General features: G+C 42.5%; 4 protein-coding genes and 2 long non-coding RNA genes across 6 annotated transcripts; 2 read left to right on the top strand and 4 right to left on the bottom strand.

The window, feature by feature from the left end:
- The first annotated feature begins 14,657 nt into the window (after positions 1 to 14,657).
- On the top strand, positions 14,658 to 16,417 carry LOC141777742 (tripartite motif-containing protein 16-like). The gene has a single exon (XM_074652268.1). It carries the CDS (start codon positions 14,682 to 14,684, stop codon positions 16,350 to 16,352), a length of 1,671 nt encoding a protein of 556 aa, XP_074508369.1. The 5' UTR covers positions 14,658 to 14,681; the 3' UTR covers positions 16,353 to 16,417.
- A 12,562-nt stretch (positions 16,418 to 28,979) lies between these two features.
- Positions 28,980 to 38,795, bottom strand: LOC141776565 (ral GTPase-activating protein subunit beta-like). Its single transcript, XM_074650261.1, has 16 exons — positions 38,780 to 38,795; positions 37,830 to 37,963; positions 37,555 to 37,737; positions 36,774 to 36,922; positions 35,971 to 36,137; positions 35,537 to 35,649; positions 35,284 to 35,439; positions 34,954 to 35,139; positions 34,694 to 34,852; positions 32,745 to 32,868; positions 32,516 to 32,632; positions 31,441 to 31,544; positions 31,249 to 31,351; positions 30,975 to 31,029; positions 30,762 to 30,901; positions 28,980 to 29,167 (listed from the first exon to the last, which is right to left on the bottom strand). Exons 1-16 carry the CDS (start codon positions 38,793 to 38,795, stop codon positions 28,995 to 28,997), a joined length of 2,079 nt encoding a protein of 692 aa, XP_074506362.1. The 3' UTR covers positions 28,980 to 28,994.
- A 639-nt stretch (positions 38,796 to 39,434) lies between these two features.
- Positions 39,435 to 42,572, bottom strand: LOC141774489 (uncharacterized). The gene is made up of 3 exons (XR_012595358.1): positions 42,411 to 42,572; positions 40,814 to 41,229; positions 39,435 to 39,497 (listed from the first exon to the last, which is right to left on the bottom strand). It is a non-coding gene; the product is annotated as an uncharacterized LOC141774489 (long non-coding RNA).
- Positions 42,573 to 45,161: 2,589 nt separating this feature from the next.
- On the bottom strand, positions 45,162 to 47,289 carry LOC141776560 (uncharacterized). Its single transcript, XM_074650247.1, has one exon. The coding sequence runs from the start codon at positions 47,287 to 47,289 to the stop codon at positions 45,880 to 45,882; it is 1,410 nt and encodes a 469-aa protein (XP_074506348.1). The 3' UTR covers positions 45,162 to 45,879.
- A 6,535-nt stretch (positions 47,290 to 53,824) lies between these two features.
- Positions 53,825 to 55,500, top strand: LOC141777737 (tripartite motif-containing protein 16-like). The gene has a single exon (XM_074652254.1). It carries the CDS (start codon positions 53,825 to 53,827, stop codon positions 55,490 to 55,492), a length of 1,668 nt encoding a protein of 555 aa, XP_074508355.1. The 3' UTR covers positions 55,493 to 55,500.
- Positions 55,501 to 59,323: 3,823 nt separating this feature from the next.
- LOC141774478 (uncharacterized) lies at positions 59,324 to 61,704 on the bottom strand. Its single transcript, XR_012595357.1, has 2 exons — positions 60,662 to 61,704; positions 59,324 to 60,539 (listed from the first exon to the last, which is right to left on the bottom strand). It is a non-coding gene; the product is annotated as an uncharacterized LOC141774478 (long non-coding RNA).
- Between the last annotated feature and the right edge of the window lie 10,385 nt (positions 61,705 to 72,089).

Raw genomic sequence — 72,089 nt, 5'->3', positions numbered from 1 at the left:
ACGTGTCATCAGCTACACTGCGCATGTGTTATACCCTGTGGTCTTAATGCTCAGGCTGATTGGAATTCTTAAAAGAAAATCCTGAATCTGGATCATGATCCGGATCGCCACCAAAATCTAATGAATTGTTCATTGTGCTACACTCCACCCCTCCAAAACAATTCATTCAAATCCATCACGAACTTTTGGAGTAATCCTGATAACAGACAAACCAACGCTGATGAAAACATAACCTCGGGCCTTGAAGGAGGTAATAATGTGCACATAACAGCAGTAAAGGAGTTGCAGCTCAACAGAAAATTAACTTAATGAAACGCCAGCAAAAAGAGATTCAGCAGCGACTTCAACTATTCTGTTTGTCTGAGCTGTTGATATGAAAAGGTAAGCTGTTCCAGAGGTTAGCGGCGGAGGACTAAATTTAGATATGATTTTACTTGCATCTTGCACATGAGAATCTGATTCTACCTAGCTCTAATGCTCATGCAGCTTTATATGAAGAGCGTAGGATACGGTGTGTGTGCGTTGGCGTGCTGGAGGATCACACGTGGGCCAATTGTTTGGTCACCGTAACTTGCGGCTCGAGGAACGAGGAAACTGGTGCTTCCTGTGTGACGTAGTTGGCTGTACGTGGCGGAGGAGGAGCTCTGTTGCCACTGCTGTTTTTGTCCCTTAGTTAGTTATTTCATTTATCCTATTTCTGGTTATTAAGTTATTTTTGGTTGTATTGGACTTTTGTATGTTGATTTATTTTTAATAATCTGTTTACCCGTTTACCTCTATCTTCTGCATTTGTGGTTAGTGTGTTTTGCTTTTGTTAATTTGTTTCTTTCTTTTTGTTTAAAGTGGTGGCCCAACACCAACATAGGTTTCTTGCTGTAATAGGGGAGGGGGCATTTATTTAGTTTATCTGTGAACCAGCTGTTGTGGAGGTAATCGGGAAGTGAACATTCCTAGCTCTCTGCCAGTTAACAGGACGGTTGGGTTGCTATATCCTTGCAGGTGGTTGGTCAGTGGGTGGAGGGATTCTTCTTGTGTTGGGGTTCTTATTGCATGAGGCTTGCTGTGTCCTCCTAACCCCTGTGTGCTCTTTACCTTGCAGTGTGAGTGGAAGTAACTGTGTGTTTTTCCAACTACTGGTGGTGGTGAACTGTTCTGCATTTCCTCTCCCCTCACTCCATTCCTCCTGTGGGTTTCCCTGGCACCCTTCCTCCTGTACTGGTAAGGTTAGTGGTGTAGTGACATTTTTAAAAACACTTTAACTCTATTTTTGTAATAAAGGACATTATTTTTCTAGCCTGGCCTCTCTTGCAGCTTTTATCATTGCAGCAACTAATCACCATCTTTTAATTTAAATAAAAGTTATTTGATTTTGAAACTTGAAACTCACGTCTCTGCCCCGTCTCTTTATCAAGGAACTTGTGTAACTTGGTTGGGTTATGCTCTGGGTGAAATTCCCAGAGTGGCGTTGTCGGGTTGTAATAGCCTGGGTTTCTGCTAAGTGCCCGGGTTACATAATAATTATGAATTTTGTAGTGGAGTTATTAAAACAGATTGCTCCGTCCTGGCCGAACAGTCACCGTCGGTGCAGAGAAGGCGTCATGGTCTCAGTGGTCACGCAGTGCAGCAGCTGAGTAGAGCCTCACTTCTGGATATTTTGCGCATGCTTACTTTGAGGAATTGATGTAAGCACAAATTCTCAATTCATATTTGAGTTGTGACATACATCTTTCAAAATGATTTCCTTAAATTTGAATAACATAGTTTAAGATAAAATGTGCATGTTAGAGCCATTTGTTCAGTAGAAATATCTGTGGTTAATTTACATTTTGTTTTATTTGCTTGAGATAAATAACTCTGTAGTTTCACTGCAGTGTGCTCAATAAGGACCAATTGTGACTGCAGCCAGTCCTGTATTCTGATTGGGCGAAAGCTAAATTGTGCTGCATGTGCTCGTTAAACGATTCAGTTGAAGCCATGGAGCCTGGAGAGCACACTAGTCTTTGACCGTGCTTAATATACCGTGCTTAATATTACCGTTCTTGCTTTTTTACTGCTTATGTTTTTGATATTTTGTTACCATTTTTGTATTTGAAGACTAAAGAAAGATTTTCAGTAAACGGTTGAAATGAAGAACATGGACTACGGAGCTTTATTGAAACACGCGTCAACTACATGCTTGGACTCTATAGTTTAAGTGGGCATCTAAAGAAATAGACGGAGCCACACTTACATTAGTCAAAGACTAAGCTCGTTAAGGAAACGAAGCATATGGATGGACCCTTTGTAAAGAGACGTGGATTATGGACATAATTCTTCACGTAACAAGGATATAAGAGCCACGTTGATTTTCATCGCTGTGCACTAAAGGAAAGTGAGTACATGAAGATCTCAGTCTACAATGTCCTTACATTCTGGAGCCATGTTCAATTAAGCCTCAAGTCGTTTTGCAACTAAGCTGCAGTGGTCATTCTTTGAAGTGCACATGTTAAAACTCTTGAAAACGTCTGTGGACATATTGTGGAAGAGTGAGAAGCTGTCGTTTTGAAGAAAACAAGACAGTTTGTGTGCATTAAACCTTGGCAAGAGTGACGCCGTAGATAATGGAAGTTGCAGGAAACGGCCAGAAGAGGGAGCCAAAGCCCACGGCAAAGGCTGTGGAAGAAAAAGTGAACAGGCTTAAGAATGAAAGAAAAGGCAAGCTGGCTCATCTCACTCGTAAAAGAAGGGAGACTGAAAATCTCAAGAAAGATAAAGTTAATAATGAAATAATTAAAGATGAAGCATTATTTATCTTTTGGAAGTTCTTTAGAGAATTTAAAGAGCTTAATGCAGAAATATGAACTCTTCTAGAAGACGAAGATAAAGAAGAGGAGCAGTGTAACTGGTACATGCCCAAATGTGTGGACTTTGAGAACTTTGTTCAGGAAACAGAGGACTGGATTGAAAAGATTAAGAGACATCCTGAAGAAGAGAATGATGATGGCAATAAATATGAGGATGATGATGACATAAAGCCAAGTGATAGCATCTCAGAGGTCATCAGTCGCACATCCAAGAGAAGCTCTGTGCTTAGCCATGCATCACAAGCATCCAGTGCAAGTTCTGCTCGTTTGAAGCTGCAGGCAGAGCGGAAAGAGCTGTTAGCACGTGCTGCCTTTCTAAAGAAACGTCAAGACATTGAGATGGAAGAAACACGCTTAAAGGCGCGCAAAGAGCAAGTGGAGCTAGATGCCAAGATTGCTGCATCAGACGCCAAGATAAAGGTGTATGCAGATTATGAAGATGGTCAAGATGGCATGAATGAATATTACGAGTCAAAAAGCAAGTACAAAGTGGGTTTAAAGGACATGTATGTTAAAGATGAAGATGGTGAGACACAAGTGAGTTTCCCAGCACCTGTAGGCCCAAAGCACCCAGCTCAGACTGCTAATGATCATCACAGAGCTTCGCCTCTTAAAGCAGCCAGGTCAGCAGTACCTCCCCCTCAGAGAGCAGCTAGTTCAACAGTACCTCCAGACCCTTCATAGCAAGCAGGTTCCTCTGATGGCATCTCCAAAATAATGCAGTGCCAGAATGAGATAACAGAAATGCTAGTCAAGCAGCAAAACATGTCACAACTCCCACAGAGAGATGTTCCAACTTTCTCAGGAGATCCACTCAGCTACCGTTCGTTTATAAGGGCATTCGAACAGACTATTGAGAACAAGACTGCTAGTGCACAAGATAGGTTGTTCTACCTGCAGCAGTTCACAAGTGGAGAACCTCTTAACCTTGTTCGTAGTTGTGAACACATGTGGCCAGATGAAGGTTACAGAGAAGCTAGGAGGCTCCTTCAACAACAGTATGGAGATGAACTGCGAATAACCACAGCCTTGATGAATAAAGCTCTTGAATGGCCTCAGATAAAATCAGAAGACAGGAAAGCATTAAATGCATATGCTTTGTTCCTGATAGGATGTCGAAACACTATGAGTGATGTGGATTACATGGATGAGATGGACAACCCTAGCAATATGAAGACTGTCATCTCAAAACTCCCCTTCAAACTAAAAGAACGGTGGAGAAATCGAGCATATGAAATCCAAACAAAAACAGGAAGAAGAGCCAGGTTTTCCGACCTGGTGGATTTCATCAACTGGCAAGCAAAGGTCAGCAACGACCCACTTTTGGGAGATATTTTGGATGTCAGCGTAGAAGGAAAGGGGAAGCCTAAGATAAACATTAAGACAAGTAACCCCAAGAGCATCAGTTTTGCTACAAGTGTCTCTCTGGCTGGAAGACACAGTGGTGCTCAACAACCACAAGAGAAGAAGTATGGTTCAGCCAAACTATCTGATGTTTTCCAAAAACCCTGCATGTACTGTCATAAAAGCCACACCTTGGAGTTTTGTGAGAAGATAAAAGAACAGACTCCCAAAGACAGAATCAAATTCTTAACATCACAAGGACTCTGTTTTGGATGCCTCACACCAGGTCACATGAGTAAATATTGTCGTAAGAGAATGCAATGCCAGGAGTGTTCAGGAAAACACCCAAGCATTTTGCATGTTGTGAAGGAATTCCCAGTTCTGTCCGAAAAGGATGAAAATAGGAATACAGAAACTACTAACGCGGTCACAAGCGCCTTCGTAGGAACAGAACATGAAAGCAGCAGAGACACTGGGGCAGGTAATGGAGAAAATATCCTTTCCATAGTACCAGTGAAAATAAAGTCCAAAAGAAGTGACAAGGTGATCCAGGTCTATGCGTTTTTAGACCAAGAAAGCACAGCAACCTTCTGTACCGATGAGGTCAGGCAGCAGCTTAACCTCCGAGGAAGGAAAGCGGAACTCTTACTCACTACTATGGCATCAGAAAAGAAGGTGAGCACTCACGTTCTGTCAGATCTGGAAGTATGCAGCCTGGAAGGGAAGAATTACATAGACCTTCCGCAGGCGTTCACTCAACCAAGTATACCAGTGAAAAAAGACAACGTTCCTCTTCAGAAAGATGTGGATCGATGGCCTTATCTGCATGAAGTTCGCATCTCGCATATCGAAGCAGAAGTCGCCTTGCTTATTGGTACTGATGCCTTTAAAGCCATGGAGCCCCAGCAGATAATAAACAGCAGATGTGATGGGCCGTATGCAGTGAAGACTCCTCTTGGATGGGTCATCAACGGTCACTCAGAGGCACCACTACAGCCAACCTAGAAATGGTGAGTCACTCAGTCAATCGCATTTCAGTATCCAAAGTGGAAAACCTGTTGACTCAGCTGTACAATGCAGACTTCCCAGAGAGAGGATACGATGATAAGACTGAGATGTCACAGGAGGACCGTCAGTTCCTTGACTCAGTGAAAGGATCAACACAGCTAGTTGATGGTCACTACTGCATCGGACTACCACTGAAAGACAAAGACTTAAAAATGCCTGATAACAGATCTTTAGCCGAGCAGCGCCTTACAAGCCTCATAATGGGAAAAATCGTCAAGATAATGCCAGACTCGAAAGGAACCGTCCGCAGTGTCTGTGTTCAGACGAAGACAAGCACATTGGAGAGACCCATAACTAAGATATGCCTCTTGGAGGAGTCATTTTGAAGATCAAAAGAGACTGAATAAGTTAAAGACATTTATCTGTTTAGGTTAAAGCAAATATGTATCTTTAAAACCTGAAAAAAGGATTTATAGTTTGTTGTATAAGTATTAGTATTAGTATTGTATAAGTGGACAATGTCTCGAAGCATTTATGTTTGATAATTGATATGCTAACAGCCTAGTCAATTAGGGGCAGGTTATGTTAGAGCCATTTGTTCAGTAGAAATATCTGTGGTTAATTTACATTTTGTTTTATTTGCTTGAGATAAATAACTCTGTAGTTTCACTGCAGTGTGCTCAATAAGGACCAATTGTGACTGCAGCCAGTCCTGTATTCTGATTGGGCGAAAGCTAAATTGTGCTGCATGTGCTCTTTAAACGATTCAGTTGAAGCCATGGAGCCTGGAGAGCACACTAGTCTTTGACCGTGCTTAATATACCGTGCTTAATATACCGTGCTTAATATACCGTGCTTAATATTACTGTTCTTGCTTTTTTACTGCTTATGTTTTTGATATTTTGTTGCCATTTTTGTATTTGAAGACTAAAGAAAGATTTTCAGTAAACGGTTGAAATGAAGAACATGGACTACGGAGCTTTATTGAAACGCGTCAACTACATGCTTGGACTCTGTAGCTTAAGTGGGCATCTTTAAGAAATAGACGGAGCCACACTTACAACGTGGCTGATTTGCAGTCTAATAATACTAACTAGAAAATGCATTTCCTGCTGAAAATGCGTGGGAATGCTGACAGCTGAAAGGACCTGCAGGATCTCTGTTCTAGTCAGCTGCTCGATAGCGGTGTTTTAGTTTTAGTCTTTTCAAGTTATATTGAGTGTAGGGAGCCTTCCTTTAGGCCTGTTTTCATTTAGTGTTCCCCTCTCCCTTTGAATCGCTTGCGATTTTTGTGGTTATCCTTCAGGAGTAACTTTAAGATTCCCCTGGGGCCTCATGTATAAACGGTGCGCACGTACTAAAATGTTGCGTACGCTGTGTTTCACGCTCACGCCGGGATGTATAAAAGTCAACGTGACGTGAGAATGTGCGAACCGTGCCGTAAATTCTAGACCAGTCGTGAAAATGTGCGGGCCGTCCTCCAAACTCTGTCATCTGGCAGTGTCAAACTACAAAGTACTGAAACTCGCTAAATGCGTAAAAATATTTTTTCCACTCAACTTACTGAGCTTTATTTATGATGTGGGATCCAAAAAAAACACATATTTCTTAACTAGTTTGCGCATAATATTTAACATCAGAAGGCACAACAAAAACACATTTAAACTAATTTCCCAGAGATGACATGCCTTAACCACCGTGTCAAAACCAAAATCGCGTCTGCACAATGTGGCAAACCACCGTGGTGAGCCTGTGTCCCCTGGAGCTACAGATGGATGAACCGGACCCTGGCACACCTAACAATGAGCCAAAAGCAGCAGCTTTACAGCGCCGTTTAGATGCAACACACAGAATGTAAAGCAACGAGGTGAGTTGAGACAAACATTTATTTTTCAACAAGGTCTTTTAATATATAACTTATCCCACCAAGAACCTCATTCATTCTTTTTAATTCGTTGCATATATATTCTTCATTGTATTGACAATCTCTCTCTGTGACTCACAGCACAGCGTTAGTGAGGACACGGCCAGACCGCCGCCCCTCAGCAGTCGAGGCTCGGGCCCAGCTGACCGTTCTTCTTTTTGTTCCTTTTCCAGCGTGATTTGCCGTCGTTATTTGGACAATAGGTGACAGCATGGAGCGTGTTTATAGTCATTTGCATAGTTATTAATGGGAGGAGACAAGGCGGACCAAGTGGCACGTGCAGCTGCGCTCAATTTCACGTTCATTGAGATGTATAAAGGAAAGGTACTCAGGAACAGGCGTACGCACAGTTTTATACATGTGGAAATTTCTGTGCTTACGTACTTTTCCAATTTTGTTAGTACGCCATCTTCCAGTGTGAAAGCTGCGCAGTCTTTTATACATGAGGCCCCTGGTCCGCAATTGCGTCCCTCCCCCTGATGGTTAACTTAACGGAAAATGTCCTGGGGTCTCATTTATAACCGTTGCGTACGCACAAAACGGGGCCTGAAATGTGCGTACGCCACTTCCCACGCAACAGTTGTGATCTATAAAAACAAACTTGACGGGAGAATGTGCGCACCGGTACGGAAACTTTGACCCGTGCGTACGCATATTATGGAGGCACCGAGGCAGGGGAAACTGGAGACGCAGATGAATTGAAGCCAGAATGTAGACATTAAATGTCATTATACGTATAATGATGCCTCTCACACATTTAACTTCACTTCATACTTATATCCACTTTATCATAAACATTTAAAACAGCAGTGTTCTTTGTGCTAGTGAGCCATAACTATTACATAAGCACCTTACAAATGTAAAAGATCAACTCAAATCTCAAAGCAAATTCCACTCAATATCTCATCAGCGCTGTCTCACCATCATGTCCCCCCCTCCACCACCGGAGCTCAGAGGAGATCTGAGAGGAGAGGACCGGACTACCGACAGTCGCAGTCAGCTGTGGAGCAGCTGATGAAATCATCATCGGTTGTAGAAATCCAAGATTATATCAAATAGCATTAAAGAATGGCAGAACAGAGCGCCAATAGTTTTAATAATATCTTCTAATAGTGTGCAGATATCACCAAGTACCATATTAGTTTTCATAAAGTTGTTGTGTAAAATCGCTGCAGTAAACATGATGTAACCCTCTGGGAAAACCAGTTGTTTCTAAAACATTTAGAGATATTTCCCTCACTGAAAATTCCTTTTATTTAATAAATAACCACATTCTATATTTTATTCTGAAATTAATTTATCATTGTTTATTTTATTTCCGTTTTTGCTCAGAGTTCTAACTTTAACAAACTTTAACAAATAAGCTCATTGGTTCAAAGTGAAATAACTGTTGCTATTGGTGTCAAACATTCCAAGTGGGAGTGCAATCAGCCCGGTGTTGTTTAACATAATGATAAATGATATATTTGAAAATTTAGATGGATGCATCAAATCAGCGATATATGCAGATGATGGGGCAATATGGATGAGGGGAAGAAATGTGCCATATGTGATGGAAAATATAAGGAAAGCAATAGGGAAAGTGGAGAAATGGTCATATGAGTGGGGATTCAAAATGTCAACAAATAAAACATGTTATATGATATTTACAAAAAAGAGAAACATTAATACTGAGAATTTAACATTATATGGTCAGTTGATGGAGAGGGTGAATGAATACAAATATCTGGGTCTATGGTTAGACAGTAAATATACATGGCATGTTCATATAAAACATCTGGAAACAAAATGCAAAAAAGTAATAAATTGACTACGAGCTGTGGCTGGATGTAACTGGGGGGCAGATAAACAGTCATTGATTGACATATATAGGGCGAACATGAGATCAACAATGGATTATGGTTGTATAGTTTATGAAGCAGCAGCAAAGACATCATTACAAAAAGTGGATAGAGTACAGTGTAGAGCATTACGGTTATGTATCGGAGCTATCAAGTCAACACCCATTAATGCAGTATTAATTGAAGCAGGAGAGACCACTGGAATTAAGAAGAGAGAAATTAGCTCTAGCATACTGGGTCAGGTTAAAAGGAAGTGGAGAAGAAAATCCTACAAAGGTAACAATTCAAAACTGCTGGGAATACTCTAAGTTTCAAGGGTATGGATTTGGATGGACAATGGAAGAAAAAGTGCGGACATATGGATTGGAGGCCTTAGAGTTCACCAGGTCGACACCAGTAAGCAGCGTACCCCCCTGGCTGCTCCCAGAAGTTAAAATAGACATGAGTATCATTGAAAAGAAAAGGGAATGGCAAGTAAATGAAGTGGGAGTTAAAACAAGTGTGTACCTAAGGAACAGCTATAATAATTATCTCAAAATATATACAGATGGATCCAAAAATAAACAGGAGTGTGTGGGAGTCGGTATATATATTCCAGAATTTAAAATATCTATTTCCAAAAGACTTTCAGACCAGGTATCAGTGTACACAGCAGAAATAGTGGCAATCATCATTGCAATGCAGTGGGTTGAGGAGGTCAGACCTGACCGAGTGGTGATATGCACGGATTCAAAAGCTGTTTTGGAAAGTATACATTCAACAAAAGCTGTAAGGCAAGATCTAATCATTGAACTGTACTATAGCTTGCTAAGACTACACAGAGGGGGTATAGATGTATTATTCTGTTGGGTTCCAGCACACGAGAGGGTGAAAGGAAATGAGTTTGCAGATAAACTAGCAAAAAGTTCACTGCAAAAAGACATTACAGTAAAAGTTTTACTTGGGAAAGGAGAAGGAAAAGCTGTGATTAAAAGGAAAGGAGTTGAGATATGGCAGAAAAGATGGGAGGAGGACCAGAAAGGAAGGAGATATTTCAAAATACAAAAGTCGATCATAACAAAGACGTATAAAGAAAGGAACAGAAGGGAAGAAATCATCATAACAAGACTCTTAATGGCACGTTGGCTTTAATGGGGAAAAGGAACAGTGACAAGTGTGGGGATTGTGGTGATAAAGAAAATGTGGAGCATATCCTAATTCAATGTAAAAAGTATGAGGCTGAAAGAAAAAGACTACAGGACCAAGTCAGAGAGGAGGGACGGGACTGGGATCTGATGGGGATACTGGGAACAGAGGGTGAGGGGGTTGAAGGCACCAGGAAGGCATTATTAATGTTCTTAAGAGACACAGGATTGGTGGGTAGAATTTAAGAGTAGGAGTAAAGTGCAAATGACATGATGTTACACACTCTTGTACAGTAGGTGGCGGTATGCACCTTAAAGTTGGTTGCGATCCGCCAGAAACCGAGAGAAGAGAAGAAGAAGAAACATCCCAAGTCCCGCCTCCTCACTCAGGTTAGAGACGCAGTGTGGAAAACACGGAGATTGATGAGAGAGCAGCGGAGAAGCTGGATTTACAGAGTGATATTATTACTACTTATACTTGATATACTACTGAACAGAGAGAAGTAAAACTATATATGAGCCAGTAAGAGCTCCGTCACCTATTGAAGCGACCTGAGAACATCTGAGAGCATCGTTTGATTCTTTTCTTTTCTCGGTGCGTTCCAAACATTAAAGCAGCCGCCGCACATGGCAACACGAGTCAAATGCTCTGAGAGCTGGCATAGCGAAATGTTTTGCCACTGAGCTGTATTCTAAAATGATATTTTGTATTTCTTTGGTGATAGAGGCAGAAAGAAATATGTGTGTGTAATATGTGTGTGTTATTTACATTGTGTGGACAGAGAGGGATTCTTTAGCTGAAGTTCATGGGTTATGAGATTAGCTTGATTCTGTTCATCCCTGTGCTGCTTGTGTGCATCAACGCAAGGTGTCAGTGTTGTGACAGGGAAAGTATTCACATTGCCTTACTCACAATATTCACATATAGTGAGTATTTAATGTTTAAACTGTAGGTTGTTTGCATAATAATCTACAACTCAAATGGGTTCACAATTATGAAATAGTCATTTAATAGTGTTGTTTACACTTTACTATTGAGTGGTTTATAATAATAGTGAGGTTGACATATTTCATATGTTAATATTACGATGCAAGTTAATATTGTGATGCAACAGTTCTCCTACATTCATGGGTTAAGCATTGAAAAGTTGTATTATATGTTGATATTGATCAAATTAAACTGTACAGTTAAGAGCTTGGCTAGATTTGCATATATTGCTATATAAGCCGTGTTATTTTACACAGGCTAGGTTTTCTGGATACCCTTGAACTCCGGATTTGGATTGGAATCTCTCCCTGACGAGGGGGATGGCGAGCTACCCGTGCTGAGCACCTGGATTGAGGAGCGCTTTCAACTTTCATCTGCGTTGCTGTCAGTGTGGTAGGACTGTGGGGAAGGACCTCAAAAGACAATTGGATCTGAACATTTTATTTTGGGGATTACTTTTATTTTTTAGGGTGCACCCAGTTCAATATACATTTCAAACTGAACAAAACTGAATGTCGGCAGTAATTGTGAATTTATTCTGTGTCAATACAATCATTTTCCTTTAAACTTAATTCTGTGTTCTGCTTACTCATTGTGGTATCCGATTCCTGTTCATTATTCCTCTCTACGAATCTAGGTTATACTAGTCCAGTGTATACTTATTCATCAGGTGGGTTACAATGACATGACTTATTAATTTATTTATGGTTTATTAGATAGGGACAGATACAGTATACATATAGACAAAATGAAAATGGCTATCCGATGCAACTATCAGACTGTCTCCAGTGCGCCACCGCGCTGCGCCACACACTCTGCCTCCTCCAGTCATCTCCAAACAGCACATCTTCACCAGTATGGATTGTGTAAATTAACAAAGTGTGTAAATGAAGCCAGTGACAGCTCTCACACAATCGTTACACTCCATATCATCATTATCATTATCAGTCCTAATCATAATGCAGGACAAGTTCACTATAAAAACTTAAATAATAAATAATAAATAGTGTACACCTGTCAAACTTCCTTTTTTCTAATGATATCCAGGTGGGGGATATTACTGATTGTCTTGATCATTTTAAGTGAATGGATCAGTGTGATTGCTGTAAAGATATAAACACAGCGGTGAGACTCGGAACATGCTGCATGGTGCTGGTGGATATACCGTCACTGTGAGGACTACGTGACGTGAATGAGAGAATCAGGGGGGAACGAGTGTTCAGAGACCTCCTCACCTACAAACACCTCCATCTCTGTGTCAGAAAAACTCCTTTTCTTGGTCTTCCTCTCGGGAGTTGCCGTGATTCACCATAAAGAACCACTGATCAACAGGCTCATTCACATGCAGAAACATTCATGAGGTGCTTTGCATCGACCATTTATGGTTGAATGTGGGCGTGTAGAGGGCGGAATATGAGGCGGATCCACGTGCGCACATTTCCAGGTGGACTGTGATTTATAAAGGGAATGAGAGAATCATGTTTTTTCTTAGAGTGTGGTGGCTGATCAGCACAAGACCTACGAAAAATATGAAAATGTTCTAAAATGTCCCGTGGTACCAGTCCATCTATCCTCTCATTCACAAACGTTCAGGGGAACCACCCTATGTTTTCCCTGACAATGCGGCATTATTTTTCATACTGCCTGCCTGAATATACCTGTATTCTCCCTCCGTCTGAAACGCTGAAACCAAGCAAACCAAGTGCGCACTTTAATCACGTCCAAAACATTCAAATTTGTGGATCCCAAAGTGTAAACAATGTGCTGGAGTATGGCAATGGAATATTTAATTGGATTTCTTTTGGTCAAACTTTGCCTCCAGCAACCCGCTTCCTCAGTTCTTGTATCATGCCGCAACCCGGCCAGCGTTTGCTGTTATACAATAGTATATACATGTTTTTAAAGTGCTATTGCATATCAAAAAAATAAAACTAAATAATGAATCCTACTGGAGTTGGCACCTTGCCGTGGTGGATAAGCTTGTGTGTCTCTTTAACCCTGTATTTCAACAGGAGACTGATCTAAGTTTCCTTATAAGTTCAACCAAGTCAGCTTGGTCACAGGTTAGAGACCGGACAAATATCAGCTCCTTTGCTCAGATTAGAAGGCCATTGCAAAAATAAAACATTGTCATATGAACCTGAAGTGCTTACTCCAACTAAAAAGTTCTCATGTCATCTCTGTCAGTTTTACTGCTAGCAATACAACCCAAAGTTCTACCAAAGTTCAGCATCACTTTAACTGTGATTAGAGGTTACTGGTAACCAAGAAAAGTATCCAGCGTTATCTCTGTCAGTTTTACTGCTTTATTGGTCGTCATTCTACCATGAAGGCATGGGGGTGAAGTTTGACCCTGAAGTGACCATGCTCCTTTTATTTGGTTTTGAGGAGGTAAAAAAATAATTTCTGTGATCTTCTGACATCTGATCTCATCAGCTTGAACGCACCTTGGAAATCATCAAGAGTCGTAAAATCAGTTTTCTGCAACGTTTTGGAAAACCTATTTTGCGGCCACTTTGGAAAATGGCTGCCGCGTCCGTCAGGGGCCGAATTGGCAGCGCCCCGATATCTATATCTTTTCGTGACATATAACCCTACATCTGTGCCTAATTTGTTGCTTTTATCGCAAAATGCACAATTGTTATGAATATTTCAGCTTAGCTGCCCCGCTGTTACATGAGATTTAGATTTACTTTTCATTTCTTTTCTTTTCTGTAAATCTTTTAATCTGGAAAGAACTTTGTACTTAAGTTTGACAAGTGTTATATAAATTATTATTATTATTACTAAACTAGTTGCTTAGGTTACTTATCTCTACTTTCTTATGTAAAACGAAAAATGAAGCAGTAAAACAATGGCTTATGAGATTTCTTAAAAACAATCACTGCAGCCTCAGGAGTGTGTGTAATGTGTCACTAGCCTGTCTGTAAACGGCTGCCCGTACAGCGGTCCGTTGCCCACACCGGGTTCCTGTCCCGGGTGAGGAAGAGTTTATGAGAAATGTGGAGCCATCACCAAAGCCTGAGGAGCCAAGAAATATTTTACAGCTGAAAACTGAAATGTTTTCAAATGTGGAGCAGGTTTGAACCGAGGCTCCGTTTGTAAATGACGAAACATACTGTGCGTTCCAAAACCCATTCTACCATACTACTTAGTATGACAGAAAAAAAGATTTCTTATGTCCCAATACATAGTATGTCAAATGCAGTGTGCCAAAAATACCAGGATGTCCTACTACATCTGGTCACATTTTACAGTATGAAAGCCAGCATGCTTTTCTGGCTGTTCTGACCCACAATCCTCTGCACAGCAGATATATTGTATTCATACTGCATGCAACAGTACGTACTTTGTAAGGGCAGCTGCAGTGTACTAGAAGTAAAAAGGAAAAGTATGTGATTTGGGACGTATTCAGTCGTGCTGCTCCTCGTCCTGGAATGATTCACAGCTTGATAACCCGGCCCTCTTATTTCCTTGTTCCCTCCCCTTCAGATCGACAGTTTGAAGGTGGGTGTAACCAACATAACACATGATGATTACATCACAGCTCAAACTAGTGTCGGTTCTCAGGAAGTGAAACTCAGACAGTCGTTGCTACTGAGAGGTGAAATGGCGCAGAAAGGAGTTCAGCTGGAGAGAGAGTCATTCTCTTGTTCGATCTGTCTGGATCTACTGAAGGATCCGGTGGCTACTTCCTGTGGACACAGCTACTGCATGAACTGTATTAAAAGCTTCTGGGATGGAGAGGATGAGAAGAAGATCTACAGCTGCCCTCAGTGTAGGCAGACCTTCACACCGAGGCCTGTCCTGCTGAAAAACACCATGTTAGCAGATTTAGTGGAGGAACTGAAGAAGACTGGACTCCAAGCTGCTCCTGCTGATCACTGCTATGCTGGACCTGAAGATGTGGCCTGTGATGTCTGCACTGGGAGGAAACTGAAAGCCTTCAAGTCCTGTCTGGTGTGTCTGGTCTCTTACTGTGAGAAACACCTCCAGCCTCATTACGATGTAGCTCAGTTAAAGAAACACAAGCTTGTGGAGCCCTCCAAGAAGCTCCAGGAGAACATCTGCTCTCGTCACGACGAGGTGATGAAGATGTTCTGTCGTACTGATCAGCAGTGTATCTGTTATCTCTGCTCTGTGGATGAACATAAAGGCCACGACACCGTCTCAGCTGCAGCAGAAAGGACCGAGAGGCAGAGAGAGCTGGAGGTGAGTCGACTCAACATCCAGCAGAGGATCCAGGACAGAGAGAAAGATGTGAAGCTGCTCCAACAGGAGGTGGAGGCTGTCAATCGCTCTGCTGATAAAGCAGTGGAGGACAGTGAGAAGATCTTCACCGAGCTGATCCGTCTCATGGAGAAAAGAAGCTGTGATGTGAAGCAGCAGGTCAGATCCCAGCAGAAAAGTGAAGTGAGTCGAGTCAAAGAGCTTCAGGAGAAGCTGGAGCAGGAGATCACTGAGCTGAAGAGGAGAGACGCTGAGATGAAGCTGCTGTCACACACAGAGGATCACAACCAGTTTCTTCTTAACTACCCCTCACTGTCACCACTCACTGAATCTACATCCAGCATCAATATCCGTCCTCTGAGCTACTTTGAGGACGTGACGGCGGCTGTGTCAGAAGTCAGAGATAAACTACAAGACGTTCTGAGAGAGAAATGGACAAACGTCTCACAGACAGTGACTGAAGTGGATGTTTTACTGTCACAACCAGAGCCCAAGACCAGAGCTGGATTCTTACAATATTCACGAGAAATCACACTGGATCCAAACACAGCACAAACACAGCTGTTATTATCTGAGGGGAACAGAAAAGCAACATTAATGAGACAAGAACAGTCTTATTCTAGTCACCCAGACAGATTCACTGACTATTGTGGTCAGGTCCTGAGTAGAGAGAGTCTGACTGGACGTTGTTACTGGGAGGTGGAGAGGAGAGGGACAGGAGTTCATGTAGCAGTCACATACAAGAGTATCAGGAGAGCAGGGGGGGGGATTGAATGTGTGTTTGGACACAATGATAAATCTTGGGCGTTAGATTGTAAACAAAACAGTTATATATTTTGGTACAACAAAGTCAAAACCCCCGTCTCAGGTCCTCAGTCCTCCAGAGTAGGAGTGTACCTGGATCACAGTGCAGGTATTCTGTCCTTCTACAGCGTCTCTGAAACCATGACTCTCCTCCACAGAGTCCAGACCACATTCACTGAGCCTCTCTATGCTGGACTTAGGCTTTATTATTATGATGTCACTGCTGAGTTGTGTAAACTGAAATAGACAGAAGTCATTTAAGGGTTAAATTCAGTGTTTTAACTCTTAAACTTCTCTGGTGTCCATCATTGTTGCTGCAGAGCTGATTTGTGTCTGGACCGCAGAGGACCAGCCCTACAAACACTAAAGTGTGTCACTGACTGACTGACTGAGTGATGAAGTTACAGGATTCATCAGCGACTGTTGCAGGTTCCTCATTGGTTGTTGCTCTTTCTAAATGAAAAGCTGGAGAACAGTTCAGTGTTTATGTTTTCTGGGGATTGTGTCAGCGGTTCATTGAATCATTACATCGTGCTGTTGTTGTGCATGTGCTATTGTTTATAGTAGTTTAAGTTACGTTACGTTGTGCTTCGTATTGTGTTACCACCGTGCATTCACACCAAGCAGGAAGCACATTAGCAAGCCACACGTCGCTACTGCGGTATGAACCCAAAATAAACACACTGTGCTGTGATTTAATATCAATAAACGGATCAAAATGATGCCGAAATAACGACATTATGATGTTGATTTGTAAAAAGAGTGAATTCATGCTTTGTCAGGTCTGTCCGCAACACAGCAAGCAAACAACTTTTAAAATGCTTGTTTTCTGAACGGAGTCCGGATCGATCAGTGCCAGGCTATGCTAACATTGTAGCTGCTCCATCAACACTCCATCTAGGAATAAACACGGCAGCAACAACATCAGTGATGACGTCAACTTTGTAAGTATGTATATATTGTTACACACCACTTATATGATGAATGCTTTTGATACACATGCTTTAATAAAAACCTGAAATACTTTTAACCTGCAGACTGTATGTCATGATGATACATTTACACCTTGTATAAAATGTATAATATACTGACTAGTAAATGTCACCATTTACTATTACTGAATGCAATTTGATCATTATAAGTTGTCTTTCAATCAAACATTAAGATATAAGTGAAAAAAAACCTGTTCATAAAACATGATAGACATGACCACTGATTATTTGTGTAACAATTTAGCCACAAATTCACATCCTGACCAGATACGGTCCAGACAGATACTCGCTTTAGACTGAGTCTTGTTCTTTTCATGTCTTCACTGCACAGAGATCAGCTGTCAATCAAACATTATGTGCTCTACTTTGTAAACTTCTCTGTGCTCTAAATGTCTGATGAATATTTGTATATAGATATATATATATATATGTGTGTGTGTGTGTGTGTGTGTGTGTGTGTGTGTGTGTGTCTCTCTGTGTGTGTGTGTGTGTGTGTGTGTGTGTGTGTGTGTGTGTGTGTTGTTGTTTCTCTTCCACTGCACGGGTCTTAAAGGAAGGTCTACTGATTTATTTCTTATCATAGATATTCTGTTCTCACCACTTTTTGTAAAGATATCTAGAATCACATTTATTTGTTGGGCAGACTAAATGTTGTCGTCCAGATCGACGTACAAACGAGATCCTAAGATGTTTAATGAAACTGTAATTATCATGATCATAATCAATAAGGAAATCATTATTCTCTGTTACATCGCTGAGATTCTGCTCAAACAAACTGATTGTGTGGATGAAAATGAATCTGTACGTGAAATCATTGAACAAGAGTCATTTAGCAGACTTTACTGATGGGATGTGTGAACAAACTGAAGGTTTCTATAATCAATAAACAAGAATGAACTAAGTCTTTGCTCGTCTTTTTTCCAGGGTATCATACAAAGCTGAAGGAGTAAATGTGACTAGGAGAGAATAACTGAGGCAGTTTTCCTCCTGAAACACCACAAAGTCCAGTGTTCATGTTTAGAGTCAGTCAGTCTCTGTTTAAAAACAATCTAAAAAAAGATTAAAACTAAAAGGTAACATAACTTATTAGTTGTGACATGAGGATTTTGTTATCATAGTTATTGAACACAATCACAAGTTCATATATTGAATACAAATTCCAACTTCTTTCCCCACATACTGATAGAAGAACGCTCTTTTTCTCCACTTCAGCTCGTATTATTCCTCTGACGATACGCTCAACACTTGTTTCTAGACCGTGTTCAGAACGTTTTATTTTCACTGGGCTTGTTGTCTCCTCTGTATAACCACAGCTGTGGTGCTTTGGTGATTCTCTGAGCAACCTGGAGAGCACACAAACGGGACTATTGTTTGTTCTTCATTCAAACCGTATCATGCAGCTTTAAACACAACAACTGTTGTGGATTTATGGCTTTTTAAACTGTTTTGGATACATGAATGAAACCGTCTTGCCACATGGACTCTACATCTCTTTCTTTACATATTTACATCTCTTTCTTTATGTGCTTTTATTTTGTTCGTTGCAATACATGAGATTGATTTAAAGTGTGTATTGATCAAATCTCTTGGATTTTTGTGTAAGATGCATTACAAGAGCCACAATGAGTGCACCTCCAGTCACCAATCTGTCAGGCTCCTTGATGAGGGCCTGATTACTGAAGGATGCAATCGTCCAATAGGATGCTTTGTGTGTGTGTGTGTGTGTGTGTGTGTGTGTGTGTGTGTGTGTGTGTGTGTGTGTGTGTGTGTGTGTGTGTGTGTGTGTGTGTGTGTGTGTGTGTGTGTGTGTGTGTGTGTGTCTGGCAAAGCTGTATATAAAGTTGTTTCTGACACTCGCGTCTGTTTGACGTTGGTGTCGGCAGAGATGTTGGTTTTTGATTCAGTTTAACACTCTTTGACTAAAGACAACAATATAGAAAGAGTCAAGTCTATGTAGTGTTCTCCTTTTCCAGTTTGTTCAGAGCTCCATCATATTTTTTCTCTCTCTCTCTCTCTCTCTCTCTCTCTCTCTCTCTCTCTCTCTCTCTCTCTCTCTACGTTTTAAAAACAACCGCAGTGCCAATCCATCACGCTGATGAAAACATAACCTCGGGTCTTGAAGGAGGTAATAATGTGCACATAATAGCGGTAAAGGAGTTGCAGCACAACAGAAAATGAACTTCATGAAACGCCAGCAGAAAGAGGTTCAGCAGCGACTTCAACTATTCTGTTTGTCTGAGCTGTTGATATGAAAAGGTAAGCTGTTCCAGAGGTTAGTGGCGGAGGACTAAATTTCGGTTTTACTTCCATCTTGCACATCAGAATCTGATTATATCTTTATATTAAGTTAACAGAAACACAACACAGGAGGGCTGTGACATCACAAGGAGGAGCATCTGTGATTGGCTCATTCATATTTATGAAAGATAAATGTTCAACATTGTTAACATGTGATTTGGACAGATTGTTGTTTTGATGCTTTGGCAACGTTGTTCTTGAAGCTTTCATGCCAATAAAGCCCCATTGAAATGAATTGATGACATCACACTAAAGGACCAATCAGAATGTGAGGTTTTCACACACACTGTTTATTAAACCTGCAGGTGACATCATGACTCAAGTGACATCATCACTCCATAACACCAGAGGCCTGTACTACGAAGCGAGTTCAACATACCCGGGGTATGTTCTCGTTATCTGGCTTCACTTAACCTAGCAAACAAGATCTCGCTAAACTGTACTACGAAGCTGGTTATCAACTCGGTAAGTCAACCCGGGGTTTTCCAATCTCGTTATGAGCGCGTTCACATGAACGAGGAGGTGTTTGCAGCTTCTGACCAATCACAGACATGAACAAGTCTACTGACGGACAGACAGGCAGAGCGGCACATTTAACAAAGAGTAAACTATATTAGACAAATACGAAGAAGTTAAACACATAATCCAGGCTAAAAGTAACACAGTTGAAGCTGCCAAATGAAGGAAGAACAGCTGGTAAAAGAAAAAACTCCCGATGTGTGAATGCGTAAATTAACAGATTTATTAATTTAACGGAATACTCAAAAGTAAAGTATACTTGTCTAAATATAAATAGCGTTTAAGAGATTAGTAGATGAATAAATTACACTTATTTTTACCCTATGAGTATCACATGGCGTCTATGAGTAATTAAACATCCTTTCACCTGCTTCCCCCTCTCTGACGGTGTGAAACGGACTCAAGAGCAAGTAAAACAAAATAAATATAAAAATATAATTCAAAGCGGTATAACCCCCAGCATAAAGTCAGCTGTCCTTCCTGTATTTGTCAGTTTAAACTGTGTTGTTTTTAGTCTGGATTATGACTTAAACTTCTTCACATGTGTGTGATATTATCCTAGGATCACCGCACTGAGCTCTGATTGGTCAGTAGGAGGTGTTTTCGCAGGCTGCATCCCAAAGCTCTTAATTGCATCCCTGTTTCCCTCACTTGCGTCTCATCCTTGCGTCTTAGTCCCTCCCACCAGGGAAGCATGGAGAGACGCAAGGAAACCATGCGAGGAGAGAGGAAACGAGGAAATGACTTTTTATTAGTCTCCATTACTGAAAACATCTCACGATGAGCGGAAGAGGCAAAACCGGCGTTTGAGATTCTTAATATATATTAATATTGGTTTTTATACAATATTGATATATATTGAGGTATCGGAAAAGGAGAACAGCATCGCTGTGCTCTCCTCAGCGCCCGGCTGGGCAGCTGGCCACCATGCCCCCCGTCGCCAGTCGTCCTTTACAATATGTGACAAAGTTCGGTCAATTTTGGGTTCGGCTGAGATTCACCGGAGACGGTGATCCTCCGAGCCGTGACTATGTTGGTGAAACACTTCTTTTCGATTCCTGCTGGATTAACACCTCAGACGTGTACTCATTCATCGCTCTGCCAAACAAAAGAGATTTTGAACTATGTTTCCTCCAGGAAGCCCCCCTCAGACGGTTCCTGGATATACAAACCTCCAAAAAAACGGACCCCAAATGGAAAGACTGGTCTCTTGAATCGTCCATTCAAATGGACTCTACAACATTAGTCGTTAAATTCTGGACCGGTAGGGTGCCAGATCATGACATTGAGTTGTACCTGCGCAGATACTGCGATATCTTGCACACCAACAAACCGGTGGACAGATTCGTTATCTGGTACGGGGTCCGCAGGTACAAAGTTAAAATAAAAAAAGACGCTAAAGGAGAGTTTATCTCCATCCCAAACTCCATCTCCCTGGGTCCGTACAACGGTCGCATCATATACCCTGGACAGACAATCAGCTGCTTCATCTGCCACTCTGCAGACCACCAGGTGAAGCAGTGTCCTTCGGTGAAGTGTTGGAGATGTGGTGGTCTGGGACACAAGGCCAGGGACTGCACCGAGGAGAGTCAGTGCAGCCTGTGTGGAAAAAAAGGCCACACTTTCTTCAGCTGCCCAGCCTCATACTCAAACAAGGCGAGATTACAACAGGCTCCCGGTCCCCCCTCAGCCTCGCAGACTCACGACCCTCCGCCACCCCTCCAGAAGCAGCCTGGCCCTCCGCCAGCCCTCCAGAAGCAGCCTGGCCCTCCGCCAGCCCTCCAGAAGCAGCCTGGCCCTCCGCCAGCCCTCCAGCAGCAGCAGAAGCAGCCTGGCCCTCCGCCAGCCATCCAGCAGCACCCGGGCCCTCCGGCCCCCGGCTCCCGGGGACAGCCTGGCCCTCCACCAGATGTTGGACGGCGGTCTGCCCATCATCCTCCCACTCTACAACAGGCTTACAACCAGCCGGCCCTCAGAGACCGTCAGCCCTCTGCCTCTCAGCCGGGAGAAGCTCCTCTCCCCCTACAGCAGCTCGGTGCTGAGCCTCCTGCTCCCCAGCGAGGTCCGCGGATACGCGACCCTCCACCTACAGCCGAGCACCCCCCCTTAGCTCTTTCGGAAGATCTCTCTTCCCTGTCAGGGGAGGAGAGATTGCTGATCGAGAGCGATGTCGAAAGTAGCGACGATCGAGAGTACGAGAGTGCGAGCGAGAGCCCGAGCTCTGATTCTAGCTCACCGGGTCCAACGGCTGGCCAGCGAACCAGCAGCACCCCCCTCCAGTCCCCCTCTAACCCAGACACCTCCGACTCCTTTCCCCCCACACCCGAGTTCCCTGCACCCAAGCCACAGCACGAAGCACCATTCCAATTAACAAAAAAAAGACCATCTAATTTCACAAACCAAAATAAAGAAAAACGGCTAGACGATAAGCCCACACCCTAGCTCCCCACCACTCCACCATGTGCTTTCTTAAAATCGCTACCTGGAATGCTCGTGGGGTGCAGTCCCAAGCTTTTAGAGAAAAAAAAATTATTAATTTCTTATTGACAACTGATTTCGACATTTTGTGCACACAAGAGCTCAGACTCAACAGTATCGAGGACTCTGAGAACGTGTGTAAACTTTGGAACAAAGGTAAGGCATTTATATCTATTGGTGAAAACAGAGCAGACGGAATAGGGGTATTTTTTAAAACATTTGATGTGACTGTTCTAAAAAGAAGAGACCTCATCCCAGGGAGACTTTTAATGTTGGACTGTATGTATAGAGGGGAGAAATACAGAATCATTAATGTATACACTGCCCCTGGTAAAGCAAAAAAAATCTGCCTATTTAAAAGACTCAGAGAGCTGCTCACCATCGGTTTTAAAATTATTCTGTGTGGAGATTTTAATACAATAACGGAGGAAAACGACAGGTGTGGTCCAAATGATTTTAAATTAAGCTCCGAAGGGAGACTTCTAAAAGAAATCTGTGTGGAGGCCAAATTGACTGATGTATGTAGAGCTTTTAATCCATTCGGGAACGAATTCACACGGTTTGATAAAAAAACAAAAACAAGAATCGACCGAATATATGTTTCATCAGATTTTAATGTAAATGTGTATGCCACGGCGCTTAACGACCTCTCGGATCACCTCTTAGTTAAAACGTCCGTGACTTCCAGAGCCTCCGAAAAAAGAGGCTTCTGGAAGCTCAACTCACAGTGCCTCAAAGACACCAATGTATTGACAGAAATGAAACAGGAAATACACAAAATTATACAACTAAATATTATTACAAAATCTGATATTAAATTATGGGAAATATTAAAATATAGAATAAAAGACTTCTTTAAATTTAAATGTAGAGAGTTAAATAAGGCAAAAAATATAAAATATGACACACTAATGAATCAATATATATTATTAAAACAAAAGAAACAAAAATCTAAAACCGATGAAGACCTTATATCAAGTATAAAAACACAAATAGATAGTTTTAATCATGAATTATTATATAGTATTTATAAACAATCAGAAGTGGATAACAGAGGAAACTTGATCCATGCTATCAAATCAGGACAAAAACGAACTCAAAGTAAATTTATAAAATATATAAAAAATAAAAACGGTGAATCCGTACACTGTGAAAAACAGAAAAGAGAGGTGATCAGAGAACAATGTATTGACGCATATAAAAATATTGATGTTGATGTAGGTTGTATTAAAATGTTATTAGAATCAGTCCCGAAATACAGCTCGTCAGACTTCACTGGTCTGACTGGAGAGATCAGGAGAGAGGAGGTGATGGAGGCCATCCAACAGATGAACACTGGTAAAAGTCCTGGCCCAGATGGGCTGCCCACAGAGTTCTACCAGTTGTACATGGATGATGTGGTAAACCTCCTCACCTCCATGTTTAACGAAGGTCTGAAAAGTGCATGTATGGGGGACTCCTTCTATCAAGGAGTTTTATGTTTAATATATAAAAAGGGTGACGACTCGGATCTCGATAATTACAGGCATATAACTATAATGAATACCGACTATAAAATATTAGCTAAAATAATTATGAATAGATTAAATGATATATTAGATAAAATAATAGATAAAGAACAAACCTGTGCTATCAAAGGTCGTTTAATGTGGGATAATCTAAGTATACTTAGAGAAACCATACACAAACCAGACAAAAAAGGTTTCTACATAGTCAGCCTTGATCAAAAGAAGGCCTTCGATTACGTCTCCAGAGACTACCTACCGTGATGAAATCATACGGCTTTCCTGAGACATTCATTGAAATGGTTAAATGCCTGTACACCAAATCAAATATTTGTATAAATGTAAACGGTGTTTTAACTGACCCCTTTGAAGTGGAGAGAGGTGTAAAGCAGGGCTGCCCTCTGAGCCCTGCTTTGTACATCCTAGCCATAAGCCCCTTAATCAAGAAAATCAACTCAGACAGTTTAATCTCCGGTACAAGGGTGGGGCACATGCCCAAAACTACATCCATCGCGTACGCAGATGACATAACTGTTATTATTAAAAACCAGTTAGAGATGGATGCTTTAACAAATAATCTGTCTCTATATGAACTTGCAACTTGCCAAATTAAATCATAATAAAACTGAGGGAGTCTGGATCGGAGCTGAGAGGGACAGACAAAATATTAACATCAAAGTTAATCAAGAAATTAAAATACTGGGCGTATCCTTTTGTAATAGAGAATGTAGTGAAAGAAACTGGGAAAACAAACTATGTGACATCAAAGAAGAGGTGAAAAAATGGGAAAACAAGAGCACTAATTATAAAACAAGAGTTAACATCGTCAAAACCTTCATCCTATCCAAACTCCTCTTCCTAGCCAACATCTTCCCTCCATCCAACAAAATGATAATTAAATTAAATAAACAGTGTGTTAATTTAATCTGGGGTACAACCAGGGAAGTAACTAAAAGAGAACTAATGTTTAAAAGCAAAGAATACGGGGGGTTAGGAGCTGTTGAGCTGGGGAGTAGACTGCATATAGCTTTTATTAAAAATGTCTCTGCTGCCATCTGCAGGAAGGCTCTCTGGGTTGGAGATGTCTCCATGTGGAGAAAGAGGAGAGGTAGAGCCAGACAAGGCCCTGATTATAAATTGATATATGGAGACTTCATCTCACAATACCAAGATTTGCAGATTGACTGGAATGGCTTACCAAGTAAAATGATATTCAAAAAAATAAATGATTCTAAATATGGTGGCCTAATAAAACATAAATATTTAACTGACACTGAAAGTACTGAAGTAATTAAAACATTGAAAACTAAAAACCTCTCAGAGAGCATTCGAGATGTGCGGTGGCTGATATCTGTTAACAGACTTGCTGTAAGAGCTGTTGTCTCATGGAGTTGTTACGTTACTACAAAAACATGTCCCATGATTTATTGTAACGAAGACGAGACGCAGCAACACCTGCTCATGGACTGTTACAGAGCTCAGGAGGTCTGGTCCATGCTCCAAGGCCTCGGCCTGGCTCATGAAGTCGGTTATAAATCTGTGATGTATGGTTTGTTGGATGAAAAGATGTCTGTAAAACAAAAAGAACTTTCACAACTAATTATTAGCATCACTTGCTTCAAGCTATGGAAAACAAGGTGCGTCATAGTCTTGGAACAGACTGTGATTGACAGCGATACCGTTGTGAAGCAAATACTGACTGACCTCAGAAGGAGGAGAACTTTGGACAAGACCCAGATCCTCCCATGGAGCCAACTGGACTTCTGATACCCTGTACTTTGCGAAGTGTACCCTGAACATTGTGATGTTACCCTGAACATTGTGGGGTTACCCATGCCCCAGAGCCCGGTCCTTCCGGCTCCGGCCTTTATCAATTGACCTCTAACCTTGTGCGCTCAAGGAGGCACTTTTTAACGAACAATCAATGACTTCTCCACATAGCACTTTATTTGCATAAACTGTCTTTTCTTTTTGTATTATTCTATTGTAATCCATGTCACATCCTATGTATATTCACCAAATTCCTGTAAAATTGTAAAAATTTAATAAAGTCTTTAAAAAAAAAAAAGGAAACGAGGAAATACGATTTAAGCGACATGGGACGGTCGTTTCCTCTGAAGCGTCACGTGAAGCGACGTCCGTTTCTGATGACAGCAGCAGCTGATCACAGCTGGATCAGCTGTCAGTCAACTTTAACAGCTGTTTGTGTCTGAACTGTAGTAATACTAATAAAGACAAGTGCAAGCTGCAGCCTGTATTTCTACTGTGGACTGCTTAGAGGCTCAGGAACCATCTCTACTGGCACAATAACTTTACATTATTTATTCATTATTAGAGTCTGTAGTTATTGATATTCTGATTGTGAGTTAATTATTTCATAACCCAGAATATGACTATGGTGTTTTTTTAACACTGTACATTATTTATTAGGCTAAAGGGAAAATGTAAATGATGTATATCAAACCCAACGTTCAGGAATCATCAGCCTCATGTGACTGAATGGAAATGAGGATAAATGATGTAAAAGGTGTTTGTTGCTGACAGACAGACTCTCCTTTTCTCTCTGACTTTAATAGTTTCATTAATAAAAGTTAACGGGGGAAATAACAGATCATGAAAAGACAAATCATTCTAATAAATGCAGAAAGTTATTTTAAGTCAGTTTGTCAGGTTTTATAAACCCCTCTGACTGTCAGGCTGCTTCACTGACGGTGTGTGAAGCAGAGCTACTGCAGGTCCTTCTGCTGCTGCTCAGAGCTTCAGTTAACACACATTTGAACTAGATGGTGAATCAGAAGACAACTAAACTATAAAACGTTTAATCTGTGATCTGTTTTCACTCAGGTATGAAACTCAGTGATGTTGAGAGGTAAAGTTATCAGATCAGTCTGGTCGGCAGCAGCGTCCAATCAGTAACTGATCTCCAGTAAGGGGGCGTGTCGGTCAGTAAAAGACTTCCGTGCAGGATACACTGGTGTATCCTCGCTCATAGCTCCTCCGGCAAGCCTCCTCGATCCTCGATCCTCGCTCCTCGATGCACAAATAAGGGCTTTGGGACGGTCTTCAAAATGGCGCACCAGAACAACTTCTGGTTCAAGCGAGGATCGAGGAGCGAGGAAACGAAAATTAAGAGCTTTGGGATGCACCCACAGAGTTGATCTCTTATCTGGAACTTAACCTGCTCCGGAGCAGGTTAGCCGTTCAGCATAAGTTACCATGGAGATCTACCTCGATAAGAAGTGATCCAGCTTCGTTACACCGAAAACCCGGAGTTAACTCTGAAGTTACCTCGATAACCACAAATCCTGCTTCGTAGTCCAGGGCTGCGTTCGAATAGTCAAATAATTACGTCCTAATGTCTTTTCCTAACCACTTTTCCTTGACCTCAGTGGAAAACGTCGTGAGGTCAAGGAAAGATGAGAAGGAGAATTCAGAAGGAGTTAGGAAAAGACAACAGCGGTGTTAGGAGAATCCGACTGCTCTTTCACTAGGCTCCGTTATTATGATGCGACGGCGGCGGATGTTAGTGACGTCAGTTTGCTGTGGTGAAACTACAATGTTCTGAAGATGGACTACAAAAGACGCTGCTTCTCCCTGTGCGTTACTAAATAGGTCTTTCAGTGACAGACTCCTTCACCTGCGGTGTGTTAAAGAGAGATACCACAGCTCCTCCTCCTGCTGCTGGAACACTTTATCATCATATAAAAAAGATCATCTGACCTAACGAGGAAAAACATCACTTCATTACCTCGGCTGGAACTGAAATAAACAGGAATATATGATAAATATTGAGTTAACTGTTGGAGTTATGGAGAAGGGGTAGGACCATATACTGTAAGTGTAGGCTGTACCTCTTCCAACTTCTTTTTGAAATATTCGTAATATGTATTTATGTTGATTATTTGTTAATTGGTTGTTTACTGTTCATTTTATTAGTTATTCTTGTTTTGTTTTTTACTGAGGTATTTGTTACATGTTCGAAATAAATAATTAATTAAAAATAAAGTAAAACTAAATGGTTGTCACCGTCCACTCATATTCAACATGAATCCCAATTAGTGTATGAGGGTATGAAAATAATATGCAAGATAAGCATATAGTTTGTTATTATGAACGGCCAAATGGTGCATCGCTTTAAATGCTACGGCCGCAAGGAATTGTGGGATGTTATTCTCTCGTTTCCTTTGGTAAAGGATGGTCCAGTGTATCCTATGCTAAAGGAGATAATAAAGGAAGCATTGAAGCTCCTTTCCTTAACATTTGGTGAATTCGAACGGCTCTTATCACGGCTGCTACTGAGGTACTTCCGGGTCATTTCACTCAGTTAGGAACCTTCCTAAGCAAAAAGGACTATTCGAACGCAACCCAGGCCTCTGTCTTCACTCAGGTGACATCATCACTCAGTAACACCTGTCTTCACTCAAAACCTGTGACAGCAGTAACTGTTGATTCTCATTGGCTGGTTTACAACTACACAAACACACAAGCACATTTTTAAATCTGTGATTGGTAAATAAAACATCAGGTTGCCATGGTAACAGTGGAGCTGGTGGTTGGTGTACAGCATAGACTGTATAGATAGATGGACGACAAGTCTCCACTTCCTTCCATTGTAAAATGAAGCCCAAATATCTCGGATATGGGAGCAGCCATCTCACGCTTTTGACATCATTTGGAGCCAGAGTCTGTGCAGTTGTGATCGGGGAGCTGGAGCCGCGATATCCAGGTCGCGCCAACACAATTGACCGTCCCAATCACAAGCCGAGCACGGCCGCAGCTTATGATTGGCAATCAAGATGTTTTGGCTTAATTTTGGGTAGCTGTCATGTCGTCCATCTTTATATACAGTCTATGGTGTACAGTAGGTAGAGGTTATGGGGGGTTGGTCAGAAAGGTCAAAGGTCGGGGGGTCAGTCAGAGAGATTAAAGGTCAGGGGGGCCGGTCGGAGAGATTAAAGGTCAGGGGTCAGTCAGATAGGTTAAAGGTCAGGGGTCAGTCAGAGAGATTAAAGGTCAGGGGGGCCGGTCGGAGAGATAAAAGGTCAGGGGTCAGTCAGAGAGGTTAAAGGTCAGGGGTCAGTCAGAGAGGTTAAAGGTCAGGGGTCCTGGAACAGGGCGGAGTAAAAGGCGGGTTCAGAGCGGCGGCTGCGGTAGCGAAGGATGATGTCATTGATCATGTGCTTCCTTCTGACATGGGATGGAAGGGCAGAGTCACTCTCTAACCGTCGCCGATGGCAACAGTTGATCACCGTCTCTCTAACCAGGAAACCTGGAGACAGAGAAAGAAACAAGGTCTGTTTCAATAGTGTTTCATTCATGAAAATACATTCGTTAAAGGTTTTTGTCCCACGATGAAGACAAGACTAAACTGACTACTTTAAACAATAACCAACTAAACCTCCAGACTATCGAGGAGATAAAAGACGGACGGTTATTACTTTCATTTATATGTATTACTTAATAATCCAGATTATCTTCATCTGTAGGAGGATAAGTACAGCTGACCTTCACAAGATAGCATTATGGTGCAGTGAACAGCAGGATAGTTGGTGCCATCGTCATCCCTCCGAGATTTAGTATGTAGATCGACTTTATGTCATCCATCTATTCAATGACTGTAGATGTCGTTCACACAGTTAAAGAGAACCTCACCCCCAAAATGGTCTTTTGTATATTAATTACGTGCACCCCGCGTTACCTTGAATTCATGGAGAAAACTTTGTTTTTGTTGCTTGCTTCCACGGTGAACGAAGAATCAAATAACGGAGAAAAGTGTGGGGGCCGCGTTTAACATCAGCAAAACTAAATCAAAACATCCGTTTACAATCTCTCACACAATTCGTGCAGTATAATCCAAGTCTCATTTATCTAGTCGCATGCTCACTACTTCCCAAATGCATTTTTGCCAAAAACGCACAAACAATCTCACGTTTGCACACGCGTGCTACACGTCCCTGCGAGTATTGTTTATGCAGAAGTGCTTTAAATAGTAAGGTTTTAGCAAAGATGCATGTGCTTGGGGGAGTAGTGAGTTTAAGACTGGATAAATGAGACTTTGATTATACTGCACAAGTTGTGTGAGAGTTTGCAAATGGATGATTTCATATAAACTGGGAAAAAAAAGTTCGGAAACTTGTGTTTGGTCGATTATTTCTCCATTGTTACAATGCTAATTGGCATTGTATTTTACATCGTTGGAAAGCCTGTTTATTGACCTTCACAATGATGTCCAACTTGTAAGGATCATGCATTTGTGGGATGAGCAGCACAGCTGATTATGTGGGTAGCGCCCAAGAAAAATTTGCCAAAATGCTCTGCCAATGGTAAACAGTGTATTCTCGTAAGGCTACCAGGAAGCCTGCAATGACTGCCCTTCACCGTCAGGCCCATATGTGCTGGTGTCAAATCCACCGTGGACTTTTGGAGTTATCCTCCAAACGGATAAACCAACAAACCTACCAACAAACAAACAAACAAACAAACAAACCAACAAACAAACAAACCCAAACGCCGGTGAAAACATAACCTCCTTCCTAGGCCTTCGGCTTTGGTGGATTTAATAATCATTTTGGGGTTGAAGTATTCCTTTAAAGGTCTGGGCCCAAATGAAGCAATGAAGGTTTTACTTCCATTCTGGTCTTCCATACCTCTAGTGACCATACCTTTTTGCTCCCTCCAAATTTGGGGGGTCTATTTGCCACCTCTTACAACTTGTCACAATCCAATATCTATTTAGTTATTTTCAAGTCAAGATTTTGGTTAAAGCACACCACTAATTTTCCACCTAGTCCACTTCCCTCTGGTATTGATCTCCTCTATGTGGGGACAGACAGACAGACAGACAGACAGTCAGTCAGACATACCCAAAGACCTCTTGCTGACCACACTCCCGCTGACCAATGGGACAACCAAACTGAACTTGCTGGTGGTGTTTCCATGGAAATGGATCCGGTAGAGTCCAGTTTTCAGAGGATGGACAAAGATCAGCTGGACATTTGACGCACTGACAGACAGAGAGACAGTTTTGTCATTAATAAGACTGAAGCAGTTTGTTACAGTGTATTTGGATGTTTCACCTGGTCGGTGTTTCTGCCTTCATCTCTGACAGCAGGTCGGACAGAGGGAAACTCTCTGAAACACAAAGTCACAAATCTGTTCTCACTTCATCACTCCAGAAAACTACAGATTATTGTCACTCCCCAATCTATTTTGGACTGGTTTATTCTGACCAAACAACTGATCTCATCTGGCTTGGTGCACTCAGTTATACTGATACTAGTTAGAACACTACTCAATTATTATAATTACTAATATAACTACTTATTATACTGTTAATATAAAGTTAGTTACCGATATCCTCGAAGCGTTCGACCCAGACTATCAGGAGTTTGGATTCAGAGCCGACGGACGACAACACAAAACGAAAAGACTTCATGTCTTCAACTGGAGAACTCTGGACAAACAGAAAGGTCAGAGACTGACAGAAATAAGTTAAGATAAGTCATAACGACATGAAAAAGCTTTTATTTTGAAGGTCCATACTGTGGGTTGAGGGGCGGAGTCTTGGCTTGGCTCAGAAAGACTCAAGTTGGATGGCAGCTCAGTCGGAGGCTCCGCCTTGTCTGGACTCTTTGACAAATCAGCCACTTTAAACAAAACAAAAAGAAGAATTTAATAAAGTAAAAGGAAATAACTTTGATTTTCTCCTTATATGGTCTCACCTCTCCTCATGCGGTACCACCTTTCCTAAATGGTATCACCTCTCCTTATATGATACCACTTTTCCATATACGGTCACACCTCTCCTTATATGGTCACATGTTTCCTTATATGGTACCACCTCTCCTTATATGGTACTACGTGTCCTTATATGGCACCACCCATAGAAATAGAATAGGAGTAGAACGGACATTGAACTGTTTTCTGTGATCATCTGACAAGTACAAAAGAAAATGGCAATAGTTGTTAGCTTTTATGGTGACAAAAGAACATACGTCATTTGGGCCGTAAAGTGTGGTCGCAGCTCGTTGGTAGCTTGTCCTTCTCCGAAGCGGCGGGGAGTGAGGCGGAGGGACCGTTGGACTCAGCGCTGCTGCTGGCCACCAGCCCACTGTTGCCTTTTAGCAACTTCTAGCTATCTAACTGGCGGACAGCAGGCTAGTTAGCTAGCTTGCTAATTCCACCATACTTTAATGCCATACTGGTAACAGAAAATGAGGCGAACAAAGTTGTCACTCATATGGCGATAGAAATGTGCTTTCCTCCACTGAGACAACAGTTTGTGGCTGAAGCATTAAGTTGTTAAATTGTACTCATTTATTCTGGCTCTCTATGCTTTGTAACATGACTTACTACTCCACTGCTCGTTTGAATCGTTATTGCAAAACCACACCTCAGTGAGTCCACAACTGGCCATTAGTCACTTTGGTCTATACGGAAATGAGCCCGCTACAACGCCGCAATGGCGACGGTACACATAAAAATGGCAGCCGTTCCAACCACCCTACTACATTGGGAATGTCCGTCCTACTCCTATTCTATTTCTATGGCACCACCTCTCCTCATATGGTCAATACAGAAGAGTTTAGTGACTATTATTAGATCATCAGACACTCACTGTATGATGATGAGGGGACGATGAAGGTGATCTCTGTCAGAGCATTGGCGTACATCAGGACGAACCTCTCGCCATTAAACACGCCCCCTCCACTGTCACCCAGCACAGCAGGGAATTCTGGAAGACAGAAAACAATCAATCAACGATCAAGGAGAACAGAGTGACCTCAGGTAACCTCTGACCTCTGACAGTGTCCTGTTGATGAGAAGTGACCAATCAGAGCACTGACCTGAACTGTTGGTGTTGACCCCGCCCCCCTGTCGTCGCCCCGCCTCCACCGGCTGACCAAGAGATGACAGGAAGTCGAGGAAGTGAGACGGGACGCTGCAGCTGGACTCCACGTTCCTCAGGATCTACAAAGAGACAAACAGGTTAAGCCAAGTTCACACTACACAACTTTTAAAGTGGTAAGATGGCTGTACTGTTCACACTACACAACTTGCTGTCTTGTAATCGGGAGACTTGAAGTCGTTGTGGTTTTCACACTACGTTTTGTCACGAAAAGAACATTCAGAAAGTGATGTTGTCATTGGCACATGTGTTCACATAATAGCCTATTTCCACACGTCTTTACTATTTCCCCTATGAAGATCAGTCGCTATGTTTATTCATGCAAACATCCAACATCCTAGGTGCAACAATAACTTTGGTGTGTGTTGCAAATGCTACACATAGCACACACAGTTACAGGTGACCCATCCCACAGGTTTCCCCTCAACCTGTGTCTTGCGCTCTCATTGGTTGTAGCTCCCCGACAGACTCCCCAACATGTCCAGATATTTACCATGCCAGATATATGGAAAGTGTCCCGATGCAGCATTGAGCCTCTCAGCTTGCGTCCCTGAACAGTTCACACAAAGTGCTTGAGCACCGATTTGCAAGCCCCAATTTGCGAGCGCCAAGCCAGTTATTTGCCTCCCATCTGGGGCTTTTGCCGGGGAGCTCCAAAAACTGTTGGCGAGTGGAAAATCAGGGCTAAAGTCCTGTAGTGTGAACCAGGCATGATGGTGTCCACACGATCCGTACTTTCCACGCTTCCCAGTCATTGTCTATGAAAGCAGCCGTGCAATGTATTCTGGTAGTGGGGTGGCTGCTCCTCATTTGCATAAAGTTGAGGTCTAGACTATTTTATGTAAATCAGGGGCGTCCGTTGAGACTCGCCACTTTTGGAACTCCCGAGAAATGTTTAAACTAACTGTTGTCGATCTAAAATAAAGACAGATTCAGCAATTGCAAGGCTTAAATCTTGCATACTGTACGTTTTCATAAACACATTTCGTTAAACTATTTTCGTAACATAAGAGAAAAAAAATTCTGAGCCACCATGTTGGATCCGGTTTGAAAGCTGGGAGCAGCAGCCCACGAGGGAAAGCGTTCGTCCAATCAGGTGCCTAGTGGCAGCCGATCAAGCGTCCAATGCATGGAAGCGAGGCGGTGCCTCACGTCTGAAAACGCCACTGTGGACACGTACCATAAGAGACAGAGACAGGCCAGAAGGACCACAATACCAACCCAATCAAACCAAACCAAATTATCAACCAACAAAAATAAAACTATGTCACGTATTGGAAGGAAACAACTAAAACACTATTAAATGTGATCTAAAGAGAGACTTCACATTAGCAAATTATTTGACCAGAGTAAAAAATCCTAAATTAAGAAAAGCTTTGACTATGTACAGACTCAGTGAGCACAGCCTAGCTACAGAGAAGAGTCGGCATAGACAGAGCTGGCTGCCAAACGAGAGGCTCTGCTCCCAGTGTAACAGACAAGACGTAGAGTCAGAACTTCATTTCCTCACCTCATGCCCCAAATACCAGGCTCTGAGAAATGAACATTTTCCCAATATCATAAAAATACATCCTGAATTTGAACACCTAACAGACGTAGAGAAACACACATATTTACTTGGGGAAATACCCAAATGTGAGAGCAACAAAAACAACATCAACACAAACACACACTAACAACTTCCACAGTCTCTCTGAAACAAACAAGGGTTAATTGTTTCCTGCTATTTTCTTGATTTTATTAATTTGCACCTTTTTCTTTATAATCTCATTATTTCTTGACGCTTTGACGATATTGTCATTGTTACACTCAGGCCAATAAAGCATATTAAATGACCTCAGCAGCTAACAGACAGACAGACAGGTGAGACAGACAGGTGTATCTGACCTCAGCAGCTGTCCTCTGTCCTGCTCTCATGTAGAACACGAAAGCAGAGTCAAAGTTTCTTGACGGCAGCTGGTCCAAACGTCTCAGATCCTCAGAGAAACCTGGAAGGGACGAGTCCGGAGACACCAACTGAGCCGGGACACCGCTGGTACCTGGATTCTACAGAGGACAAGTGAGAGGGAGACAGGTGAGACAGACGGGTGAGGCAACAGACAGGTCTAAATGAATCAATGAATCAATCTCTGTCCAGTCCATGGTACCTTCAGGGTCTCAGGTGTCAGCAGGCCCAGGTGGGACAGGAAGAGTCTCGCCGTCTGGAAGTTGGTAATAGGAGGCGGCGGCCTGCAGGTCTTCATGACGACCGATCGTCCGCTCACCTGCGGCCGAGCCTCGACCCGTCGCTGCCTCTTCAACGCTGCTTGCAGACACTCCAGCTGCTGCTGCACCTGACGGAGGAGGAGCAGGAGTTTGCAGGTGCTAATTCTTTACAGACAGACAGGTAAAGAACACCTGTCTGACTTCAATGTAGCTTCAGAAAGTTCTATGACATCCAGCAGGATCTGGGGATCTGGGTTGACCCAGGTTCATACCTCCTCAGTAACGGTCTCGTGCAGAGTTGGTATACTCAGATCTGCATTAACTGAAGCAACTCTGTCCATGTTTTCAGGAAACAGCTGATGTTTGACACCACATCGTATCCCAGCATCCTCCTGGGCTAAACCGCGCTGTTCTGGGATCAGAGTTTGCTAAAGTAGATCAACAGACAGGAGAGATAAAACACTGATCTCAAGCCTATTATTATGTATTTTATTGTCATTTTTTGTCATTGATGGGAGTGGTCACCTGTGTGTCGGTTCTTCCCTCTCTGGGCTGCAGGTGGAGCTGTAGAGTCCATGTGTGACCTCCTGACGGTCCTCTGATCAGCACTGTGATCGACGGACATGGCGCTGCACACACTTAGACACATTAGGATTTTTTGAACATTAGGATTAGTTGATTGATCTATTAGTCGATCAACAGAAAGTGAATCAAAAGCAACATCAAGAAACAAAAGAGCAGCAAGAGGAAGTTACATCAGCCTCTCAGTTTGTGTCGTCAAATACTGTTAAACACTTTTGAGTTAATTTAGAGATTATTTAGATTTTGTCATGTGGAAATGTTGGACTGATGATGACAGGGGAAAGGTCAGGGAGCTTTTTGGTTTCATTGTGTTCCTGCTGTATGAGCATCTGTGTTTCCGTCTATATCTGGTTCAGGATCAGTGAGTCAGGACTGACCCTGTTCAGGTCCCTGTGGTTGTTCCAGCATGGCCAGGATCACTGAGCTGTCCACCACAAAATATCTGAACTTCTTCACACTGCTATCACTCATGGTGGAGCCAATCAGAGCGTCCTCATCCAGCAGGCCTCCAAGGAATGGGAAGGCCCCCGAAACCTGCATAACACTGAGATATGAATAAAGATCAGACTGGTGCAGATACTGTTCAGGATTGGCCCGACTTTAGCCCTGAATCGGTCCCCCCTGACTAGTTTTAGAGTATCTGGTCTGAATCTAATCTGAATTATGTCTGAATCTGATCTGATCTGCGCATGGCAACTACAGGTTAAGACAAGGCAACTCAAACCTGCTTTATGTCAGGGAAAGATCATGGTCTCGGTTCAGAAAGAGCCTGTAGTGGCCTGTTCTTTTCCAATCCATGTCCAAATTGCAACAGTCACAGATATCGCTGCCTTCATTTCAGCTCATTTATTTTCACATTTTAACATACAAAAAATATCAAAGACTGTACCGATGTCCCACTCTACACAAATACACTTAGTCTCACCACTTCCTTCTACCACAGCTGATCATCATTATCATATTAACCAGATATATACACAACTAATTGCACAAACATTATTTCAATAATTCAGCAAATGGTGAAAATATCCTTTGTAACTAACACAAAATGGCTCCAACAGGCCAAAGTACCGGATGTGAACTCTGGTCTGATCACTCAAGTGATTAAGGTAGTGGAGATGAAAAACAGCTCTTATTTTAAAACATCTAGTACCTTTACATGTGTGTTTGTTTTGCTCACCAGCTCAGCGTGGCCTCTGCAGCCTCCTTCACCCTCAGAGAGGCCGGGTTCAGTTCTTTCTCCTCTTTACACCTCACTTCCTGTTCCTGTCTGGACTTACTGCCTGCAATCCCCAATTTTACGATCTCCAGGATCTCCAACAAACACTCCTGAAAACAACATAACTGTATATTTAATACACGCAAACCACAGTCCTGTCCCCATTTCTGTTCACCCTCTACACCTCGGACTTCAGCTACAACTCCAAGTCCTGCCACCTGCAGAAGTTATCCAACAACTCCGCAATTGTTGGCTGAAGGACGCTGAGAAAAGGAGCGTTGTGGACTCATGGACTTCATTGAGTGGTGTGAGCGGAAGCACCTGCAGCCTAACACTGGCAAGACGAAGGCGTTGGTGGTGGACTTCAGCAGGTGGAAAAGATCGTTGATCGTCTTTGTGGTTGTATCATCAGATCTGCGGCCGCATGTCTTGAACACTCGGGTGAAGAGAGGAGCAGAGCTGTCAACTGATCACCACCTACAGTGCTGGTGAGTGGGATCAGATGGCGGGGGAGGCTGCCAGACAGATCTTGTTAGGGTGAACTGGGAACGTCTGGCTGAGGCCCCTGTCTGTGAGGTCTTTAACTCCTACCTCCAGATGAATTTCTTATACCTTTAGTAACTGATTGATGAGTTACCTGGCTGTTTGTTACCTGTTGGTTAGTTAGTTGGCTGTTAGTTGTCTGTTGGTTAGTTAGTTAGTTGTTAGTTGCCTGGCAGTTTGTCACCTGTCGGTTAGTTACCTGGTGGTCGAGCATCGCCGGGTGTTCAGTTAACCAGACGTTCAGACAGTAGAAAGCAGCAACGATGATGGAGTGCAGATCTCTGGAGTGAAGCGGAGGAGGACGACTGCACTGAAACACGATGTAACAACAAACTGAAGTGACCGCTCGCATCCTCTCACTTTCCTCCACACTAACCTTCACCTGCAGGCCAACAGGAGAGAGTAACGTCACAGTAACGTTTGCAGTTAATGGTGTGTGTGTGTGTATGTGTATGTGTATGTGTGTGCGCCCACCTTAGCCAATCCTCCCAGTACTTCCAGTGCAGACAGACAAACTGCTAAGTCATTCCTCCACTGAGCCGTCAGACGCTGAGTCAGCAGGCGCACAAATTGAACCCACAGGATCGATGCTGCGTCTGACTGAACGGCTGGTTACCATGGAAACGTAAGCACAAACACGAACACACAGACAGACACACACACACACACACGTAGATTTCCATGACAGGACGATCAATGTTATAAAAGTCAGTTAAACTTAACTAAAATCCAATCAGCATAGTTAACTACCGGTTCCTCTGGTCCATCTATTTGCACTGGTTCCCCCGGTCCATCTGGGTCTACTAGCTCCACCTTGATGAGACTCAGTTTCCTGAAAACAAAAGTAGATGAAGTGTTTCGGTTTTTCCTGATAGTAAAAGACAAGGGAAAAGTGAGCATGGCTAACATACCCCCACTAACTGCTTGATCCCTACTAAAGTAGAGCAAGAGGTTTTGCCCTTTTGGAAATTTTTTACAATTTTTGGGCACCCTGGACTTCTAACCCCCAAAAGGCACAACTAGACCACACTGTCAACCATCACACCAAATTTGAGGTTCCTAAGTGAAATAGTTTCCGAGTTCTGCTCCGGAAACGAAAGTGTGACACACAAATGGAGGGAAGGACGGACAGATGGACGGAAGGACAAACACGCTGAGCGGTATATATTAAATTATATTATAATTATATATTATATTATATATATTTTTACCCCCAACCACATTGTCGTGGGGGTATAAAAACCCAGAGTAACAGTGTAAAGTCCTGTTGGCGCCACCTGCAGGCTGATTGTTGGATTTAAATCAAATTTAGTAGTTTAAAGGTGCTATTGATAACATTCATAACATTCAGCCACTAGATGTCGTATTCTCCCTCTCCCGTTCCATTGCATTCACTTCAAATCAAGTCGTTGTCAGGCACTGACCCTCAATCTCAGTCATTTATCCGTTTTTTCCACACTAACTGATGACCCAGAGGTACCACGTGATACCAACGTTGTTATACTATCGGCTCACAAGCCTTGTTAGAAATGAGAACCGAACGTCAGATATCATCCACGGAGATAAACAAAACATGAATTTTGGACCAGCCAACATTTTTTAAATGATTCATTCACAATCACAATATTTATTTTTTCATGAAAAGCCATACTTTTCTTCAGCACTTTTCTAAAAGCTCTGTGGATGTATTTTTTTTAATTTTTTTTTTATATTCATCTACATAAATATGTTAATAATAAGACCTCATGAATATTATCTGAAGTCCAGGGATTCCATGAACACCACAAACATTACAAGACTGAGTGAAAGACAACAAGACACTGTGCAGTAAAGATCATTAAGAAAATGTGTAATATTTAAACAACAAATCAGAATTTACAATATGACATATAGACGGTTCTTTTTGTTTATGTTCCCTCAAAAGAGGCTGAATAAAACGGTTAAGTGTCAACCTGAAAAGTGTTTCTATACACATTAACCTTCAAAATCTGATTTCTGTTATGTAATGATGTTCATCTGATCTGACATATTGTGTGTCAGTCGAGTTTCAGTAGATGTCAATAGATGTGAGTGGACTCACCTGCTGAGTTTGTCCTGCAGCCTCTAACAGAGCCGAGTCCTGAACCAGGTTCAACATGGCCGCTACACAAAACAGAAGTCAATCAGGCTGTGTGAACGCGGAGAGTGTAACACAGTAGAGTCTGACAGAATGAAAACAGTAGAGTCTGACAGAGTAACAAACCCACAATGCACTGCTACATGTTTTACAGATAGACACAGAGCACAATTGCTGAAGCCTAGTGGTGGCTGTAGCACTTGCATCTTTCACTCGCCAATAACCTTAAACTTTAAAAATGAAAAAGAAGAATTAAAAAACATAAAGGGTTTCTGAATTATGGGTAGAATGTGTTAAACAGAGGAATATGGTCGCGCACCAACGACAGTGCCGACTGTATTTTTATTGTTACCGTGGTATGGTTTCAAATGTGCACCATTATCCTGCAATGAGTCTGTGTGTATAATACAGTTTGCATTCGTTCTAGGGCTATAGAACGAGTGTTGTAAAGTCAAAAAGTCAAACTTAATTGAAAAAAGATAAATGTTATCATTTCCAAAACTCACAACATGTTTTTATTAAACAAAATATTCTGCTTCAATTCTTATTTGTTGGCATTTAGCCTTTCAAAAACAACATTTCCACTGCCGTCAAAAAACTGTTCAGCTTGCCGGCGCACACGAAGGGAGGCACCACGGACGGAGGATTATCCTGCAGTGAGTTTGTGTGTATAAAACACGGTAATACAGTTTGCATCTGTTAGTACAGCTTCGAGCTTCCTTTGTGGCTTATAGCGGCCAGTCTAGTCAGTCTAGTGGTCAGTTGATGTGACCGACATTGCTTTCAACTCTAAAGCAAACGCAGGTTTCAGATTTCATTATATAAAATGTACTAGGCTATATAACATTGCTTGTGTTATAGTGGAATTTGGATAAATCAGAAATATGCAGTATATATTATATTTGCAAGGGCCTTAGCTAACTACAGTAGCTTAGCTAACATAGCTAACATTAGCTAACAGCTAACTTCATCATCATCCACCATCATTTTAGTCATCAACTGCACCCCTGGTAGACGTACGGTGCTAAAATAATTCTTTGACATGCTTAAATCTGATGTGTTTAGCTAGCTAAAGGCATTTATTATAGTGTTTCAGCCCTTGGTTGCATATTGTGGCACTGATTGTTTTTCCCCTCCGGTGGGAGTGGTTTTAAACTTTAAGCAGAAATCTATGACTGACCCAGTATTATCTGTGTGTTGGAGGTGAATGAGTGACTGAATGAATCAATGAGTGAATGAATGATCAGGATGTGAAACTGACCCAGTATTATCTGTGTGTTGGAGATGAATGAGTGACTGAATGAATCAATGAGTGAATGAATGATCAGGATGTGAAACTGACCGAGTATTAGCTGTGTGTTGGAGGTGTTGGTCTCCGTCTGCAGAGCTCCAATCAGAACACCGATGAGACGGGGCTTCAGAGACAGGAAGCTACCTGCTGTGACATCATCACCACTGAACCGCCCGTCCAATAACACCTGAACACACACACACACACACACACACACACACACACACACACACACACAGCTGACTGTTACTGTATCTGTGGTTATTAATGGGTGTTCTTACTTCACCTGTGAGGTCCAGGTCAGGTCTGCACAGGTGTGTGTAGGTGTTTAACAGGGTGGATAGAAGCTGACCTCTGATTGGGCAGATCCAAACTGCAGAGGGAGGGGCAGCAGGGACAGCAGGACCAGGATGGAGGCTCGCCTCAAATCCACCGGACTCACAAAACTCTTGAACCTCAACAGCTCTCTGGGCGAGAGACACACACAGACAGAGAGAGATTTACCTGCAGTCACACTTGTCTGTACCTGTAGGAGTAGAGTCAGTGATTGTATGACTACGTCAGGTGTTGGTTACAGCCTTCATGAAGACATTACTGCTGGATGATTCAAAATTTCGCCTCCTTTAGGTTTCAGATATGCAGTTTCAGAAGTAACTAAGTACTAAGTACTTTACTTAAGTACAATTTTAAGATACTAATACTTTACTTGACAATTTCCATTTTCTGCTACTTTATACTACTACTCCACTTCATCTCAGAGGGAAATATTGTACTTTTGATGCTAATAATTTTGTATTTTTTGGTCGCTTTCACAAGCCAACATTTAGTCCGTTTAAACTGTAAACTCTGGTGCGGTTCAAACCCTGGTGCGGTTTGTTTGGGCAGTTGTGAACGCAGTAATCATGCTCTGGTGTGGACCAAAACAACCATGTTTCCACGCAGACCCTAGTGCGGTTTGATGGCAGTGAGAACATACTTCGACCCAATTGCACGAATTGAACTAGGCCTGCACGGTTAGTTGTTGAGATGGACACAGGTAAACAACATGTTAGCATGAGTTGGAGAGGACTGACTTGGACTTCTGCAGAAGTCCGATGTTTGCTTCTGATCCGGGCCGAAGGGAACATACGCAATATGCTAAATAAAGTCCACAAAAAAAGTGACGCTTATAAAGTCATTCGAGATAAACTGGAGGAGAAGGGATTTGTGCGCTCAATAGATCAGTTCAAAGTAAAAGTGAAAAAACTGGTGAAATGAGCTGGTACCCACAGGGTTCTGGGTCCAGCTCAGCCTAAAGAAATAACATGGGACAACGTGAACCCACCATCCTTAGAGAGAGACATGGGGTCCTGTGTGATGTCAGAGGCGGGAGCCCGCTAACCCCTGACTGTAAAAAACTATAGCCTACTACAGTTTGTTTAAATTATGTTTTAGGAAAAACAAACAACAGAATCTGACATTGCTCCTCACAAGAACCTGGTCCAGGTGAGACTCACTGGGCCTCATCAGACCGGATCAGGCTGTGAGGTCAAGAGCAGCAGAACTGTCATTGGTAGTTAAGTATCTGCAGTATAAGTATTGAAAGTAGCAGTGTCTACGGTAGTGATTCTAGTATTCACAGTTATTGTAGTATTTGCAGTACTTGTACCTGTCGAGCAGCACGTTCTCCACAGCTGAGACGAAGGAGGGGAGCAGCAGGTTGACTCCTCTCAGGTCACAGCAGAACAGACATGTGGAGTTCAGCAGGATGGAGGCCAGAACACGGGGACACACCTCCTCCACCTGCAGACCCTGAAGGAGAACCAGGTAGAACCTGAAGGTTGGACAGAGGAGGGGAGAACGCACTTAAGTTTTAAATTGTGTGTGTGCGTGTGTGTGTGTGTGTGTGTGTGTGTGGGGAGGCAGGCAGTCAGACAGAAACAGACTGTGTGATGTTAAGGGAAATCATTCCATAAGAAGGTGGTATGATAGGAAAAGGCCCTTTGGTCTGTTGGCTTCTTGTAACTCTGGGGACAGAGTAAGTGAGTGTAGTGAGAGTAGTGAGAGTGCTGTCCTGTTGTTGCTGTATCTGTATAGGGGTGTGTGAATCTGCAGAAGTACCACGTGAACCTATCTGTGGGATTCACTCATCATTTAGCTTCTTCTCGCAGCCTCTGCCATCAGTGTGTGAATGTGTGTGTGAATGCTGACATGTAGTGTAAAGCGCTCTGAGGACTAGAAAAGTGCTATATAAATGCAAGTCTATTTACCATTAACCATTAACTCTATATAAAAAAGTGTATGACAGCGATCTCACAGTCATACACCCCATGCACGTGTCCTTGCGCTCCCCGACGTTTTCACTATGCATTCACACCAATCATCTGAAAGCGTGTAAAGAGGCTTTTGTACAGTCCTGTCTCTACTATTATTCATCATAACGTGGCTGACTTGCAGTCTAATAATACTAACTAGAAAATGCATTTCCTGCTGAAAATGCGTGGGAATGGTGACAGCTGAAAGGACCTGCAGGATCTCTGCTTCACACACCGCAGCTGAAGGAGTCTGTTACTGAAAGGGCTTTATAACACCTGACAACAAACAGACCTCAATCAACTTTCTTCATTTATTAGAAAGAATTTTCTTTTGATGATCTGGTATTTCCCCTCATTAACTTTTCAGAGGAAACACTGCTGCTCTACCACTGATAATAACTGTGTGTCTTTATTAGTATTAGATCAGTTCAGACATTAACAGATGTTAAAGCCGACTGACAGCTGATCCAGCTGTGATCAGCTGCTGCTGTCATCAGAAACGGACGTCGCTTCACGTGACGCTTCAGAGGAAAGGTCTTCTCACATCTGTCAAAACATATTTCCTCTCTTCCTCTCTTCCTTTCTCCTCGTGTCTCTTCCTCGCCTCCTCCGCTCACATCTCTCGTGGGCGGGACTAAGAAGCGAGGAGAGGAGTCGAGGAGAGGAATCGAGCCTTATAAAATCGGAAATGGGAAAGGCCCATTATCTCTTTGTCAGAGGTAGTGAGAGTGCTGTCCTGTTGTTGCTGTATCTGTATAGGGGTGTGTGAATCTTGAAGGAACTGGCCTTCTACCTCCGAGAGGTCAAGGCCCAGTTACGTGCTGGTTAATCTTGTGTGACAAAGAGATTTTCCAAACAGATGGGTTAAAGCATAATAATACAATTTATTCCGAACAATCAATGTTGCACAAGTAAAAATAAAGAGTTTACAGATATCTGGATCCAACCTACGTGTCCCTGACAACATACAGTGCATGGGTCAGTTCGCGAAGTCTGAACCCCGAGCTATCCCTGATCCAGCGTTTTATGGTTTACACAATATTAATATTCATGAGTTATGGCACGTGATGTTTCTGCTGCATGTCTTCTTCTTCGTTATCTCCTTCTGGCTCCGTCCTCTCCTTGACCTTGCAAAAGAAAACAGCACCTGCCACCTCCCTTTTCCTCACAATCACTCTATTCATAACAAATCCAACAGTCAGGTTATTGTAAACATTCTTGTACATAATAAATCCAACAGACCCTCTTTTGAACTTAACTAAGTTCACCTACAGATAATGTTACATACAGATATATTTATTATAAGCATCATCATGTTACGTACAGATGTATTAATTATAAGCATCATCACACAACCTCTTCAGGGTCAACATCTTCACTATCCCCCACCATTTCCAGGAGACCCTGTCTCTCAGCTTGGAACATGGCCATCTGATAAGAAGGAGGTGCATCCGGATGCTTTCGTTGCACAGCAGAAATAATCACACGCTCAGTGAGGTGGCGAATACATGGAATACAGCAACAACCGCATAATACTAAGCATGCACACACAGCAAGGATTGAGGAGAATAGAGATACCACCATGGACTTCCATTTCCCAAAGGTACGGTCTAACCAGTCGTTAATGGGGCTGTTGATACCTGAGTCATCGTGCATCGATTCAGACAGCGTCCGGAGCCCCTCTAGCGCCTTAGTTACAGTCCCGTCCGGCGCTGTATTGTTAGGGATGAAAATACAACATGAGTCTTGGAACATTGAGCATACACCGCCTTTCTCTGCCAGCAGCATATCTAATGCCATTCTATTTTGGATCACCATCAGTGATGTAGGAGCCATTTGTTCAGCTAGTCCGGCAATTGCATCACGGGTTAGATTAGTCAAATGGAGAACATTATAGTGGATGTAGTTAATGCGGTCAACATTTTTGTTAGGAGTGATAGGGATCAGAGCACTTATTACAGGTATGTTTTCAAAACCTGCAGCTATTTGGTCAGCTAGTTTATATTCATTAGGGGAGCTACCTCACTACATCATTCTTTATAATCTTGGTTTAGCCTTCCCCCCCTTGTAGCCCACACCTTCCACCCTGCTTCTGAGTGAAAGCATTGTCTATTGTTAAAGAGTTACTTGTGATTAGCTAGTTTTAGCAGAGTGCAGAGGCGAGGATGATAAGTAATGTATCTAAACTAGTACAGTCTGTGCTTTCCCAGGTTATTCAGATTTATCTGAGTACACAAATTCTACACAAGGGTCATGATATTTTCTCTCACATTCCCTCCTTTTATCATGAATAACTAAAATGGTAACTGAAAACACGAAAATACATGATGAATTGCATTAAGATAGTAATATGAAATGAAAACATTTAAAATACATGACAAATCACATTAAGAAAGTTTGTACAGAAGAACGAGGACAAGAGAGGTAAACACAAATGCTACAGCAAACGCCACTAGCAGTTTGCCGCACTGCATGATGCTTCTAGTTTGTTTTCCTGTGCGCAACTGAAAAACTTTTATCCGGGTGGTCCTATTTTATACTGGTTTGGGAAAGGAAGTGAAACTTCTCTCTGGTGGATTCTCCCCACCCCTGGTTCCTCTTTTTATCTATTTTAGCATTTATTCTAAGCAACAAGTTTTAATACAATGTGATATATAATGTTTTTCAAAAACCACCTAGATGAGTCCACCTAAACAACCATGTTAGCCTGATTTAACTGTAAATACAGGCAAGACCTTGTAACCTTCTTTCCCTTATGTGTATCTCATCACAGTCACAGTTTATACAGTATATGAAAAATAAAAAATATACGTGACCCTCTTTTCACGTAGCCTGGGCTCCTTGTGGGGCTGCCTCCTCTGCTTCAGGTCCTGTCCTGCTGCTGGAGCACTGTGTTAGGTGCCACCAGTTGAGTCCTTTTCCTGCAAGCTGCACAGCTGTTGCAGTTCTGGCCAGAACCTTGTGTGGGCCTGTCCAACGTGGCTCCGACCACTTCCTCTTTAACACCTTCAACCAAAGGTGTTCCGGGGGTCCGGGGTCAGGTCCTGGAACGTCCTCTGTGACAGGGGTGACAGGTTTGTCACCTGTATAGGAGAGAGCTGACACAAGAGCATTAACCTTCAAATAGTATGGTCTATAACCGAGGTCAGGAAGGGGAGAGGGGTTTTGGGACGGCCCTGGGAAAGGTCGGCCACACGTAAGCTCAAATGGTGTGAGTCCTGTTGACCGATTGACCGAGGCTCTGAAGCCTATCAGTGCAATGGGCAGGGCTTCAGTCCAAGGGAGCCCAGTCGTGCGAACGATTTTTAGCAGTTTTAACTTAATGGTCTGATTAGCACGTTCAACTTTTCCTTGCGATTCTGGGTGGTACACAGTGCCAAATTTGTGTTGTAGTCCCAGAGCCTTTTCAACAGATTGCAGGTCTTTATTTTTGAAATGTGAACCATTATCTGACCTGATCAATTTAGGAAACCCATGTTTCGGAATGTACTCATTCACCAGACATTTAATGACTGATTTTGCGTCCTCTTTTCCCGTAGGGTAGGCCTCAACCCAACGTGAAAATGCGTCCACAATTACTAGGAGGAATCTTTTCCCCCCAGCCCTTACTCCCATATCTGTGAAATCCATAAAGATTTCCTGTCCCGGGGCAGTGGGAGAAGGATGTTTTCCTGCCCTAGGAGTGATGGTAGGTCTGATGTTACATGTACTACATACGTCACACTTAGTCAAGAAGTCAGTTATAGTAGCATGTTTCCGGGGAATCCACCAGTGGCGGAGATCTCGTAACATCTGTTTGTGGCTTTTATGGTCAAGTCCATGAGTCTGAGTCAGTATTGAGGACATCCAACACGGGGGCATAACTATTTGATCTCCGTTATACCATATACCATCAAACTGTTCTATAGCTCCTTTATCTTCCCAGATGGTTCGTTCTGCTGCTGTGGCAGATTCTTGAGCTTGTATAATGGAGAAATCAGTTATCTCAGAACCGAGATCTGCTGTGGTCATGACCATCATAGTAGGTAAATACCCTGCCGCCTTTTTAGCGGCTGCATCAGCTGCTTCGTTTCCTATACTCTCTAAATCAGTGCCCTGACTGTGTCCTTTCACTTTGATCACAGCTACCCTCTGTGGTAACTGGATTGCTTCCAACAACTCTTTCATCAACTCCTCATGAGCCATAGGTTTATTCTGACTAGTCTTAAAACCCGCTTGCACCCAGCCAGACATATCTCTGTGAATTGCATTGCACACATACGCAGAGTCTGTGAAAATATTCACTGCCTTCCCTTCCGCTAACCGCAGAGCACAAACTACAGCCGTAAGTTCTGCTGCCTGAGCAGATTGTTTCCCATCAAGAGGACCGTGATCGAGAGTACATGGTTCCTCTTTTGCTGTATTCATAGACACCACAGCATAACCTGCTTTTAACCCTTCGGTGGGATGACGGAAACAGCAACCATCTGTAAATAAGCTAAGGTCAGTTTCCGTTAAAGGGGAGTTTTCTAAGTCCAGCCTTAGTTTTACAAAGGGCAGCGATTTTTCTGCACAGAAGTGCTTCTCGCCATCAGTCATATTGTCAGCCATATTACAGCCCTCATGTACAAAGGAGATGTGTGGTTTCGAGAGTACTTGTAAGATCTTAGTCTGTCTGAGGGGGGTGAGGGTGAAACAGGAGGATGTGACATATGTTACAGTGCTGTGAGAGATCAGAATCTGTAGAGGATGGTGCATGACTATATGACCTACTTTGTCTACAATTTTTGCCAGAGTAGCTGCATATCTGACACAGGGGCTGGCTCTCTGTTCTTGTGTGTCTAGCAAAATGCTACAATAGTACAATACGTTCCTAGCTCCTCTGTGTTTCTGATATAAGACACCATGGGCTGTACTAAGCTGCTCTGAGACATCCAGATGGAATGGTTGAGAGTAATCTGGGAGAGCGAGTGCTGCGGCCTCTGCCATTTCCTGCTTGAGGTGGATAAACACCTCCTACTCCTATCCCCCAGGTTGTATCTAACAGGTTCTGTTGGAACTCATCTTGATACGTAAGATCATTATTTCTGTCATAATTCAGAGTGCAGTGGGGAGGATCGGGAACAGGGAGGTAAGGGTGTAGAGCCCTAATCCATGGTTGCCACATGTTGTAAAAGTCAATCAGAGGGTTTCTGTCGGCTAGCAGGACCCAATATATGTCCGCACAGGGTGGTGGGGCATCAGGTGAGGTATCAGGACTCAACATGCACATGCGATCAGCACTGGAGGGGGAGGAGCACACCATTTCTTCTCCTCTGGGGAAACTCACTATCACAGCTTCTGGTGAACAATGTACAGAAGCCCCCAGTGCTGCCAAAACATCTCTTCCCAGGAGATCACGTGGACAATCAGGTGCATACAAAAAGGGGTGCTCCATCACCTGTCTCCCAAGCCGGACAGGAAGGGGAACAGTAAAAGGCAGTCTTTGTTCAGTGCCGGAAAATCCCAAAACGGAAACATAGTGAGAGGAAAGGGAACACAGAGGTTCAGCTAAGGTGGAGTAACGTGCTCCCGTATCCACCATGAACCATCTTCGTTTTCCGTTCACTGTCAACTGGAGACAGGGCTCTGCCAGCCCCTGTCCCTCCATCTCCGTCGGGCACCCCTATGGGAACATTCCTGGTGTATATGGACCAGGTGGAGGTCCCTGCGCAGAGTACCCGCTGTATGCCTGCATTGGAGCTAGCTGTTGGTTTGGTGGAGTCTGTATTGTTGGCTGATATGACTGCTGTGGAGGCCCTCTCATCTGCTGTTGTTGTTTCTGAGGACAGTCACGTGCCCAGTGATCCGGGCTTTTGCAGATGTAACAACTGCCTCCTTTTGGTTGGGCATACCCCCTCCCCCTGCCTCCTCCTCTCCCTCTGCCTCTATTCCGGCCTCCATGATAAGGGGGCTGCTGATATGGGGCAGCTTGGTAAGGAACATGATACTGGGGTTGATACATAGCCTGTGGCGGGCCCTGCAGTGGATAAGGATTCTGTGGCGGGGCTGGAGCTGGTGTTACAATTTGAGCCATCTGGGTATCTTTCTCTTTCCCTCCCTTTTTCTTATCTGTTGCACGAGTCCGTGCATCTGCCAACTGTAATTTAGTCAACTGAGCTACCATCTCTTTTAATGACTCATTTTCCTCTTCCTCCTCCATGGTTTCTGCATCCTGATGATGGCAGAAATGTGTTTCCCATCTTGATGATTTTGCCCCTGCCATATCTGGATTCTCTTGCATCTTTCTCTTAACTCCTTCCGGAGCATGTTTTAACAGAGCTATTCTGAACAGAGGCTGCTGTGATTCTTTATCTGGGTTCACCCCCGTAGCCCCCGCCCACTCTGTCTTTGCTCTTTCTATGAACGTGCGTCCGCTCTCCCCGTTCTTAATCTTAAACACCAAGCTGTGGAGCTTACCCGCTGGTATGGGATACTTTTGTCTAATAGCATTACCGAAGGAGGTAGCGTAGGGGTTAAGGGGGCTTCTATCTGACACCTGGACTGTTCCGGCCGCTGCTTCTAATTCTTTCAGTGCCCAGTCCGAAACCGAGAAACCCAAAATAGCCCTGAGATCACCCATAGCTAAAGTCTTCCCTCGGGTCTTGTTATACAGGCTCGTGAGCCACACTCCCCCTCCCTCTTGAATTCCTGGGAGGAGCTCACTCAGTGCTTGAATGTCACCTAAAGTGAACGGCTGATACTCGTCTCTACCGTTGCTTTTGGCCACAATGGGAAACATGCCAACACACTGACTCCTCTGTTTGTCACCTTTGTCTTCGTACTTTCCATAAACTTTATGTGACCTAGTTTTGGGGGGTGTATATGGTCTCGCCTCTTCGTCCCCACCCTCCCGTCTCCTATGTATCCCTCCTTTGGAGTGCGTTCTCATGGTTCCCTCTATAGTGATAGGAATGTTTTCATCTTCATCATCATCACCCTCCTCTACTGCTCTACTAGCCTCGTCATCAGCGTCCTCATCTACCTCTCCACTAGTGTGAACATCCTGATACTCTGCACGGGATCTCTCTGTGTGGGGTTTAGGGGTAGATTGAGCTCTCCTTCTTACGCCTCCATTACGCAAATCTGGTGGTAACATGGCTTGTCCTAACCTGTACTGTTCAGCCTGATCTCTCAGTTCTTCCCTTAGCCTGTCTATTTCTCTGGCTACATCAGACATACTACCCGTCTCTGAGGCTGAACCTGCTCCTCGTTCTTTTTCTATTTCCTCTTCTAGTTCCAAAATACCACCTAACACTTGAAACAATGGTGCCATAACTTCGTTTGTATAATCACTGTCCTGTGGGGTTGGTACCGGACTAGGGGTAGGAGGAGGATAAGGAGGGGGGTTGGGATGTGGGCCAGGTGGGTACTGCTGATGGAGGGACATGTCATGTGGCGGCGGGCTAGTATGTGGGTTTGGTGGTGGGGGTGCGCTAGGACTGGGTGAGGGTTTCACTAGTGGTTTTGCTTCAGCGGTTTTTGCGTGGGTGGCTTTCGTCTGGCTGCCTAAGGCTGATAGGGCAGCCATCTGTATCACATTATATTTTACCAATTTACTTGCCAACTCGTCTTCTTTCTTCCTCAATTTCCTCCTTACAAACATATGTCCCTTTTCTTTGTCTTGTCCTGCTTGCAGCAGCTTTCTATGAACCACCTGTATTAATGCTCTCATCACTGGCATGAATTTGGCTTCACTTCCCGTGGCAGGAAAATGCCCTTCCTTCACTGTCATGTTATACCACTCATCTAGGTCTTGAGTCTCTTTATTTCTAGTCTTAGGATCAAATGTACAGATTACATTGGTCCTGACTTTAACCCATTGCTGTCCAAATGATAAACGGGGAGGCCCACAGCCACCCCGTTCCTCACAGTCTTTGTCAAATTCTCCGTCCATTCTGTCCAGTACTATTTCACACAGGTTTATTCAGTTTATGACAGTAACTAGATTCAGAGTAAATGGGTCGCTATGCCCCTCGCTGTGATCCTACCAACATAAGCTTCTACTGGACACTTTGATGTTCCAGCGATGTTGGCCCAGTATCAACAGTAAGTTTTAATTTTCCTCTGAATACTAGTTATTAATGTACACTCATACAGGCGCTCCAAGCGCTATTTTTACTAAACTCTAACGTCCTAGACGTTACTAAACTAGCGCTCCAAGCGCACTACTCATACAGGCGCTCCAAGCGCTATTTTTACTAAACTCTAACGTCCCAGACGTTACTAAAAACTAGCGCTCCAAGCGCACTACTCTAGCGCTCCAAGCGCAGCGTTCCAAACGCTTTTCTAATGTTCCAGTTTTTACTTTTGCAACATTTATCACTACAAAGGAGATTCAGCACAACAAGAGAGATAATTTAGAGTAAGCCAATTTGCAGAGTTCGATACAACAGGTTCTGCTTACCTTAAGATTTCAGGGCCCTTTCTCTCTCTCGCCGGTCTGTCCGTCCTTTGGACACGCTTCTCAATGCCGAAAATCACGTCGGGGTCACCAATTGAAGGAACTGGCCTTCTACCTCCGAGAGGTCAAGGCCCAGTTACGTGCTGGTTAATCTTGTGTGACAAAGAGATTTTCCAAACAGACGGGTTAAAGCATAATAATACAATTTATTCCGAACAATCAATGTTGCACAAGTAAAAATGAAGAGAAAGAAAACAGCACCTGCCACCTCCCTTTTCCTCACAATCACTCTATTCATAACAAATCCAACAGTCAGGTTATTGTAAACATTCTTGTACATAATAAATCCAACAATCTGCAGAAGTACCACGTGAACCATTTAGCTTCTTCTCTTCTCAAAGTCTCTTAGAGTGGGTTAGGTCTGTGTGGCCTGCCTTCGCTGGTTCTTTTGTTTCATTCATGTTCTAGTCAGCTGCTCGATAGCGGAGTTTTAGTTTTAGTTTTTTCAAGTTATATTGAGTGTAGGGAGCCTTCCTTTAGGCCTGTTTTCATTTGGTGTTTCCCCTCTCCCTTTGAAAAAAATAAAACAATAATGAATCCTACTGGAGTTGGCACCTTGCCGTGGTGGATAAGCTTGTGTGTCTCTTTAACCCTGTATTTCAACAGGAGACTGATCTAAGTTTCCTTATAAGTTCAACCAAGTCAGCTTGGTCACAGGTTAGAGACCGGACAAATATCAGCTCCTTTGCTCAGATTAGAAGGCCATTGCAAAAATAAAACATTGTCATATGAACCTGAAGTGCTTACTCCAACTAAAAAGCTCTCATGTCATCTCTGTCAGTTTTACTGCTAGCAATACAACCCAAAGTTCTACCAAAGTTCAGCATCACTTTAACTGTGATTAGAGGTTACTGGTAACCAAGAAATGTATCCAGCGTTATCTCTGTCAGTTTTACTGCTTTATTGGTTGTCATTCTACCATGAAGGCATGGGGGTGAAGTTTGACCCTGAAGTGACCATGCTCCTTTTATTTGGTTTTCATGTTTTTCTCAGGTTAAAAGCTTTTAAAAAGTACACTTAAAAAATGAGGAGGTAAAAAAATAATTTCTGTGATCTTCTGACATCTGATCTCATCAGCTTGAACGCACCTTGGAAATCATCAAGAGTCGTAAAATCAATTTTCTGCAACGTTTTGGAAAACCTATTTTGCGGGCATTTTGGAAAATGGCTGCCGCGTCCGTCAGGGGCCGAATTGGCAGCGCCCCGATATCTATATCTTTTCGTGACATATAACCCTACATCTGTGCCTAATTTGTTGCTTTAATCGCAAAATGCACGATATGTTATGAATATTTCAGCTTAGCTGCCCCGCTGTTACATGAGATTATGATTTATTTTCATTTCTTTTCTGTAAATCTTTTAATCTGGAAAGAACTTTGTACTTAAGTTTGACAAGTGTTATATAAATTATTATTATTATTACTACACTAGTTGCTTAGGTTACTTATCTCTACATTCTTATGTAAAATGAAAAATTAAGCAGTAAAACAATGGCTTATGAGATTTCTTAAAAACAATCTCTGCAGCCTCAGGAGTGTGTGTAATGTGTCACTAGCCTGTCTGTAAACGGCTGCCCGTACAGCGGTCCGTTGCCCACACCGGGTTCCTGTCCCGGGTGAGGAAGAGTTTATGAGAAATGTGGAGCCATCACCAAAGCCTGAGGAGCCAAGAAATATTTTACAGCTGAAAACTGAAATGTTTTCAAATGTGGAGCAGGTTTGAACCGAGGCTCCGTTTGTAAATGACGAAACATACTGTGCGTTCCAAAACCCATACTACCATACTACTTAGTATGACAGAAAAAAAGATTTCTTATGTCCCAAAACATAGTATGTCAAATGCAGTGTGCCAAAAATACCAGGATGTCCCACTACATCTGGTCACATTTTACAGTATGAAAGCCAGCATGCTTTTCTGGCTGTTCTGACCCACAATCCTCTGCACAGCAGATATATTGTATTCATACTGCATGCAACAGTACGTACTTTGTAAGGGCAGCTGCAGTGTGCTAGAAGTAAAAAGGAAAAGTATGTGATTTGGGACGTAGTCAGTCGTGCTGCTCCTCGTCCTGGAATGATTCATAGCTTGATAACTCCTCCCTCCTCTTCCTGCTCTCAAACACAGACTGCTACACTCGGTCCTCTTATTTCCTTGTTCCCTCCCCTTCAGATCGACAGTTTGAAGGTGGGTGTAACCAACATAACACATGATGATTACATCAGAGCTCAAACTACTGTCGGTTCTCAGGAAGTGAAACTCAGACAGTCGTTGCTACTGAGAGGTGAAATGGCGCAGAAAGGAGTTCAGCTGGACCAGGAAGCAATCTCTTGTTCGATCTGTCTGGATCTACTGAAGGATCCGGTGACTACTACCTGTGGACACAGCTACTGCATGAACTGTATTAAAAGCTTCTGGGATGGAGAGGATGAGAAGAAGATCTACAGCTGCCCTCAGTGTAGGCAGACCTTCACACCGAGGCCTGTCCTGCTGAAAAGCACCATGTTAGCAGATTTAGTGGAGGAACTGAAGAAGACTGGACTCCAAGCTGCTCCTGCTGATCACTGTTATGCTGGACCTGAAGATGTGGCCTGTGATGTCTGCACTGGGAGGAAACTGAAAGCCTTCAAGTCCTGTCTGGTGTGTCTGGCCTCTTACTGTGAGAAACACCTCCAGCGTCATTATGACTCAGCTCCGTTAAAGAAACACAAGCTGGTGGAGCCCTCCAAGAAGCTCCAGGAGAACATCTGCTCTCGTCACGACGAGGTGATGAAGATGTTCTGTCGTACTGATCAGCAGTGTATCTGTTATCTCTGCCCTGTGGATGAACATAAAGGCCACGACACCGTCTCAGCTGCAGCAGAAAGGACCGAGAGGCAGAGAGAGCTGGAGGTGAGTCGACTCAACATCCAGCAGAGGATCCAGGACAGAGAGAAAGATGTGAAGCTGCTCCAACAGGAGGTGGAGGCTGTCAATCGCTCTGCTGATAAAGCAGTGGAGGACAGTGAGAAGATCTTCACCGAGCTGATCCGTCTCATGGAGAAAAGAAGCTGTGATGTGAAGCAGCAGGTCAGATCCCAGCAGAAAAGTGAAGTGAGTCGAGTCAAAGAGCTTCAGGAGAAGCTGGAGCAGGAGATCACTGAGCTGAAGAGGAGAGACGCTGAGATGAAGCTGCTGTCACACACAGAGGATCACTACCAGTTTCTTCTTAACTACCCCTCACTGTCACCACTCAGTGAATCTACATCCAGCATCAATATCCGTCCTCTGAGCTACTTTGAGGACGTGACGGCGGCTGTGTCAGAAGTCAGAGATAAACTACAGGACGTTCTGAGAGAGAAATGGACAAACGTCTCACAGACAGTGACTGAAGTGGATGTTTTACTGTCACAACCAGAGCCCAAGACCAGAGCTGGATTCTTACAATATTCACGAGAAATCACACTGGATCCAAACACAGCATACACAAAGCTGTTATTATCTGAGGGGAACAGAAAAGCAACATTAATGAGACAACAACAGTCTTATTCTAGTCACCCAGACAGATTCACTGATTGTTATCAGGTCCTGAGTAGAGAGAGTCTGACTGGACGTTGTTACTGGGAGGTGAAGAGGAGAGGGACAGGAGTTTATGTAGCAGTCGCATACAAGAGTATCAGGAGAGCAGGGGGGGGGATTGAATGTGTGTTTGGAAACAATGATAAATCTTGGGCGTTAGTTTGTAGCCAAAACAGTTATATATTTCGGTACAACAATATCAAAACCCCCGTCTCAGGTCCTCAGTCCTCCAGAGTAGGAGTGTACCTGGATCACAGTGCAGGTATTCTGTCCTTCTACAGCGTCTCTGAAACCATGACTCTCCTCCACAGAGTCCAGACCACATTCACTGAGCCTCTCTATGCTGGACTTTGTCTTTACCGTTATGATGTCACTGCTGAGTTGTGTAAACTGAAATAGACAGAAGTCATTTAAGGGTTAAATTCAGTGTTTTAACTCTTAAACTTCTCTGGTGTCCATCATTGTTGCTGCAGAGCTGATTTGTGTCTGGACCGCAGAGGACCAGCCCTACAAACACTAAAGTGTGTCACTGACTGACTGACTGAGTGATGAAGTTACAGGATTCATCAGCGACTGTTGCAGGTTCCTCATTGGTTGTTGCTCTTTCTAAATGAAAAGCTGGAGAACAGTTCAGTGTTTATGTTTTCTGGGGATTGTGTCAGCGGTTCATTGAATCATTACATCGTCCTGTTGTTGTGCATGTGCTATTGTTTATAGTAGTTTAAGTTACGTTACGTTGTGCTTCGTATTGTGTTACCACCGTGCATTCACACCAAGCAGGAAGCACATTAGCAAGCCACACGTCGCTACTGCGGTATGAACCCAAAATAAACACACTGTGCTGTGATTTAATATCAATAAACGGATCAAAATGATGCCGAAATAACGATAATATGATGTTGATTTGTAAAAAGTGAATTCATGCTTTGTCAGGTCTGTCCGCAACACAGCAAGCAAACAACTTTTAAAATGATTGTTTTCTGAATGGAGTCCGGATCGATCAGTGCCAGGCTATGCTAACATTGTAGCTGCTCCATCAACACTCCATCTAGGAATAAACACGGCAGCAACAACATCAGTGATGACGTCAACTTTGTAAGTATGTATATATTGTTACACACCACTTATATGATGAATGCTTTTGATACACATCCTTTAATAAAAAGCTGAAATACTTTTAACCTGCAGACTGTATGTCATGATGATACATTTACACCTTGTATAAAATGTATAATATAGGGGAGAGTGGGGTAAAATGAGCCAGTGGGTAAGTTGACCCACCCCCTGTATCTTGGCAACTGTGATTATGTTTTGTCATGTGACCATAAATTCAGGAAGTACCCATCATTTCTATCTTGCTGTGATGGAGTCAAGCACATGGATGAAATAGTAAGTACTTTTTTACACCAAAAACAGTTTTTTCCCATCAAAGTAAATTTTCTGCAAGTCAGGAATAATGAATGTTAGGTTAAAGCAAATTTATCCAGGTCTAAAAAAATATATTATACATGTTGGTGATTTACTAAGATATAACACCATGTTAATCCCTTCGCTAAAGATTAGCCTGAATTGCTAAACTGGGCCATTTTTTCCAAAATGGTAGCTATGGGGCAAAGTGAGCCAAAGGTTATGGGGTAAGTTGAGCCACTGGCTCACTAATATTCTACTATTATTCCGAGCCACTGGCTCAACTTACCCCACCATAAATTAACCAAATTAATTATCTGATGTATAAAATGGTATTACTGTTGAGTGTTACACAACTTGGTTTGATTTTTTTATGTGTTAACCTTTATAGAAGAGGGAGATAAAGGAAGTTAAAACAGTTGGTTATAGTGGAACAGTAGAGGCAAAGAGGGTCCTCACAGAGGAGGTAGAGAAGGAGCTTGCAGACCATATCAAGAAGCTGGCTGAACAGTTCCACGGCCTTACTCCAAAGAAATGCTGTGAACTGGCATTGGAATTGGCAGAAAGAACAACCTTCCTGTCCCCAACAACTGGAAAGAGCAGGGTTTAGCAGGTAGGCCTAGGTCAAACCAAAGACCAAGACGAAAATCACAGCGTACAGCAGTTCTGAGGAGAGTGTGATGCCATCCCATTTGATGACACTTCTGAGCATGAGAGTTCTAATGATGAGAGAAGTGAATCAGACATCTCAGATCTGTCAGGTGGTGACTTTGTCATAGTAAACTTTGTATCCAAAGGCAGAAGCTACCATTACATTGGCTTGGTTGAGAGCCTGGAGGGCAACGAAGTGAGTGCAAGATTTCTCAGAAGAATCCGGGGGAACACTTGACGTGAGAAGCCCACCTTTGTATTCAAGGAAAAGGATGAGGCATCTTTTCCACTGAGTGATGTGCTGAAGGAGCTACCTCAACCTCAAAAGGCTGGAGGAACTGCAAGGAGGGAGCAACAGTTCATATTTCACTGCAACCTTGACGACTGGAATATTGTCGAATATTGAATGATATTTTGATTGTTCAATGGTCTTGAAACTCACAGGTGGTTTGTTCTCACAAGTTCATAACTGTGAAACTGTTTGTTAACACACTTATGCTGAGGTTTAAACTTAAAAACTCAGATGTTCAGTTTACCCCACGATGGCTCAACTTACCCACTGACTCGGATCAACTTACCCCTTACCTGGGGCAAGTTGAGCCACAGGAGCACTTTTTTTGGGAAGGTCATTTTTTCCAGACAGCTTTGTGATGGATGCATGCTGATCATTTCATTTGATAGGAGAGATCCTGAATTTAAGGTTCAAGTTTTCATTCTGCTTCTGTCTCATTTTTCCTAACCTCGAGGACAGCATAAGTAAAAATTGGCTCATCTTACCCCACTCTCCCCTACTGACTAGTAAATGTCACCATTTACTATTACTGAATGCAATTTGCTTCATTATAAGTTGTCTTTCAATCAAACATTAAGATATAAGTGGAAAAAACTGTTCATAAAACATTATAGACATGACCACTGATTATTTGTGTAACAATTTAGCCACAAATTCACATCCTGACCAGATACGGTCCAGACAGATACTCGCTTTAGACTGAGTCTTGTTCTTTTCATGTCTTCACTGCACAGAGATCAGCTGTCAATCAAACATTATGGGCTCTACTTTGTAAACTTCTCTGTGCTCTAAATGTCTGATGAATATGTGTATATATATATATATGTGTGTGTGTGTGTGTGTTGTTGTTTCTCTTCCACTGCACGGGTCTTAAAGGAAGGTCTAGTGATTTATTTCTGATCATAGATATTCTGTTCTCACCACTTTTTGTAAAGATATCTAGAATCACATTTATTTGTCGGGCAGACTAAATGTTGTCGTCCAGATCGACGTACAAACGAGATCCTAAGATGTTTAATGAAACTGTAATTATCATGATCATAATCAATAAGGAAATCATTATTCTCTGTTACATCGCTGAGATTCTGCTCAAACAAACTGATTGTGTGGATGAAAATGAATCTGTACGTGAAATCATTGAACAAGAGTCATTTAGCAGACTTTACTGATGGGATGTGTGAACAAACTGAAGGTTTCTATAATCAATAAACAAGAATGAACTAAGTCTTTTCTTGTCTTTTTTCCAGGGTATCATACAAAGCTCCAGGCTGCTTTGGATCAGGATGACGTCCTGAAATTGAACCGTTTTGTCACAAATGCTTCAAAGTTAAATATGTGAGAAAGTTATTATGAAGCATATTTAAATATTTCAGGACGGTTTAGTTTGATAACTCCCTGTTGTCAGTCAGCTGTTTTTAACCAGTCAAAGAACACAATTTGTTGTGAAATCACACTGGATCCAAACTGATTTGGTGTTCATGGTATTCAACCTCTAAATCACTATTCCAATGCTTAGTCTGTTTATGATAAATATCACATGAGATAAGGAATAATCCCACAACATTATTCATATCTAACATTAATTATTATTAGTTATTCTCAGATGGATTTCTCTGTTTGTTGTGTGTAGAGGTGGCTTTCCTTTACTGTTTAAGTTCTGGACTACCCCACACTGTCTTCTGTCTGAGTGTCCTGAATAGTGTATATAGAGTAGTCTTTGTCCAAATGAACCCGTAAAGATTCATAAGTGCATATTTTTGTGTTTGAAAGTGCTTCTGTCTCCGCATATTGACTGCTGAACACGTGGAGATTCTCTCAGAAAGCGCCGACTTGGACCACAAGAGGTCAGGAGTGCTCAGTTTTAAAGTGGTCTGAGGATGTTACAGTTTTTTTCGATTGTTTACACACATTTTCTGAAAGCATGCCTCATACTCTCAAAACTCTACACACAAATCAAAAAACACACACACAATGGGCAAAACCCCTCAATTCTCCTGCAAAATGAAACTTTACATTCAAAACAATGTTATTTCTTCTCAAAATGGTATTTTGTTTTCAAATGACACACACAAACCATCATATGAATAGACATTTATAAGAACCAGTTGAACACTGATGTGCTCAATGTAAAACACTATGATGAATGGAAAACACTTCTTCTCCATTCATCATGATGACTTAGGCCTTTTTTTTGTTCAGTGTTACACTTACTACAGACAGTACATACATAAGTGTGTTGTAAAATATTTTAGAATATTGTTTTTATACTCAGAACACACAAATACACGGTAACAAATATATTTTATTTTCCCCACAAAAACAATGTACACAGTGTACATCCCAAACAACACAAAGTTGCACATACAGTGGTCTACATACAAAACAACAGAAGAATTTACTGTATACAGTTTCAGTAAAAAAAACGGAAAAAAAAAACTATGCTGCATCCTCTCTTCTGTTTCGGTCTGGCCACAGCACCTCATCCACATCACAAGCAATGTTTTCCCTGGCCAAGCAGCGGGGGAAATATCGCTTAGCATGTCGAATCCAGCCATGAAAAGCATCAACTGCTATATCTCCACATGCGTCTTCCATAGCTCGGAGAAGGGGTACACGCGTTTGTGGATTTCGGTCATACACTTTCCATCTCCAGGCAGAAAAGAATTCCTCAATAGGATTGAGGAATGGAGAATATGGAGGGAGATAAACAACTAAAAAGCGTGGGTGGGCAGTGAACCAGTTACGAACCAGAGCAGCCCGGTGGAAACTTACGTTGTCCCAAATGACAACGTACCTGAGCTGCTCTGGGCCGTCTATCTGATCTGGTGGAATGAGTGTGTTGTGTAGGGTGTCCAGGAATCTGATCAGATGGGCAGTGTTGTAGGGGCCAAGGGTAGCATGGTGATGGATGACGCCATGGTGGGTAATCGCTGCACACATTGTGATGTTCCCTCCGCGCTGGCCAGGGACTTCAACAATGGCACGCTGGCCGATGATATTCCTTCCCCTCCTTCGTCTTTTTGTGAGGTTGAATCCAACCTCATCAATGAAGATGAACTGGTGCTCCACTTCAGCCACCTCTAGCTCAAGGACTCTCTGAAACAGACATGGAGTGGTCACTATTGTGAAGCACAATCATTATGATTACAATACTGAAATATGTATAATTTATGCAGTGTTGAGAGTATGCATCAATTGTGGGATTGTATAGGACTTACTTGCACATAGTTATATCGCAATTCTTTGACTCTTTCTGAATTGCGTTCAAATGGCACCCTGTAGACCTGCTTCATCCTCAAATTATTTCTGCGCAAGACACGGCCCAGTGTTGATAAGCTTACCCTATCAATATTTTGAAATATCTCATTGTTTTCTATTATTTTTCTTTGTATTTGCCGTAATGTTATGGCGTTATTTTCTAGGACCATGTTCATGATTTCAGTTTCCTGTTCAGGAGACAGAAGACGTTCCCGACCACCTTGTGTTGGTAATCTTTCAGTTCTGCAATACAAATAGTAAAATACTGTAAATACTGTGTAGGAATACATTTCCCAAATACTTGAAACATACTTTATTTTTACAGTCCTACAGAACAGTCCACAGGCAATACTGTACTACTGTACTCATTGAGTACTGTATTGATATGCAGTACTGCAATTTTCTAGTGAGAGTAGATGTCTTACCTATTCTCATTTCGGAAAGTCCGGATGATGGATGCTACAGTGTACCTGCTCAAATTTGGCTGTACTCTTTGCCCAGCCTCCCTCATTGTTAGACCATGGTTGACCACATGGTCAACCAAAGTGGCTCGGATATCATCAGAGATTACGGTCCTTGGCCTTCCTCGTCCTCGTCCTCCCCGTCCTCCTCCTCTTACTCTCAGTCCTCTGGCTCTGGCTCTGCCTCTGTTTCCAATGTTGGCATCCATTGCTCCAAAACAGAAGAGCTCACCTGTTGCCCTTTTATGCTAAAGCTCTGATTGCTAATTGTAACACTGTGTGACAGGTGTTTGCCCATGTGATGAGTCAGTGTGCATAGTAGGGCAATTGACTTTAGAATTTTGAATGACAGTGTGTTCCTTGTGAAAACGAGATTTCAAATGCAGAGAATTGTGTGTAGTGTTTTGAAAAAAGTGTGTTTTAGAACTGCAATTTGAGTGTAAAGCAGGAATTGTGCTTGTAGTTTAGCAGAATTGGTTCAGGGGGTTGGTACATGAGTTACATGTTGTGGTCATTGTGTGTCAAGTACCAGAAAATGTGTGTAAACAATTGAAAAAAACTGTAATCCACCAATCTGACAGCCTGAACTCATTCAGTCAAAATCCAAGCCAAGCTTTCACATCTAGCTGTTAGTCTGAAGGACATGAATGTCATCAGGACACTGAGCCATATCACAGTCAGATGCTGAACTAGCGGTCCTGAACCTCGTCATCGCTGTCATTACTGTGAATGCTCATTTTGATCCAGAGATTTCTGTAGAACATGTGACTGATGGACAGTAGTTCAGACACTGCAGTGAGCTTAATGGAGATCGTCTGACCTCTTGACCTCTAGTAGAAGACGTTGCATGGTGTGAAGGACAGCAAACCGCGTTAATATTCCAAAACGTTGCAGAAAACTGATTTTATGACTCTTGATGATTTCTAAGGTGAGTTCAAGCTAATGACATCAGATGTCAGAAGATCACAGGCATGATTTTTTTTACCTCTTTATCTTTAAAGGGCACTTTTTAAAAGCTTTTAACCTGAGAAAAACATAAAAACCAAATAAAAGGAGCACGGTCACTTCAGGGTCAAAACTTCATCTCCTTGCCTTCATGATAAGATGAGATGAGATGGTATGGTATGAGATGAAATGAGATGAGATGAGATGAGATGAGATGGTATGGTATGAGATGAAATGAGATGAGATGAGATGAGATGAGATGAGATGAGATATACTTTTATTGTCCCCGTTGGGACATTTTTCCTGGACTCTGTCCAACTGCAGTTACAAACACTAAATTAAAACAACATCAACACCAATAATAAACGATTCCACACAAGACAGGGAAACAGTTTCACAGAAACGGATGTTTCAACACAAACACAGTCCACGTACATAACGGCACATACTATCACACACACCATGGCAGGTATTGCACCGAGGTAGTGCACTGCACCGTCTACCGTCTTGCCCATATTGCACATACAATACCCCAATCTTACACAGATGCAACATATTGCACTGTCCCTATTTAACATATTGCACTGTCCCTATTTAACATATTGCACTGTCCCTATTTAACATATTGCACTGTCCCTATTTAACATATTGCACTGCAGCTTTATGTTACGAATTGTTGAGAGGTTTAATCGACATCGGCAAGAATGAATGTTTGTAACGGTTCAATCTGCTCCGTGGGACTCTATATCTCCTGCCGGAAGGTAAAAGTTGGTACTCCTGATGTAAGATGTGAGTTGGGTCTCACACAGTTTTCTGTGCCTGTCTGATGACAGACTGCTCATAAAGCATCTGGAGGGTAGGGTGGTTTTTGACCCCCATAATCTTCATAGCAGTCTGCACCAGGCAAGAAATCTGTGACCTCAACTGCACGGTCAGGTTACCGTACCCAGCGTCCAAAAAGGTCACTGTGCCCCCTCAGCTGAATTCTCGCCTGACAAAAAACTAAACTGAAATAACAGCTAGGCTATAAGTCAAATGAAGTCATTCAGTTTGGTAATGGAAGGACTTAACACTGCAATGCAAAATAAAGCACAAAACAGTGATAGTTTTGCATTTAGGAAACAACTAGGGCATGTACTTGGGCTTGATTACATTGTTTTCTATTGGAGTGTCCTAACTGGCTGTGAGCAACACAGTGCTGCACAGCGTAACGTTTTGTCTGAACTTCTATCGGATACCGTGTTCCTATTTTTTCCTGTCACTCATATTGAGAGGAACGGCTGATTAGTTTAGATAAAATGAGCCGACAAACCGGGTCAGTTGTCCTGGATGTAAATGAAAATATTAACTTGATTACTGACACTTTCAGCACAGGCATGGACGCTCGCAGTTATATGTAATAAAGTTCACTAGTGAAACTTTATTACGAGCTACCTGTCAACAAATATAACAGACACCTCACTAATGGTTCAAATAAAACACGAACACACAGCGCAAAGAGACAACTATGGAAACTCTGGGAAATATGAACCGTCACTACAATATTTCAGTAAGAAGCCTCGTTTTGATCCGCTCCGTTTGCGTGTTTGTTTTTATTTTATTTTTTTATCGAGCTCAATAGAAAAAATTAGAGAAAGTAGACCTACAAACCCGGTGCATTAAAACACAATTAGGACCAAGAGAGTATAAAGCATCCTGTGCTCCTCTCACATCTTACTTTTTTCTACCTGTTTGGATTATTCTGTTCAGTAATGTGGAATAAAACAACAGACTAATGTTACACTACAGCAGGCTGAGCAGGGACAACAACTGCTGAGTGAAACATCCACATTTAGTCTTTATTAACTTAAATTATAGTTATGAAGAAATCAGTCAGACTGTTAGATTAATGTGTTGTTTTACTCCCTGTTTACTTTATCTCGGTACCCGTGTGTGCACATTTTGACCCTGGCACGAGCAAGACGCAGGGCGTGCCTGAGGAGTTATCTGTAGCCTCCAGTACCTCCTCATTTCAAAACAGAAACCATAATAAGGTGGCAGCTGGCTGGAGAAGATCACTAGATAATAACCTACTTGATCTTGGTCATATCGTATGTTATTTCCAGTAAATATCACAAATAAAACGTGTGTTTTCTGATAGAAAAAAAAAAAGGTACGACTGTAGGAAGATAACATATTATTAAGTACTACTAACCCATCTTTGAGGTGCTTATGTCTTCAGCTCCAGTCTGATCTGGAGCTCACAGCTGATATGTTCCTGGTTTGTTTACATGATGTAACAGAAGTGCAGAGTTGCAGAGAAGGACAGAGAGCGTCAGATGCGCGATGCAGCGCGATAGTCGGACGCTCGCATCCAGTTAGGACACGGTGTTAGTTTATAACCTGTTTTTGTGGACATAACAGCACGTGTATGCGTGCGTGCGCACCTGTGCGCATAAGTGGCAGTATGTATACACCTCTCTGTCAGTTTATTTCTTTCATGAAACATGATAATGTTAAAGATACACTTAAAGGGACTGTTTGTAACTTTCTAAGCGTATAAATGTAGCGGGTTGCCACACATGCGCGCTCGCATATGCGCGCTCGAGTGTGGCGGCTGACTCGTCTCCTCTGCCTGCTCGCCTTCACTCAGACAGAGCGCGCGTTCTCGCGTACTCGCTCCACCTCTAGACGTGAACGCACGCTCACTACACACTGCAGAAGAGTTAGTTTAGCTCTGAGAATATCTAGTGAATGTACAGTGGACGTTTGTGCAGAAATAAATGCTGCAGCTCCTCCAGACCAACAGAGGTTTTCCGTGTCTTGGGAAGTAACGGGGCTTCGCAGAGAGAAACGTTACCGTCTCGTTACCGACCGGTTGCCGGTGTCTTCCTGCTCTCTCCGGCTGCGGGCGGAGGGATACGAGTTTCTCGCTGGGGAGCCCCGCTGCTGAAGCCTGCGCTGAGGCAGGAGAAGCAAACACAGTATCAGCATTGATTCATGGAGAGACCTTCGTCTGTTCAGCTAACATTACTGCCAAGCAGGTGAAATATAGAGGGATATTGTGCTTTTAGCTGACGTGTGTCGCCTCACTGTTTTGAGCAATGCTTCGTTGATTTCACAGCCACAGCTGTCGCTGTTACAGTTTTTCTCAATTGTTTACACACAAATACTGGTACTTGACACACAATGACCACAACATGTAACTCATGCACCAACCCCCTGAACCAATTCTGCTAAACTACAAGCACAATTCCTGCTTTACACTCAAATTGCAGTTCTAAAACACACTTTTTTCAAAACACTACACACAATTCTCTGCATTTGGCACAATTTTCATGAAGAAAATCGCGTTTTCACAAGGAACACACTGTCATTCAAAATTCTAAAGTCAATTGCCCTACACACTGACTCATCACATGGGCAAACACCTGTCACACAGTGTTACAATTAGCAATCAGTTGATGCTTTTCATGGCTGGATTCGACATGCTAAGCGATATTTCCCCCGCTGCTTGGCCAGGGAAAACATTGCTTGTGATGTGGATGAGGTGCTGTGGCCAGACCGAAACAGAAGAGAGGATGCAGCATAGTTTGTTTTTACTGTAACTGTATACAGTAAATTCTTCTGTTGTTTTGTATGTAGACCACTGTATGTGCAACTTTGTGTTGGTTGGGATGTTCACTGTGTACATTGTTTTTGTGGGGAAAATAAAATATATTTGTTACCGTGTATTTGTGTGTTCTGAGTATAAAAACAATATTCTAAAATATTTTACAACACACTTATGTAAGTACTGTCTGTAGTAAGTGTAACACTGAAGAAAAAAAAGGCCTAAGTCATTATGATGAATGGAGAAGAAGTGTTTTCCATTCATCATAGTGTTTTACATTGAGCACATCAGTGTTCAACTGGTTCTTATAAATGTCTATTCATATGATGGTTTGTGTGTGTCATTTGAAAACAAAATACCATTTTGAGAAGAAATAACATTGTTTTGAATGTAAAGTTTCATTTTGCAGGAGAATTGAGGGGTTTTGCCCATTGTGTGTGTGTTTTTTGATTTGTGTGTAGAATTCTGAGAGTATGAGGCATGCTTTCAGAAAATGTGTGTAAACAATCGAGAAAAACTGTAATAAGCATTTCTGAAAGTTACAAATAGTCCCTTAAATAAAGGCTATATGAGGTGAAAAAAAATGCCCCCCCTGTCAAAGCTGATTGCCCGTCCGCCCCTATCACTCTGGCGCCGACCCTCACCGTACCATGCCGTGATACCATATCTAATGATGCTTTCCAAGACAGCCCGGTAGAAAACTAACATGATCTACTGCTCCGCTCCATAGAACCTGAGTCTGCGTAAAAAGGTTTCCAACATGTACCTTCCAGCTGAGAGTGTTGTCGATGTTGACCCCTAAATACCTGTATGAACAGACCTGTGTGATAGATGTATTTAGATAGAATGACAACCAATAGCAGTAAAACTGACAGAGGTAACGCTGGATACATTTCTCGTTCACCAGTAACCTCTAATCACAGTTAAAGTGGTTGTATTGCTAACTAGCCGTGATATCGGCCCAACTAAAGGAGAAAATCATCATCAATTGCTTCTGCTGCTTCTTTTCTCTCTCCATTCAGTCCTGTTGCTAGTGAAACAGGTCGATAAGGTTGCTTTCACTCATAACCCGTTTGGTTACCTGAAAAGGTGGGTCTCGGTCCGCCTCCATGCGGACTCTGGTACGGTTTGTTTATGTAATTTTAGCATGATTTCAAAAGCTAAACTAATAAATCCATCTGCTGATTGTGAAATCTGTTCAGGAAGTGATCTTATTGATCTGTATTTAAGGCCATGTATAGAAGCACGCCAGCGAGGAGGTTTTCCCTGATTAACAGGTCAAAAGCAGTTAAACCCACCGATCATAAGGTCGGTGGTTCGATCCCCGGCTGCTCCGGTCACATGTCGATGTGTCCATGAGCAAGACACTTAATCCTAAATTAGCCATCGGTGTGTGAACGAGTGTTTAGATTAGATCCTAGTTGGCACCTTGCATGGCAGCCTCTGCCATCAGTGTGTGAATGTGTGTGTGAATGCTGACATGTAGTGTAAAGTGCTTTGAGTGGTCTGAAGACTAGAAAAGTACTAAATAAATGCAAGTCTATTTACCATTAACCATTAACTCTATATAAAAAAGTGTATGACAGCGATCTCACAGTCATACACCCCATGCACGTGTCCTTGCGCTCCCCGACGTTTTCACTATGCATTCACACCAATCATCTGAAAGCGTGTAAAGAGGCTTTTGTACAGTCCTGTCTCTACTATTATTCATCATAACGTGGCTGATTTGCAGTCTAATAATACTAACTAGAAAATGCATTTCCTGCTGAAAATGCGTGGGAATGCTGACAGCTGAAAGGACCTGCAGGATCTCTGTTCTAGTCAGCTGCTCGATAGCGGTGTTTTAGTTTTAGTCTTTTCAAGTTATATTGAGTGTAGGGAGCCTTCCTTTAGGCCTGTTTTCATTTAGTGTTTCCCCTTCTCCCTTTGAATCGCTTGCGATTTTTGTGGTTATCCTTCAGGAGTAACTTTAAGATTCCCCTGGGGCCTCATGTATAAACGGTGCGCACGTACTAAAATGTTGCGTACGCTGTGTTTCACGCTCACGCCGGGATGTATAAAAGTCAACGTGACGTGAGAATGTGCGGACCGTGCCGTAAATTCTAGACCAGTCGTGAAAATGTGCGGGCCGTCCTCCAAACTGTCATCTGGCAGTGTCAAACTATAAAGTACTGAAACTCGCTAAATGCGTAAAAATATTTTTTCCACTCAACTTACTGAGCTTTATTTATGATGTGGGATCCAAAAAACCCACATATTTCTTTACTAGTTTGCGCATAATATTTAACATCAGAAGGCACAACAAAAACACATTTAAACTAATTTCCCAGAGATGACATGCCTTAACCACCGTGCCAAAACCAAAATCGCGTGCTGCACAATGTGGCAGACCACCGTGGTGAGCCTGTGTCCCCTGGAGCTACAGATGGATGAACCGGACCCTGGCACACCTAACAATGAGCCAAAAGCAGCAGCTTTACAGCGCCGTTTAGATGCAACACACAGAATGTAAAGCAACGAGGTGAGTTGAGACAAACATTTATTTTTCAACAAGGTCTTTTAATATATAACTTATCCCACCAAGAACCTCATTCATTCTTTTTAATTCGTTGCATATATATTCTTCATTGTATTGACAATCTCTCTCTGTGACTCACAGCACAGCGTTAGTGAGGACACGGCCAGACCGCCGCCCCTCAGCAGTCGAGGCTCGGGCGCAGCTGACCGTTCTTCTTTTTGTTCCTTTTCCAGCGTGATTTGCCGTCGTTATTTGGACAATAGGTGACAGCATGGCGCGTGTTTATAGTCATTTGCATAGTTATTAATGGGAGGAGACAAGGCGGACCAAGTGGCACGTGCAGCTGCGCTCAATTTCACGTTCATTGAGATGTATAAAGGAAAGGTACTCAGGAACAGGCGTACGCACGGTTTTATACATGTGGAAATTTCTGTGCTTACGTACTTTTCCAATTTTGTTAGTACGCCATCTTCCAGTGTGAAAGCTGCGCAGTCTTTTATACATGAGGCCCCTGGTCCGCAATTGCGTCCCTCCCCCTGTCCTCCTGATGGTTAACTTAACGGAAAATGCATCAGGGGCCTCATGTATAAACGGTGCGCACGTACTAAAATGTTGCGTACGCTGTGTTTCACGCTCACACCGGGATGTATAAAAATCAACGTGGCGTGAGAATGTGCGTACCGTGCCGCAAACTCTAGACCAGTCGTGAGAATGTGCGGGCCGTCCTCCAAACTCTGTCATTTTGGCAGCGTCAAACTACAAAGTGCTGAAACTCGCCAAATGTGTAAAAATAATTTTTCCACTCAACTTACTGAGCTTTATTTATGATGTTGGATAAAAAAAAACCCACATATTTCTTAACTAGTTTGCGCATAATATTTAACATCAGAAAGGCACAACAAAAACACATTTAAACTAATTTCCCAGAGATGACATGTCTTAACCACCGTGCCAAAAACAAAATCACATGCTGCACAATGTGGCAAACCAACGTGGTGAGCCTGTGTCCCCTGGAGCTACAGATGGATGAACCGGACCCTGGCACACCTAACAATGAGCCAAATGCAGCAGCTATACGGCGCCGTTTGGATGAGATACACAGAATGTAAAGCAACGAGGTGAGTTGAGACAAACATTTTTTTTTCAACAAGGTCTTTTAATATATGACTTATCCCACCAAGAACGTCATTCATTCTTTTTAATTCGTTGCATATATATATATATCCTTCATTGTATTGACAATCTCTCTCTGTGACTCCAGCACAGCGTATAGTATATATTTAGTGAGGACGCGGCCAGACCGGCGCCCCTCAGCAGCCGAGGCACGGGGCGCAGCTGACCGTGCGCCTTCGGAAGCCTTCGGGAGCCTTCGGGAGCGCACGGTCAGCTGCTGTGGAGACGTTGCGTTTGTTACTGATTCCTGATGAAAGACCATCAAATAAAATATGTTTTCTAGCTTCCACCTCAGTAACAAACACTTCAATTTCACACTCTGTGAAATTCTTCTTTTTTGTTCCTTTTCCAGCGTGATTTGCCGTTGTTATTTGGACAATAAGTGACAGCATGGAGCGTGTTTATAGTCATTTGCATAGTTATTAATGGGAGGAGACAAGGCGGACCAAGTGGCACGTGCAGCTGCGCTCAATTTCACGTCAATTGGGATGTATAAAGGAAAGGTGCGCAGGAACAGGCGTACGCACGGTTTTATACATGTGAACATTTCTGTGCGTACGTACTTTTCCAATTTTGTGAGTACGCCATCTTCCAGTGTGAAAGCTGCGCAGTCTTTTATACATGAGGCCCCAGGTGTCTCATTTATAACCGTTGCGTACGCACAAAACGGGGCCTGAAATGTGCGTACGCCACTTCCCACGCAACAGTTGTGATCTATAAAAACAAACTTGACGGAGAATGTGCGCACCGGTACGGAAACTTTGACCCGTGCGTACGCATATTATGGAGGCACCGAGGCAGGGGAAACTGGAGACGCAGATGAATTGAAGCCAGAATGTAGACATTAAATGTCATTATACGTATGACGGATTTACAGAGTGATATTATTACTACTTATACTTGATATACTACTGAACAGAGAGAAGTAAAACTATATATGAGCCAGTAAGAGCTCCGTCACCTATTGAAGCGACCTGAGAACATCTGAGAGCATCGTTTGATTCTTTTCTTTTCTCGGTGCGTTCCAAACATTAAAGCAGCCGCCGCACATGGCAACACGAGTCAAATGCTCTGAGAGCTGGCATAGCGAAATGTTTTGCCACTGAGCTGTATTCTAAAATGATATTTTGTATTTCTTTGGTGATAGAGGCAGAAAGAAATATGTGTGTGTAATATGTGTGTGTTATTTACATTGTGTGGACAGAGAGGGATTCTTTAGCTGAAGTTCATGGGTTATGAGATTAGCTTGATTCTGTTCATCCCTGTGCTGCTTGTGTGCATCAACGCAAGGTGTCAGTGTTGTGACAGGGAAAGTATTCACATTGCCTTACTCACAATATTCACATATAGTGAGTATTTAATGTTTAAACTGTAGGTTGTTTGCATAATAATCTACAACTCAAATGGGTTCACAATTATTAAATAGTCATTTAATAGTGTTGTTTACACTTTACTATTGAGTGGTTTATAATAATAGTGAGGTTGACATATTTCATATGTTAATATTACGATGCAAGTTAATATTGTGATGCAACAGTTATCCTACATTCATGGGTTAAGCATTGAAAAGTTGTATTATATGTTGATATTGATCAAATTAAACTGTACAGTTAAGAGCTTGGCTAGATTTGCATATATTGCTATATAAGCCGTGTTATTTTACACAGGCTAGGTTTTCTGGATACTCTTGAACTCCGGATTTGGATTGGAATCTCTCCCTGACGAGGGGGATGGCGAGCTACCCGTGCTGAGCACCTGGATTGAGGAGCGCTTTCAACTTTCATCTGCCTTGCTGTCAGTGTGGTAGGACTGTGGGGAAGGACCTCAAAAGACAATTGGATCTGAACATTTTATTTTGGGGATTACTTTTATTTTTTAGGGTGCACCCAGTTCAATATACATTTCAAACTGAACAAAACTGAATGTCGGCAGTAATTGTGAATTTATTCTGTGTCAATACAATAATTTTCCTTTAAACTTAATTCTGTGTTCTGCTTACTCATTGTGGTGTCCGATTCCTGTTCATTATTCCTCTCTACGAATCTAGGTTATACTAGTCCAGTGTATACTTATTCATCAGGTGGGTTACAATGACATGACTTATTCATTTATTTATGGTTTATTAGATAGGGACAGATACAGTATACATATAGACAAAATGAAAATGGCTATCCGATGCAACTATCAGACTGTCTCCAGTGCGCCACCGCGCTGCGCCACACACTCTGCCTCCTCCAGTCATCTCCAACCAGCACATCTTCACCAGTATAGAGAGTGTAAATTAACAAAGTGTGTAAATGAAGCCAGTGACAGCTCTCACACAATCGTTACTCTCCATATCAGCATTATCATTATCAGTCCTAATCATAATGCAGGACAAGTTCACTATAAAAACTTAAATAATAAATAATAAATAGTGTACACCTGTCAAACTTCCTTTTTTCTAATTATATCCAGGTGGGGGATATTACTGATTGTCTTGATCATTTTAAGTGAATGGATCAGTCTGATTGCTGTAAAGATATAAACACACCGGTGAGACTCGGAACATGCTGCATGGTGCTGGTGGATATACCGGCACTGTGAGGACTACGTGACGTGAATGAGAGAATCAGGAGGGAACGAGTGTTCAGAGATCTCCTCACCTACAAACACCTCTATCTCTGTGTCAGAAAAACTCCTTGAACATTGCGTGC

The sequence above is a fragment of the Sebastes fasciatus genome, chromosome 1 (genome assembly GCF_043250625.1).
Source record: "Sebastes fasciatus isolate fSebFas1 chromosome 1, fSebFas1.pri, whole genome shotgun sequence".
NCBI lineage: Eukaryota > Metazoa > Chordata > Actinopteri > Perciformes > Sebastidae > Sebastes > Sebastes fasciatus.
This window is presented reverse-complemented; position numbering and strand designations above follow the sequence as displayed.

Bases quoted from the DNA above. Each gene is read 5' to 3' on its own strand.
- LOC141777742 (XM_074652268.1), top strand. From the start codon at position 14,682: ATGGCGCAGAAAGGAGTTCAGCTGGAGAGAGAGTCATTCTCTTGTTCG.
- LOC141777737 (XM_074652254.1), top strand. From the start codon at position 53,825: ATGGCGCAGAAAGGAGTTCAGCTGGACCAGGAAGCAATCTCTTGTTCG.
- LOC141776560 (XM_074650247.1), bottom strand. From the start codon at position 47,289: ATGTCTGGCTGGGTGCAAGCGGGTTTTAAGACTAGTCAGAATAAACCT.
- LOC141776565 (XM_074650261.1), bottom strand. The intron at 35,650-35,970 runs GTCAGTCCTGAC...AATGTGTCTAAG, and splicing joins ACCACAGGGACCTGAACAGG to TGTGTGCAGCGCCATGTCCG. The intron at 32,633-32,744 runs GTCAGTGCTCTG...TCTGTCTTCCAG, and splicing joins GGTCAACACCAACAGTTCAG to AATTCCCTGCTGTGCTGGGT.